The sequence below is a fragment of the Labrus bergylta genome, chromosome 20, assembly GCF_963930695.1.
Source record: "Labrus bergylta chromosome 20, fLabBer1.1, whole genome shotgun sequence".
Taxonomy (NCBI): domain Eukaryota; kingdom Metazoa; phylum Chordata; class Actinopteri; order Labriformes; family Labridae; genus Labrus; species Labrus bergylta.
In genome coordinates, this window is record NC_089214.1 from 2,412,449 (window position 1) to 2,484,255 (window position 71,807).

The following is a 71,807-nucleotide window of genomic DNA, read 5'->3' on the forward strand; positions in this document are numbered from 1 at the left end:
GGTCAACACTTTTAATTTTTTTTATATTCAGGTGTAATTACAGATTTTCTTTTTCCTCAACTGTTTTTAGGTTCTTGTTTAAATCTCATATATTTTTATCCCTGTACGGGTTATGTACATTTCTTGTATAAATCTATTTTTAATTGCACAGTTTAAGTTTGATTCATCTAGAGGGATTCTTTAAATCTTTTTTTCAGGTTAATATATATGTATGGGAGGAGGAGGGCGTCGGTTTTGCTGTTTAATTTGTAACAAATGTTTCATGTCACGTCTTTGTAACCTGCTACTGGATGCTTTGAATTTCCCTCGGGATCAATAAAGTATCTATCTATCTATCTCTCTATCTATCTCTCTCTCTCTCTCTCTCTCTCTCAATCTCTCTATCTCTCTCTCTCTCTCTATCTATCTATCTCTCTATCTATCTCTTTATCTCTCTATCAATCTATTGTGTACACAAGTTGTGCTCAAAAAATATTTTATTAATTTTTTTACCTTTTTTTAAAACTATAATTTAAAATAAATTAAATTTTAAATATTTAGGTGTGGAGGTGAAAAACTATGGAGGACTAAAAGGAGGACTGCAGTGCCAAAATGAAATATATAAACATATAATTAATTAATTATTTAATAACACATGCATTTAATTAATTAAATAATTATATATTTATTTATATATTTGTTGATTTATTTCCAATATTAAACAATTGATGACACATTTAATGATTTAGATAATTATATATTTATATATTTCATTTTGGCACTTTTAGTCCTCCATAAAAAAACAAGTCTGTCAGCGATTTTTTTTTTTTTAGTTTCCTTCCCACAATGCATCGCTCCTGCAAGCCCAGCTCTGCCATGTTTGTACTGTGATCGTGAATGGGAGTCGCTGCTTCTGCATACTAAACACCGTTTCCCCTGTTTCCCTCGCCATATATCATCATAATGGCGAAATACTGAACATCAAATGCACCCTCTGGTTTATTAGTCAAACACTGCACCATGTCAGCCAACGCGCAGGGTGAGTAAAGCCGGCGGGTTTGTCGACAATGCTACGTTAGCATGGAGCTACGTTAGCATGTAGCTACGTTAGCGCGTACCTAGGCCGCAAACAAGACCGTAACTACGAGTAGCTAAAGTAGCTTAACACGAACCAGATGTTGGTGGTAAATATATAATTGTTACCGAACTACCTAGGCAACATCATTAACATGGCAGTTAAGGTAGGAAAAATACGTGTTTCGTGTTTATAACTGTTGAATAATGACAGAAACTGTCGAAGCTGGAGGTCGCAAGCTTTGTTGTTAGCATCTGCGCTTAGCCTCCATGCTAACACTGAAAGGCGCTTTTTCATAAACAGCAAATATTCAGGATTAAACACGAATTTATTTTGATTATGTTTATGTCTTAAAAGGACAAAATGTTTTGATTATTCGTGCTTGGTGTTGTGGTTTGGGGTTAAACAGCAGTATGACGCAGTTACGTTGTTTTTTAATCCCATTTGTTTATTATTTTGTTGTTTTATATATATATTTATATATTTTAATACTGATCTTTAGACATATTTATAAGTTACTGACCAGTTCAACCAAACTTATTTACCTGTATAATGTTTTTAAATGCACAAAAACAAGTTTAATCTATTTGGAAAACATCTTTGTTGGGGGTCTGGAGGTCTCTCACCCAGAACATCTTTAGCAACAGAAATGTCTTTCCCTCAATTTGATCAATATTTATGAACAATTTGAAGGTTTTCCTCACCACTTTGAAATGATGATTTAGTTATGTGTCCTCTTTTTATGTTCATCAGGAACATTTTCACGCAGTGATGCATTCATTTAAAAACATGTAGACTTCAAGTTCTTGTGTTTCTGTTCTGTTTTAGCCCTGCAGAGTTCCTCCAGCTGGAGCTTCATACAGGCTCTGCAGACTTTGTTGTTTTTTATGACATCATTGGACTAACTTTAGTTTAGTTTATATATAATCAAACATAATACAGAATGTGTTCATTCTGTGACACATGATCAAAGTAAGTTTTACTGACAGACGAGTTTAATTCATAGAGGGGGCGGGACATTGTTGATTGACAGACAGACAGTCACCATGGTTACTCACTCTCACCTGCCTGCTGCTTTGTAACGTCGTTTAGTGTAATCCCTATAAATTCAGTTATCACAACAGGTGAGTTTCAGGTGAAGAGGCTTGATAAATAACTTTTAAAAACTGAGAGAGAGCAGAAAACACCGACAGCAACATTTGAAACACCGGGGTTATATCTCCCCTCACTGTCTGTCTGAGCTCCTCTCTGTCTGACTCTCTGCAGATTGTTAACATCTCTCCGTGTCGTTAAACCTTTTTTTGAGTCGCTATCCGAGATGTAAACTTAACTGTGCACACTATGCAGAGAAGTTAACTGTTGATCACAGCGTGTTGGTTTGGAAAAATATCACAACAGTTGCATATAACCGGGATGGAGTTCTTTTTGCAGACTTAAGTTTTGTTTTCACCGCTGCGGAGCAAAAAAAGGAGGGAGGTAGACGCGTCTGTGTCGCAGCGTAAACTGCAGCATGATAGAATAAACACATTAGCCCGGTTCTACGATCTCTCTGCTTTGGCAGATCGTCAACACGTTAAAATCCTTCACGATCTAATATCGTTATATCGCCCACCACTACTTTGTACCATAACACTTCAAATATAAGCTAAGTCTCTTTTACTAGCCAGGTGTTGCTGCATGTTTTGCAGCTCTCAACAAAAGGCCTGTGATGCATTTAGTGTTGAAATAGTTTGTGGATTTAAAATGAAGGATGCAAAGAAGTAGGGATGGACCTTTGAATCGATTTATCACAATTTTACGATGAATCTTTACATCCCTACAATACGCTGAACAAAAACACAGAAAAACAAACATCCAACAAGGCAGTTGTACTTAAATACTTAAATGGATATGGATAAAAGCAAGGTTCACAATTTTCTATTCAAATAGAGTTTAAAAATATAAATAAATCTAAGGCCAAGGCCACACGTAGGCAGGTTTTTTTTGAAAATGGAGATTTTTCTGTGCATTTCTGGTCATTGAAAACTCTTTTTGGGAAACTCCTTCCAGGGTGAAGATGTTCAGATACTCAGTTTAAGGTGTTTCTGTGTAGATGGCGAGTTTTGTTCACGTAATGTTTTATAATCTGAAAAAATCACTGACAATCTGTGCATTTCAAATGTTGCTGGCCAGTAGGACAGATTGCTGCATTCAGGTGCTCCTCAGATGTCTTAGTTTCCGAGTTGGGAAGTCAGTGTGTTCATGTGCTTTCAATTCAGAAAATCCAAATGATGTAACAGCAACAAACAGCGTTGATGCTATGAAGAAAATGTGGGATATCTCTGTTATCAGTTATATTCTAGCAACAAGTTAATGTGCAAAATGTGAATTAATCAAAACATCTTTCGCCCCCTCATGTTGATGACGAATATGACGTCAAATCAGCAAGTCAGACACCTAGTCCTTTTCCGAGTTTCCAAGTTGTTGTTGCGGCTTGAGCAGACGTTCATTTGCATTTTCCAACTCTGAAACTCGTCTTTTTCCGATGTGTCCGACGCCACATGAAAGCAGGGAATGTTGACCGCTTTGGAAGGTGCAATGTATAAGGAACACCGTCTTGTCTTTCTGTTGCAGATTTTGACTTTGATGAATATGAAAAGCCCGGGGCTGAGCGTTTACGCAGGAGGAGAGGTGATGAAGACGATCTAGAGAGGTAAAGCATCTTTTTATTTTCTCATGGTTCTACAAGACTTAAGGATAGAAAAGGAAACGTGTTGTAGTTTCATCGTTTGTTTTAGTCCCTATGCAAATGGATGATGCAGCTTGAACACAGAGAAAACCATTGATATACCACACTGAGATATGCATAAAAAAAACAAGCCATGTATTAATGCAGGAAAGAATTCTATGACTCAGTTGTATCTGACTTGGCTAACCTGTTATTTGTTTTTCTCCTTCAAAGTGATTTGGAAGAGGAGTTGTTGGGGGAGGATTGGCTGTCAGGTAAAAAGGTAAGAAAACAAAATCTCACTTGAGCTGATTTATAACACAGAACTGCTCCTGAAATTCTCCACAGCGGGAGACTGTCCCTAACCTTATTCAGACGGCCGCTTCAAGCCGCAATATTTATGCCCTGGTGACTTTTCGCCTTAAATCTAAATGTAGCAGGGACTAAGTGATCCCCCTCTGTACTGTCCTCGGAGGTAGTAACAGAGCCGTTGGTCAGGTGAGACAGGATCAGCGGAGTCAGCGGGGGAGTGTAGCGCTGGGTGTGCAACGTCTGACTGTGTGTCCATGTGGAGCTACCGCTGTGCCGAAGCAACAGAGTCCTCTACACGATGCTATAATGAGAATATTTGTCTTTCTATCAATGCTACGTGTAGTTGAACAGAATCTCAATCTGAACTAAAGAGCGGAGAAGAACGTACTGGAGAACAGGAAACAGAATGCAGCAGGTTCATTAGAGCATGGAGTTCGTGGAGGTCACAGGATAAAAACGTCCCCTCCCACTCGCTTGAGGTGAATTTTCCTCTCATCAGCTAACTCAGACTTTTCTGCAGAAAAAGTACTCCTGGTTCCGATTCTGGCAGGAGAAACTCGGACTAAAGTCAGAGTGAAAAATTTGTCGATTTGCATTCACACATGCAGCGCGTCCTGCAATTTAAAAGTCGTTTTTTAAGGAGTTTTCTGCGAGTTTGATAGCCCTATCAGTCTCACTGCTTTGTTTACTTAGATTTTATGCTTGATGCATAGAAACACTTGGCTTGTAGGAAATGGTATTGTATACACTGGGTGTTAGTGTTGGTCGAATATTTAGAAAAATATAGAGGTGGACTTGTGGCAGGTGGCTCCTCCGCAGGGGGAAGTGTTGATGTGAACCGAGAGGAAGTACAGTGGACAAAAAAGAGCCCTGTTGACCTGCCCATATTGCCTTCACCACATGGGAATAGAGCATCCTTTGGGGTGGGAGGTGGTCCCCTGCCCCCACACCTTACATACGGACAAACAACGGAAGAAGTGTTGTTGGGTGGGGGTTGTTGTTGCTGCTGTGTAAATTCAATGATGAAATCGTGAAACAGACTGTGGATTATAACACGGTTTAATCAGCCGAGGTCAGACAGTTACAACAGAACACAAATTGTTAACAATCATGAACCGACAAAGTACTGACAAAGTTTCTATGTTAACAGACTTGCTTATATTCTGCTAGAAGGTACATCCTACAAATTCTTGGCTACTTCGGTACATCTCTATGAGGCAGGAAAGAAGACATCAGCTTGACTCGTAAATGTCAGAAATATACATTTTATTCTTATCAAACCTTTGTTTACAACAGACAGTTGGCTCCTAACCAAGTATAACTCTGCTGCTCTGAGATGTTCTACAGAGATATGGTTACAGCTTCAACCTAAGAGAAGAGTTACTCTTAGATGGTAGACAGATTTAAATGGTTCATTCACAAAGTTACCAAAATGTATGAATTCATGAAAATTCAGGTGTAGAATATGATTTTTAAAAGTGCTTGCCGTAATGGTTGTTTATGTTTTGTTTCAGAATCCCTCGGAAGTGTCTGATGAGGAGCTGAATGATGACCTTCTGCAAAGTGATGATGAAGATATAAATATGAGGTACGTTTTGTTTTCAGTTTTAACGCTGATTTAGTAAAGCATCAACTTCTGCATCTTCTTAACTAAAAAATATATCACTGTTTTCTGTTTCTGTTGTTTTTTTCAGCGGTCAGGATGTGAGCCTGAATGCCACATACAGCTTAGGCACATCCTACGAGCAGCAGAACAACTTGCAGGGAGCAGACTACACAGATGACGTCGTGAACCTGGGTGAAGAAGGGGATGTAGTCGAGGAGGGGGGCTACCAGCAAGGGGGGGAGGAGGAGTACACAGAGGAATACAGCCAGGATCAAATGGATTACACTGGAGAGCAGGCTGAGGGTGATGATGAAGTGCTCGACATCCAAATCAATGAGCCCTTAGACGGTGAATTTCAAGTGAGTTCTCACATTTGCTTATTCACATATAGAAGATACGAAAACACACACATGCATGCACATGTCCTCCAGCTCCCTTTCTGCCTGACTCTATTGTGTCTGAGAGATAATGTCAGATTGTCTGTCTCCGTCTGGGACATTCAAGGAATCGAAAATCTATTCAGGTGAGGGAGATGTTTGTTGGTGATTTTGGGCAGGCAAAGAGTGGATTCATTATCACCTCCTGCCAGTTAATTTCTCCATCTTGCTGACAAAGTTTGTGTTGACGGCTTGTTTGGCATGAGGTAACGCTTTGCTGTCGCCTCCACATCCCGTGCCATTGTGACCTTGGGTCTGTATCTTCGGGGGAGTAAGAAGCCGCTTTGTGTCGGGGAGATGTGCTGCCAATCGGCGGAGGTTAATGTGAGGGGCTTTTATCTCAGGCTTTTAGACTGGATCTGATAAAGTCTCATGCAGGTGAAAAGATTATTGACCTTCCTGAGGACACCCCATACAGTTTTCTAATGATTGATGCCAGTTTTCCTTTCATTCGTTTCCCCTTCCCTCTTAGCCGGGACTAAGAGGATCAAAGATAAGACCAGATCCATGTGCAAATGTCCGTTATGGTCCATTTACCAAGGTGTGATGGTGTTTGGCACCTGACAGAGATATATTAGCCTTCCTCCCCCGCTCCAAAGAAAGATAAGATGTTGACCTTCTTGCGGAGGGCGTGCAGCACAAGTGGGTGCTTATTTTGTGTTTTTGGGTAAATGTCTGCAGGTATGGGCGTGTTTATATCATGTGCAATAAACTGTTCACAAGGTCACGTCACCTGCCTGGCCCTGACATTTTGTTCGCCACGGTATTCATTGAGTTCTGTGTGGAGCAGTTTAAAGGATTAAGCGGTCGCGTTCCCTCGGGGCAGCCTGTCCATCCGTCTTGTTCGCTGAATGTTGCTCTTCTTCTTTTCTGCATTAATGTGTGTTGCTGTTTGGCAGGTTAATGGAGCGCAACACCAAACACTTTTGTGTGACCTACAGTCTGACCTTATTTAGCGATGAGTTTTTGTCTGAGGCTGATGGTTATTTGACTCACCAGTAACTCTGATACCAGTATGAGGAGCTACTATGCTTGAGCATCTCAGATGTGGGGTTTCATGAAAAGGCGGCGGCGACAGCTTCATTTCTTGGAGTGGTGTTTCCCTATGAAGCAGTAAAAACTGATTTGTCATCTCCTACAATGTTTACGTCTGGGAGATGTTTTTGGCATGGAGTCATGAACTCGCAAGCGCAGCCAATAACGGCGTGATTTGCGAGGAGTCAGTCAATGATATTTTCAAAATCATTGAACTGGGGAGAAGTGTGTTTTTTTTTTATCTGTGCCTGCTTTTCTGTATATCATGTCAAACATTTACATCTCATTGAATTTCAAATGCTGTCAGGAATAGTAATGAAGCCTGGCTCCCACTGTTATGGTAATTTGGGTCGGGAGGGGGGCTTACATGGTGTCTCCCTAAAATCCTCCCCATAACATTTCAATGTTTGCCTTTATGCTCTGTATGGGGTTTGTCTTATTTTCTTCAGATTTTATTTTTGTCTATGAAAAAATCACAAAAAATGATCCTTATTGAGGGGTTGTTACCTCTTCAACTGTTCTGTATCATCCGTGTGATCCTTTTAAGGATGATGATTATGAAACCTCCTACGACGAACCTATGGATGGACATGGCGTCCAACAGGCGGCGGCCCCTGAGGCAGAGGCGGATGTAGGGGAAGGAGAGCAGCAGGAAGAGGAGAATGAAGATACAGCCGAAGGCTCTCAGGTCCCCGACACAGAGGAGGTACGCTCCGACGCTCTATATCGATAACACCTCTAGCACTCTCTACACGCTAAGGATTCAGCTCCAGCTGATCTGCTCTTGTTGTGTGAAATGTTTTAATATCTGATTTTATCTCAATAAGGTAATTTAGAGAATTAAAGTCAGGGTTGGTAATTTTCTCCAGATCCCCTTTTTAAGGTTTTGGTGTAAATTGTCTTCAGGTCCTGACAGAAATTAATAACTCGTGTTCTCTGAAAAAGGAACAAAGAAAATCCATCATCTGTATCAGTTTGTAAGCCTGTAAAAAAATCAACCAATGTCTGCAACGAGGTACCAATCTGATGAACCAATCAGGCGCCTCCCTGTCTCCCTGTCTCCCTGCTCGCTCTCGGAGTTTATACTGTGAGTTTACTTACCGCTGAATGAGACGACGTTGTTTCTACACAATGCAAGCGATGAGCTGAGGTCCGTTTCTGGTGCAATGGCGCTCGCTCATGTAAGTGAGGGGCGTGGCTTTAGAGGGACCACAGAGGGGAGGGGCTTGATGTAGAATGCTACTTTCAAAATCATGCTAGTTTTTGAAAAATTACCAACCCTGCCTTTAAGATTTAGATCGATATTCATTGTTAAATAGTTGAAAATATTTTAAGATCTGTGTAAGCTACCTAACCAGCTAGCCTGCTACCAAACAATCCGGCGCAGAGGGGAGGGAAACATTGCCATGATAACAGCAAGCTCCAACAATCAGACACTCGTCGTGGGTAGTGTAGTTCTTTTCCCTGATATTGTGAATAAACCGTTTTTTTTTTTGTCTTAAAAGGAGGTTGGTATCAAACAAACAAACTTGTGTCTTGTACAGGAGCATAAACCATTGTTTCACACTCAGGTAGCTCGTGGTCAGTCTACCTGTGATGGTTATGACATCACGGCTTATAATAAAATCCGATATGTAGAAAATGAACAGGATTTTTACTTCTGTAACCATGCTGTTGTAGTATTGATTACTAAATTAAAGTGTTGGTAGAGTGGAATATTAAAATGTGTTCAGTTTGCTAATTGATTAATTAGCTAATGTTGCAGCTCAGCAGGTATAAGAAATAAAGATGCACTGCAAACCATGAGGAACATATCAAGTTTGTCTCCTCCGACCAGAATTTTTAAAACCGTTTAGGAGGCTAGACTTTTTAATAACAAAATTCTAACCTCTGAAAATGTTTCCAGTTTGAAAATGAAGCTGAGGCAGAAACAAAGGAGGAATCGGATGAAGAAGATGAGGAAGATGAAGGGCCTGGTCGCATACGCTTCAAATCGGAGAGAAAGGATGGCGGTGTTGCACGTTTGGCTGATGCAGGCAGTAATAGGAGGAATATCCCGGAAACACTAGGTACAACCTTTTTCCTGCTGGGCACAATATATCCTTCTCTCTTTAAGGGCACACTCACACTAGGCCCACTTGTCCCTCACCAGGCTTATGCATGAGCACAGAAAAGTCTCAAATTTGTACTTTATTCTTCACCGTAAAAGTTCTTCATCAGCATTTATTTATTTTTTTACTAATAAAGACGTGATCTCTTTCTCTGTTCCTGACGTCCATTAGAACTGTCGGAGAAGGCCAAACGAGATCTGATGCAGTTTGAGGAACAAGAACGGCAGAAGAGACAAAACCGCTACGGAGGCCGAGGGAGAGGAGGATTTGGAGGGAGAGGAGGCAGAGGAAGAGGAGGCTTCACACCTTTTGGAATGACAGATTTTAGAGGAGGAAACAGAGGAAGAATGAACGACCAGCGGATCCCTCTGATGGGAAACATGGGCATGCAGGTAAGCCATTGTTTTTACCCACCGAATAACCCTGAAGGAAAAGTCTCAAAGAGCTTTCACACTTCCTGAAACACTCCTGATATTTTCAGGGTGAGCTGATGTGAGAACACAGCTGGATATAATCAGGAGAATTCGCCTCGACGTAAATATTCACAGCTTGTAACAGCGGTCAGAGTAGAGCCAGGGATAATCTCCCGCTGTGAACAACCATTTCAGGAGAATATCTGGAGCAGTCCTCCTGAAATTATCTAGATATTTTCAGGAGTGCAGATGTGAAAAACGGTTCATGTTTCACCAAAGGGGGCGATCAGGTTTTCCTTTTAACCTCCTTTCTTTTGTCACAGTCGAAACGAGTTTAGTCTTCCATATACTTGACATTTGTTTAGCTTGCTGCTGCTCTCCTTTCCGTCTAAGACCTCCAAAGCTGTAGTCGTTTAAACGTGAATAATGTCACAACACTCTCCCCCCTTATCAGTGTTGATATATGGATTAGAGCAGCATTTGGCAGTCGTCCATTTAGACAGCGTTTTACAAAATTGTTCTTTGCCCAGGATTTAGTTCCTTGTGGGCTTTTATTATTAGATATCGCTCCAAGCATTTAATCCTTTGATTTACACGGCTCATCAGTTCATACAGGACCATCTGAAGGACTAAAGAAAAAAAAAAAGTCAACATATGACCTAAATAATAATCAACACAATTTAGAAACTTTCATTTTGATTTGACCCCTGAATGACTTTGAGCTTTTAATCAAAGCAACATTTTGTGGAAAAAATAGAAAAACCCAAAGAGTGTGCAGAAATGTTCAGTAGTAGTAGACGCAGTAGTGTTCTGTAAACCTTTCTGCGTTCTAACCTCTCTCCATTTTTCAAAAAGCATCTCTAATATTGATCCTAGTTTGAGCACGTTTCTGCTCATGGAGCTTATTAGAAACATGCAGAGGCTTTTTAGGTCGGGTACAATCACTTCTATCTGAACCACTTCTCTTGACCGCTTCCATCGCTGCAACACCTGTTGGTTTGACCTGATAACTGCTCTCATATCTGGCAAACTGAGGGGCGTCCAAAACGGCCGTGTGGGGGTGTCTTAAAAGCGCCTACCTTCTCTGGTCCAAACAAATCCAGAGCATTCAAGAGCAGAATCTAAAGTTAGAAGGAGGACATACTGGCTGCTGCATTGTTGTCAGAGAAGCCAGCACTTCAACATAGCATGTTTCCTTAATGTCTGATCAGATAGTAAGATACCTTTATCATCTCACTCACTACACTTCTTACTGATTGGACCTTTTAATTTAACGATATTAGGTTGTCAAATTTAAAAACAAGAACATCAACACTGGTGTGAAAAATTACACGACGGATGGATGACATGCCAACACCACAAACACACTCGATTTTCGTTAATGAGCTCATTCTCTTTACAACATACCTTGTGTTTAACCACTGGACTAATTTGGTTGCTGGCATGTTTGTTTATTTCTTTGTTTGATTGTTTGGTAGCTGAACCAGATAGACTGGCCAATTATCAAGGACCCATTCACCTGTTATAATTATTCTTCATTTAGCAGTCATAGCATCTCTGGCTGATATTTGCAGACTGTGATCTCCATGAATGTTGTCTTCAGTTGTATGCAGCTTGTGAATATTCTGATGAATCTTAAGCCGTGCATACATTTCCTGTATATATCCATCTTCAGTCCTGCGGTTGAATATGACTCGTTGATGTTTCATCACGTGGCTGCAAGTGGTGAAATCAGATAAAGAAATATGTTTTGACAGGCTGTCTTGATTTTTCCCTCCTCTCCATTTCCCCCATCTCTTTCCAATTAACAGCAATCCTCCCGCATGCCTCATCCTCATCAGCTTCATCAGCAGCAACTGCACTCCCAGCAGCACCACCAAACCTCGCGTCCAAGAGGACCCCATCCCTTCCAAGACCATGGGCGCCCGCTCAACCAGCAGCCCCTTCAGCCCCTCATCCCCCCGCACATGTCTCACCGCTCCCCGCCCTTACGGCCCCAGATGGAGCCACCGCCACGAATGATGAGCTCCCCGCCGCCCAACTTCCCCCAACATCACCAGCAGCAGCAGCCGCCGCCGGCTCCCAAAAACATCCATATTAACCCACATTTCAGAGGGCCCACGTCATCCTCAGTACAAGGTAGGTTTATCCACTCTCACTTTGTAAAACTTTGTAAAACAGAGGTCATCTCTGTTCTGTTTTTGGGTTTCTAAAAGAAACGTCCTGAAATATAATTCATAACTGATGTTTTTGTGTGGTTGCTACTCTTGATTTAAACCAGTTTAGTACGAGTTGGAGTTCATGTGTACTAAAGATTCACTGTATTAAAATGGTTAGAAATTTGTTTTTTTTAAGGATTTGTAATAAGAGTATAATTACAAGTCAATGGATTGTCTATGCTGTGTCTTGGGTTCATTATTTTTTTCTGCAGTGTTTACCGTAAAATCTTGAATATATGTTGCACCGGTATATTAGACACAGTCTGTGTTTGGGGGTCTCAGAGGGAAAAAAAGGTTTCAACTGTCTTTTTGCAATTGCAAAAGTGCAGTTTCTGTGTCGCTCTTTTAGTATCATTTGATATCGCTTTGCAGAGTCACATGAAACATATGACGCATCAACAGCCCGCACGTCTCCTTGTCCACCTTCGCTGGTCACTCTTTGACTTTAAATGAGGAGTCTATCAATCAGTCCATCACTCCACAAAGGCCACCGCTTTCTTTAAATGCAGGATTTTGAGCTAATGACGGAGAAAAGATGTTAAAAAGTGGCGCTGCCAGTCTGGTCTACGTCGCTATGTATCCCCACAGCTTGCAAGCAACAATGAATGGAGGAAAAATGTTCAAGATCATGAGTGCAAAGTTAACATGACAATCCAGGACAACCCACAGAGTTACAGTCTGCATGAAGAGAATTATAAATTTTGTATTTTTCTGCGTGTGAAAATCCTGAGCGTAATTTGATCCGCGATTGTGCAGCTCTAGTTAATCAGTGAGATGCTGAGTAGAGGTGTATGATGCCGTCATGGCTGACAGTTATCCTTACATTGTCCTGAAAGGTGTCTGGATTAGAATGTCACTTTGTTGTTTGCTTGAATGACAAGTGAATAGCTCTCTCAGCCAGTAATGGGTTTATCCTCCATTTTTTTCTTCTGGCCGCATCACCATTTCATTCCCTGAGATTGGTTTATCTGGCCTGTCTGTCCAGGCCAAGATTGAAATTTTGTTAGTAAAGCGTGGTAGCACAGATTTGTGTGTGTGTATGTGCACGTTTGGGTTTTGCTCCTGAGAGGAAAACTGGAAAATCGGGGATTGCCTGTGGTTATGATTAAGTGTGAGTGTGTGTGCATGTTTTTGTGTACATGCGTGTTATTTGTGTTGTGTTTATGTGAGTGATGGGTACCACTTGGATGTTTCTCATCCATAGATGTTACTCAATTAAAGCAACACATTTGTTTTAATACAATCTTGGATTTTTGAATTACCTAGTTGTCATATTCCAAATAAAACAGAATTTTATGATATTTTATTTTCACATCCTTCATATTTCTGTGAGCTTTCTGGTCTGAACTCAGCTGTGTAAAGATGTGAGGGGCAACGCTAACATAAAATGTATCATGTAAGCCTGTGGAACAGCCTTCAGCATGGAGATGTCTAATGGGCTCCTCCCTTTCTGCTATCACCACCCTCTCTCTGCCTACTGCCCCTCATTTTCATTTTTCTCCCCCCTCTGCCCCTCCTCTCCTCTCCTCTTCCTGCCCTCCCTCCCTTCTCTCCCCCTCTCGATCTCATTGCAGTGCCCTTGATGCCTCCTGCTCAGAGCCAGCCCAGACCTGCTGTGGGTCCTCAGAGATTTCCCGTGAGTAGCAGCTGCTCCTCTCCCTCCCTTTTTTCGCCTCACTTTCTCTGCCTCTCAACACGGTTCGCGTCCTCTTTTTTGTGTGGGCAATATCATTACGGCAATTAGACCGCCTGCCCTGGCCAAACACTGTTAAAGCAAATCTGTAAACACTGATACGAGTCTGGCTGCACAACTGGAAATGCGTGATAGGGGCTTTAGGCGGTAGACTTTTGGAGGTCGGAGCTGCAGGAGCGGGACTTAGTTAGCAACTCTTCATGGATGGACTGGGGCTCAGACTAGCCAGCTTGGCACATAATGGAATTTTGAAACCAGGATATACTTCCAGTTAAAATTCACTTTCCACAAGTTTGTGTCCCAAAGGCACCGAGACCTTTTTGAACGGTATTTTGTAGTAATGAAACATAGTGGAGGCTTGATGGGGCCTTAGTTGAGCCTCTTGCCTTTTAGTACCGTATATTCTGAAGGTCTGAATTTCATGTCAGAGAAAAGGGTTCTTAAGTCAGTTATTTCCTGCAAGAAAAGGTCCTTTATTTCACTCACAAAGAACCCCATCCAAGAGATGACGGACATGCCTTTAAAGTAATTACTGTATCGAGGCAAAATGGCTCACTCGAAAGTCAGACAAAGTGCCCTTAGTTACTTACTTACTTCTCGTTAATGATGCCCAGGCATCAGGTGCTGCTGGTGCTGACTGACATCTTCCTGCAAAGTGCATTTTGTATGGATTTATGCAAATTAGCCATTGGGAAATAGCTGCAACCAATTGCATTCTGTTGGATTTACAACCTTTCTGCCAAATGAGCCAGGCTTTCACATCGATGTCAGCCTTTGCCCACAAAAAAGAAAAAAAAAAAAAAAGATATAGAAACAAAGGCATATTTATTCCTTCTGTGTCAGTATTGTGCAGCGCCGGCTCCCCGAGGTCGGTGATAGTGCAGGATGTTGCTAGCACGGTAGCAGGGAGCTGTTTATTTTGCCTCCTATCAGACAGTAGACCGTGGGGTTTGGAAGGGCGTGCAGACGACTGGGCTGATGAAGAGCATAGTGTTGGACTGCCCACAGCTGTCAATCGCGTTTTTGGCCGCCGTTGCCAAGGACACAATTTGAAATGCAGGTGACATAGCAGCCGGCTACATTCCATTTACCAGTGGGCACCTGATTACTCATGATTATCATACATTATCATCCCATCAAATTTAATTGTTAAAAGACCGGGCGAACGGGGAGGGAGGGAGGGAGGGGGGGTCATAGCCTCTAGTATCACTGCATTAAAAAGAAAATTCGTTGGTGGAGACTGCTTTTGAAATATTAATCTGAGTGCCAATTAAAGTTATTTGAATATTTAATCTGCTTTTAATAATGACATTCAGTTTAACCACAAAATGAAGATGGCACACGCCACAATACTCGAGACGTTTTGATAGGAAGGGCTTTATTTTTATTTGATTCAATATCACACGTTTTTTTTAACACATTCACAGATTTTTGACTCTTTTTTCATTCTGTGCCTGCAGTCTGTATCGTAATCATCTTTAAGTAGATAATACAAATTCCAGTGTTGTAGTCAAGACCCGACTAACCGAGAACAGAGTGCTCCAAGACCAGAAAAATCTCAGAAAATTCCTCAATTTGTGTGCAGGGGGCGTGTCACTCAATTACACCGTGACACCGGGAAGGTTTCGGCCGTAACCGGGGGATGAAAAAATTAAAGCTGGACCGGTAAACCGATAATTTCGGCCAGTTGATAACATCGGCCGATATCAGCATTTCCAGTGACTATCAGAATAACCTTATTTTCTCTAAAGATCGAACATGGATCTTAGAAAGACACCGGCCAATATTTCAGTATCAGACTATTTCTCTCTCGAATATCGATTTCGGTATCGGGCCCTAAAGTCTCATATCGGTCGGGTCCTAATAAAAATCAAACTACAATTGAATTGGAAGTAATTTGCTCTTTTAGAAAGAGCTGTTTACCTTCTAATCACAGGAAAAATAGCCTGGCAGTGGTGGTCTTGACCGGTCTTGATTTAAAATCCGGAGTCCGCCCAGTCTGAGACCGAGATAAAACAGAGTAAAAATGCTTTAGATTCCGACACAGGACCTTGAAAAAGTGGTCTCGATACCGGTCTTCAGACCAAGACAGATTTCGAGTACTACAACACTACATCTCTCCACCTGCACATTTCCTTTCTTTACAAAACAATAATTTGACATTTGGCCCCTCTCCATTATAAATGTCTCACTGCTAAGAATTTATCCTCGCATCACTTACATATCGAGTAGCCCGCAGCCTGTTTATCAAGGATTAACTGAGAGAGGATGAGCTGTTATTTAAGAAGTATTATAACGGACACCAGAGTCCTCTTTGTGCAAACCTGCCTGTCTTGACCTTTTAGAATGGTACAAGTGCGCCCCTGTTGTGATTCCACCCCCCCCCACCCCCCACCCTCCGCCTTCGTAAGCCCCCTTTGATTAACTTTCTGTTAAGCAAGTTTTTCAGACTCTGGCCTTCTAGCTCTCGAACGCCTCTCCTCTCTAAATACCGCTAACGTAGCAGCGGAATAAAGATGGATTAAGCCTTGATAGCATCTTAAGTAATTTACAATAGGCTTGGAGGAGGCAAGAAGCCCATTTGTGGAAGTGCCACGTGTTGAATAGCAGGTTAATTTTTCAACAGAGATGGATGCTTAAAAGAATAAAGGAGACGGTTATGAGGGGGAATTGGAATCCCAAGGAGGGATTAATGGGTTGTTATCTAGTTTTCCTTGGTAGATAGATTGGGAGTAACGTGCATGCGATGATTAGAAAGCTGTGGAACATACAAAGTGGTTGAAACAAAGGTGAGGGCACTCATCCCTTCCTGAAATACCCTTTCCTTGTAAGAGACAGGCTTTTAGAAGGTTTATCAACAAAGCCAGAGGTAGCGTTAATGCAGGTTAGCTCATGAATTCAGGCTGTAGGGTTTTCTTTAATACTGGCATGCATATTGATGTTTATATCCTACGATTCTGTGTCTTTTTAATGACCACCAGCCTTCCAATTACAAGCGCCCCCTTGCACAATGGAATTCTCCTAAACAAATTCCCATTTTTCATTAGTTTAATTTGTTTGTGATTATTGAGTTCCCAGTATGGCCTATCATGCATGAGTTTTGTGTTCTTCCCAGGGAGCGGGAGACTTCCAGCAGCACATGTCGGGTAATTTTGGCCAGCCCCAGCGGCCCCCTCATCACATGGAGCCCTTTAGGAACCAGCCACCTCAAGGCCCCCAAGACAGAGAGCCCCTCTTTATGGGAGGTGAGTCCTATACCCCAGCATTGACGAGGGTTACAAAGCTCTCTTAGCATATTTAATCCTATTCGACATCACCTCTGGCGGTGTACCTACAGGGTATGCTGCTAGCTTTCTGCCGCTCTCATAGCAGCACTCATGTTAAATGCATGTGTATATATATACATCTGAATGAGCCTTGGAATCTGCATTACACATCTACATTCTGATTCACTGATTTCCCTGACAGGGTTAACACAGAGTTGTATAAAACCCACTCGGTTGTCTTCCTTGATAGCCCTCTTTTCCCTTGTTCTAACATTTTTACACATTGCATCTTGAGAGGGAGTTACTGATGGATTAAAATTGCCTCACAAGGCAGAACACTGACATCTCTGTTGTTTTTTGGCCTTCCCCCTTGCATGTGCAAAGAGCGCACCGAGTCAACACGGTTTGCCGGGCAGCACATGTTTGATCACCAGGGCCCCAGCCCTCTTATGAACAACAGCCACAACCTCCACCATCAGCAGCAGCAGCAGCAGCAGCTGCCCGGCCAGGGCCACATGGGCTTCGGCCCGCCTGGACCAACCTTCAACCAGCCGAACCCGGGTCCACTAGGACTATTCCCCAGAGAACCCCAAAGACCCAACATCCCTCCCCATCAGAGTCACCAGGGGATGGTGGGCTTGAATCAACAAGGAGGCCCGCCAAACCAACCGAGACCCTTCATGGGCCCGCGGCAGCCGTTCGGTCAGCAGGGGAACCTTTTCCCCCCGCCACAAGTCCAATTTGGGATGCAGGTACGACTACGAGTAAGTGATTTTTACAATCATTGGATGTCTGTGTAATTGAGTGTGAGTGTGTAGGGTCTCTATATTTTCTCGGATAGTTTCTTGAATTTGTTTGCATGCTATGGTAAGGTCTCTCACCTGGAACAGTTGTGATAAAGGAGCCTGGTTAACACCGGACTTCTCTGCACAAATGTCTGATTTTTAGTTGGCTGTTTTTCTCTACGTTATTGAAATTTTCTGTGACAAGAGCGAGGACTAGAGTACTCTTCACATGAATAAACTAGACTTGATATCATATTCACTGGCACTGATGCGTTGAGGAAAAAGACTCATGTCTGCTTGGCACCTCTGCATTTTGCAAGAGACGTAGACAAGAGCTCCCTCTAGTGGACCAATCACCATTGTCCTATTATTTATGTTGCGCTAATACAAGAGTTTAATTGTATGCAGGAATGAATCAATGTCGGGATTAGATTTCAGGAGAAGGGAATTATGAAAATGAACTATAACAGTAATAATGCATTATATGTTATATTTACAAAGCTCTGATTTTGTTGATTACTGATGTGTTTTTTTTTTCATTCTCTGATTGTCAGGGCTTAATGCACGGCCCTCCCGTCTCCCAGCTTTCGCACCACGACCCCTTGTCATCCCATCAGCCCATGCACCAGCACCAGCAACATCATCGGCAGGAGCTACCACATCATCAGCAGCAGCAGCTAAATGTCAATGAGCCTCGCCCCATGATGCACCACGGCCAGAATCCCTTCCACCAACAGCAGGCGCACGGTAGCCCCAGGCAGATGACTCCACGCCCTCAAAACCCCCAACAGCGAAACATGTCCAACAGGCAGAGGATGGTGAGACATTTACATATTAGTAGCTCAACTATTCTAAGTGCTGGAAGAAAGAACACTCCACCCATTTTAATTGTTGTGTTATTCAAACTCCTGCACATCATTCTGTCGTCATCTTTCACCCTAAATTGAAAATATAATCTTAAATATGTGAGCATCGGATTGATTCGTACTTTGCCCTTTCTTCAGAACACCCCCGTCTCCAAGCAAATGCAACAGCGCAACAGCAACCTACGGGAGCTCCCTGTAGCACCTGGCAACACAAACATGAACAGCGCCCGCCCCGCTGCCAACGTGAGGCCCGTTGCCAAGGCAACGCAGGGGGTGCGTCCCGGGCAGAACACTCAGCCGGTGCCTGGCAGTGGCAGAGGAAGAGGCCAAGTCGCTGCCAAGCCCGAATCCCTCCCTGGAGGAGATGGCAGGACAGTGGTTCGCAAGGAAGTCCCAAGAACGCAGGCCAGCACGGCACCACAGGTCGTCCGTCTAACACTCAGAGCAAGAGAAAAAGCACTCAGTCTTCATGCATCATAGATACAATAAACTAGATAAATATGCTTTTTTAATTTAATATTCTTTTGAAATTACACTATAAGCTGTCTTTTTTTTTCTGCTAAATACAGTGACCTAGAAATTGTAAGCTCAGTCAAGCTTATTAGTGTGCTGAGAAGCACTCCCATTTATTAAAAGCCCAATCATAAGGTCGTTAATGACTGCAGTCTCATTCCATTAGAACGAACAGATCAATACTATTGCATTTTCCTCTTGGGTTTTGCCTTTGATTACATCTGAGTGTCAGGCCAAGTAATATGGTTCAAAACGGACACACTAGCACATGAATACCCTTCCAGTAAGCAGAGACAGATAGTCATATTGTAATTTGGGTTTTCTGCCAACAGGACCCCGACGAAGATGAGGAGACGAGGCAGTACCGTCTGAAGATCGAGGAGCAGAAGCGCCTGAGAGAGGAGATCCTGAGGAGAAAGGAGATGCGACGGCAGATGCAGGCTGGCGAGAGGAAGAAGGAGCTGCTGGACAGGCTCAATTCCACTCCGAGTCAAGGCCCACCTCCTTCACAAAATCAAACCTCACAACAAAACCAGCAAACGGCGCACCCTGCACAACAACAACAACAACAACAACAACAACAACAACCACCACCACAGCAACAGCATGAACAAAGACAGCAGAACCAACTGCAACCACAGCAGCAGAGACAGTTCCCCCAGAGAACACCACAATCATTAAATCAATCATTAAATAACCCTAATCAAGGCATCCCCATCCCTCCCAACGGTGAAGCTCAGACCCTAACGCCCCGTCCCAACGTCAAGACACGTCTGCAGATGGTGAAGGGTTGCACCCAACTGCCACAAACCCCCGGACCCCGTCAAAGTCCTCAACAGCTGCAACAGCAAAGGAACATGGCTCTGCAGAATGTCAACAGACCTGGTGCTCAGATCCAGTCCAATCAGGCCCCCCTAAAGACCATACCTGTGTCTCCCTCTGTGGGTCCTGGCCAGGCTCAGGCTCAAACTCCGATTCAAGGACTAAAACCTGGAGCTAAAAGAACTGTGATGCAGCGGACTAAGAGCTTGGATATCGTAGACCAGACGGTGCCACAAAAAGTCAGGCTCGTCAAACTTTCAGGAGCGGTAAGCTTGTGTATTTTTTTTTTTCTTTTATTCATCCAACATCGTCCCAGTTCTATGTCCGACATTTATTTGATACTTCTTGAACAGATTTTAACCTCTCGGGGAAACGACAGGTTTGCAAGGAAATGCCACTGATGTCTATTTTGTAATCCAAAAGATATCTAACCTATGGGAATGACACGGTGATGTCTGTGTCACTTTGGCACAATTGATTTGTTAAGAGTTTTCCCCCCTCAGCTTTGAGGACTGGTATTTAAGTCACGTTGCCTGCACTTACATTTTACCCTTAAGAACACAGAAAGGTATTAAGAGAGCAGAATGACATTTATCTGTAGAGTTCGGGACGCCACATCGCTGCTCTGAAAGGTCGATATCATCTCTTAAGGACAGAAGGGTATCCTTTAAGAGAGAGGGTGACGGTAACATCAACAAAGTCTAGAATTACCACTTCTGGCTGATTTATAACCACTTGATAAGTCACTTCTTTGCCCTTTAATTACACATTAATTCTATTGAGAAAGCCACAAAGGCATGCATGTTAAACATTCACAGTTGTCGTTGATGAGACACGTTGGTGGGATGTGATAGTATTCGGAATAAGCCGCTTTCTGACTCCATCCCTGAGGATCAAGCCGCCGAGCCAAAATCTCTGTCTGGCTGCAGATGAAGATAACTGAGTGTCAGTGCGTTAATGGAAACCCGCGCAGAGCTATCTGATGTGCCGCATCTTTGAGAAAAAAGGGGGAGTGGGATGCGAGGTGGAGAGAGAGAGAGAGAGAGAGAGAGAGAGAGAGAGAGAGAGAGATGGAAACTAGCCTATAGCTGAGGTGAAAAGAAGATTGTCTTGATGCTCCCTCTCCCACATTGTTCTCCTGTCATCACCAGACGCTTGACAATGTTATCTCCCTCCTCTCTTCTTTCCTTCCTCTTCTTTTTCCTCTCTGTCATCCCTTGCTTGCTTTTCCTTCCCATCATCCCATCTCTCAGGTGCATGGCAACAAAAGAATGCCAATCCGAGTCCCTTGTAATTAATCTTTCTTGGTTGAACACGGCTGCTGCTGCAGCTAGAGCATAATACCTGTGTAAGAAAGTTGCCACTTTTGAGGATTTGGATTTGTATGGCTTACGCACACAGATAAGAGGCAAATTATATTTTCATCAGGGATAATACAAAGCAACGCACGACACAAAAGCAGCAGGAGGAGGGAGAGGGGGCGTAAGGGGGATGGGGTACACATCGAGCTGCTGTCGTTTCAGTGTAATGCAGCTTAGCATTTGATGGGTGCAATCAGGAGCTGTGATTTCTATAGGAGGGATTAATCCATTTACTCTCGACTGGGGACAGGTCAGAGATATCGCTTCTTTTCTTTTCCCCTCGTATTGATCTGTCACATCTCTTCGCTGAGTCGGGGAAAAAGACGACCTTCAATTCCTCCCCGCATGTCAACAGAGTTGAGCTGTGACTTTATTTGATAATGAGACCATCACCTTGTTGGGTTGATCTTTATTCCCCACAGATTGTGTGAAAGAGGATCCACTTTCAGTGCTGACACCTTTTCTGTGAGCGGTGGAGAGGCGGCCTCTCATTTCTCCCCGTTGTCCATGAACACTTGGCATTCTGGGAATCGATGATTGATTGATTTGTTTTGATTATTGTGTCATGCATGGATACAATGCCCGTTTCGTAAACATGCTCACAGAAACCCCTGCAGAAAGAACAGAAGCCATGTTGGAAACATCCTGATGTTATTTGCAAGCTCTAGAAACCATAGAGACCAGTTATTTAATATCCAAACAGAACAACAGATACATTCTGTGCCGTGTAACGACTTTGGACACAATTTTATTATTAGAGTCGATGATGCCTGCACATCAAGGTTGTTTAAAGTTGTGGTACTTTCCGAGTTCACATGTTTTAAAACAATACAATCTCCGTTAATTTAAAAACAGACAGAGGAACGGAGAGGTCAGCGTAGGTTAATTCAAATTCACGTCAACCGAAACTGGCCTATCCAAAGTCTGTTTGTGTCTCAGAAGGATGCAGAAGTTTGGGTTATCTCACTTTAATTGCCTTCACACTTGCAGAAAACATATGAAAAGCATCGTATAGCGGACTCTGTTGCTTCGTACCCCCCTCCTGTCTGACAGGGATAGTCTCCTGCTGTGAGCTGCATGTGTAAACGACCAGGTCAGGAGGATTTCAGGAGCATTAACAGGAGTGCATGTGTGAAAACAGCTTTAGAAACACAGAAACATTGCCAATGTATTGTAATTTTTGGTGGTTAAAAATAAGAAATAACCCATTAGGTGTAAAGAATATCTATTTTTGTTGCCGTGGCTACAGGTATCAATACTGTTTGATATTTACTGTTGAGTGATCACAGTTTAGAATGATCATATCGTTTCCACCCAACTGCAAAAGGAGAGAAAGGTTGGACATTTTTGCACGAGTTGCTAACTTAGTGCTGTCCTCCATCTTCCCCACTCAGTTTGCAAAGGGGACTGTTGCTGCGGATACCCTGGCGCAGCAACCAGGGGCCTGGCCGGTAACACCGCTCAACCAGGGAGTCCAGAGGAAGGTCACCGTGACAGGACAGCAGCCACAGGGAGCAGGCGGAGCACCGCAGGCTGGCCGAGGGGGAACGGGCAACCCACAGCAGAACAGGGTAGGTCCTAATGAGAGCTCTCCTTTCTCCTGTGCTTTAGACACCGGGAACTATTTCACCTCAGATATATATTAATAGTGCGGACTTTGGGCTTCTGAAAATAAAAGGAGCTAAAATGTCTCCTGTAAAGTTGTCCTGTGCCTCTGGCGCCAACCTGGCATTCAGGAGACATACCAATCGAGCAGCAGTGGTAATAAGACAGGACAGTATGCCAGGTGCAGGAGTATTGACAAGCTGAGAGCAGTGTAACACGGGGGCCTACACAGGGTCCCCTGGCCTCTCTGCACGCCTGTCACCAGCAGGCTGCTGTCACACTTCCCATTCTCACTGACACTGACAGGGTAAGGCAGTCACTATAACGCTTGCATGGCTCCTCTTCCTTTCATGCTCCCCCGCCCCCAACACACACACACACACATAGATACTCCCTCTACCTCCTCTACTATCTTTCTGGGGTCTCTCCCTCCTCCTCCTCCTCCTCTTCCTCTGCAGCTGAGAAAACATACCTCTCACTCTCAAAGCTCAAATGAAGATATGCCATCCCACATGCATCACGTTCTGACGTTGACGCTCTATGTAGAAATATGATAAGTCAATCATGTGAAAGCCTGGTGTGTCTGAGAGAAAACAGCGTTTTTACATTTCACTGTGTGCCGAGCAGCCTTATAGCTGCTCCGCACACACGCCTCAATGCAGAATTAAAACATCAGCATGCCCCGTTTTAAGCGAGTGTTTGCGCTAAATACTAATTTCTCACACCTGGCGTTGGTGCAGGTCGTGGTGTCGGGCCGGGGCCGAGGTAGAGGGGTTGGTCAGTTGGGTCGAGGTCGTGCGGTGGCCACCAGACAGAGCCAGAGAGGTGCAGAGAGCGAACGCTGCACCGTGTCCATAGAGGGCCTTTCCTCATCCACAACGGACTTGCAACTGAAGAACCTTCTCAGGTCCATCGGGCCCATAGAGGTCGGTACTGCATTTAATACACTTTTATACACCCTCTGTAATGTTTTTGTGTGTTTCCTCGTACACTGATTACATCGATTGTTTCAGAACTAACCCAAATAACCGTAGTTGGTTTAAAGTCTAACATTCAGAAGTCAGAGCTGTTACTAATGATATGCAAGTCATTGTCTGTTTCATATGTTTGCTGTGTAAAAACCATGAAGACTGCTCATGACGTAGGTGTCTCTTTGCACCCTCCACCGTGGAAGTAGTTCTTGTAGTGTGGTCCCATAGCGCCCTCTGTCGTAGTGATTAGGTGGGTAAAGGAAGTGGATGTGTTCACTCACCACTTGTGCAATAAGAGGACGACCTGGCTGTGCTGAATGTCTTCAACTATACGCCCCCCTCCCATGTGTTGCAGATGTTCAAAATGATGCCCCAGCAGAGGAAAGCGGTTGCTAAATTTTCCAGTCCTGAGCACGCAGCGAGCTTTCAAACAAGCTTCCACAGGTAATGCATATTCTCAACTTCTATAGAGATATTAATTTGCGTTTTTGTTGCCTTTTCATGCTGCTTGCATTAAGCTACTGCAATACAACAAATGTGTTCTTGTTTATCTTTGCCCCTGAGACAATGGTTTCAAACATTATCACAATTACTACACAGGCACATGATTGATTTGTCCCACATTGACGTGTCGCTGATTGATGGATGAGGAGCATAAAAAGAGCCAGGTGGGAGTCCCGTCACAAGATGTCACTCTCTCCCAGCGAGGGAACCTTCCCCTGTGCAGCTCTCTGACCTGGCGTAGGAAATCATCCTGCAGCCCTCTGCAGGGGGCGGGGGGGTCAAACACAGTCAGCAGCATTTCTGCACAGGATGCATCATTCACTCATCAACTTGGAAGAACAGTGCATAGGACGACCTCGGCAGCGAGCACGCGGTTGTTTGACTTTGTCTACCAGAATGTCCATTGTTGGAAAATGGCGCTGAAGAGACGCTGGGACAGTTAATCCAACTTTGAAGCAATTTGTTTAGAATGTTTTGAACATTTTACACGGACACTCATTAGAAATTAAAATGGGATAATGGTTGCGCCCCTCTTCAGTTACATTCATCACCCGAGTGAAAAAGGAACATGTCAGCTTTGCAAATCCAAACATGACAAACCTCCATAGTAGTTTATTTTATTTCTTCTGTGGCTCGCTGATTTGTTTGAGTGCAGGAGACGCTTGTGGCCAGACTTCTCACACAGCAGTGTTCTTGGCCCACCTGTAGATGGCAGTATTGCAACACTCACGGTGATGTATGTTTTCCAACCGAAGCAGTCTTTCAGTGCACAGTTTCCAAGCGGTTTTTGGGTGAATGGCACCACCTAGTGGAGGCCCTGTGTACAGGCACGGATGAGGATTTGAATATCACACACATGGCAGTGACTGGGACCAATTTGGCGCAGGATAATAAAATGGTTTCCTTAAGATTCCCCTTTTGGTTTAGGGAGTTGTAAATGTTCCTCTTGTGTTTTTTTTCCGTTTCATTGCTGCTTCAGGATCAGAGCGTTTGGATTATCTCTCGTTTAGCTCATTTGGCGCTGCTCCTCGTTCCAAATGTTGTCATTTCTTTTAACTGTTACCTGGGATCCATCTCTGGAGTGTTTTTTCCCTTTTGCCTTTTTTGGGATGTATATTTTTTTTTTAGTTGTATGTGTGATTATGGAAAAGTTAAACTCACGTTTCTCATTAGTGTTTGAGTGTGCTTCGAGGGAACGAGTAAGTGAAGTTAATTTTTTTTTAAAGATTTTTTTACATTTAAATGTAAACGTTAAATTTTTGATATTCGTCATTCTCGGAAAGAATTGCTGCATACGCGTTTCGTACATTTTTGCTGCAGGATGCATGTGGGGTTAACTCGCTCTAAACGTCTGCATGTGGCGAGGTTGTGACATGTACCTGGTTGAGCGCTCTGAACTGCTGTTTTTCGCTACACAAACAGCCGATTATGTGAGAGCAGAATTGACTGTAACACTTCCCCCTGCAAATGGAACTCCCATAGCCGTACTTACTCTCATTCTGTAACGACATTGATACCACTTTCTTTAACGGGAGGTCCCTTACCATCTTAACCACATCCCTTTATTTAAATGTTCTTGTCCAGGGCGTGCTCAGTCATCACTTCTATCTCAAGCTCTCAGTTTAACTTTGCATGTTCGTCAAAGCGAGTGCCGCTCTGTTAGGCTCATTTTATTTCTTTAAACACACCCCATGTTTTTTTTTACTCACCGCACAACATTTCTGTCCACACAGCGTTAAATCAAAAGGACTTCTTTTTGAATAATCGGACATCAAATCGCCGAGTTTATCAGTCACCGGAGTTCAGAAGTGTAAATAAATCGCAGGAATGTGACGCAGGTATCGGAGGGGGCAACCATTATCCGTGTAGTGATCATGTACGCAAAGTAGTCCAGAGCTTTCCTTTGAGTTATTCTTTACTCGAGTTGTATAGAGTTAAACATTTTTATATATATATATATATATGTAAGGATAAGCTAACGTGTCCGGACGTAGATCAATTTTACAAGACAGTGTTTTCTTTCTAATTCAGATCCCCAAAAAAATGGAGGAATTATTGGACCATATTTCTGTTTTCTTTACAACGTTTGACAAGAAAAAACATTTAAGGGAAAAAAACAAACAAAGAAAATAATAAAAATGTGGCCAATATACCGTGAGCATGCAGGTATGTGAAGCCGGTTCAACCTTAGCCCAAAGACGTGTGGTTGTGTTTGATGTCCTCGTGTCTGGTGCCTTCACGGTTCATTACCTTTTACTGATCGTGCAACTTTTTTAAAAATGCATTTTTTAACTGAAACGTACTCTGTGAGGTCCTTTTACAAACATATCACATACACTGACTGAGCAGCTTTAACACCTTGTGTACCTTCAGATAAACACTACCTCATACAGATCGCTGGGAATGCCACTGACCATGGGATTTGTAATGACTTGTTTTCGCCGTCAGAAACAAGAACATTTTGGTCGTGCACTTTAACTGTGACGTCATGCTGATGTTCAGCTCCCTGCAGCTCCGACAAGGCAGAGTCATTGAAGAGAAAAGCACTTTGAATTATCATCTTTTTAATTGACTTAATACGCCATTTTATAAAGCTAATATGTAGCGTTAAGAGTAAGACATTCACCCTGTTTTTAATCATTTGAGACCCGCTGTGCATCTTGATGACGTCACATTTTAAGTCCTGTGTTTCCAAGACTTGGGATCACATCCGCTCATGTTCACGGGTACATGTTGAACCAAGGCCGCAACAGGATGCGGTCATTAAATTAAGACATTTAGTGGTATTGCACTTCAACTCTGAACAAGTTTAAACGGCTCTCACCAGAGATTCTCAACACGTTCTGAAAGTTTCAAAAGGTATCGGGACAAACGAGAGTATTTGAAACAAAATGTCTCCTTGTTACTTTTTGTAAATTCTTGAATTTGAGTGGTTGCGTTTTTGTTTTTGTAAGATGTACAGTTGTTCTAAACTGACTTATTCATGTGTTTGTTTCCTTTTTGTTTTGAGTTGAACTTGTGTCTTTGAGGTTTGTGTTGCAATAACTCTTCTGACCTGACTGTATTTTATGTTGTGCGTTACACTTTTTTATTTTTTTAGAGCTGTGGTTAAATCCTGTGGATTTGAAAGACAAAAAAAGAAAAGTATTGGCTGTGCCGGTGGTAGTTTTATTATGTTATGAGACTTCTGGTCTTGTAATGACACAACAGATTCAAATTGAATCTATTTGTATCTTAATTTTAAGAACACATATATTTATAAATTTTTACTATTTCTTAATGTAATTCCCCTTGAGGAAGTGGTGCTCCATCGCCACATGGTTTACACATTTCACCTCGTACTGTGTGGCTGCAGTGGGGTCTTTAAATATGAGATACCTACTGGGCTTTTCTTGTGTTTTCATAAGAGACCTTTGTCTTTATCTTGGCTGCTAATGTCTAGCATGTACTAGCTTCAGATCACCACACTAACCATGTTGGATGCTAAACAACTTACCTTGTATTTATTCGTTTAACAGGTCCCTCGTGTTGTGGATGGTGCTGACACTTTTGCAGAGTGGCTGAAATAATGACTCGATTCTCTCTTCGTTTGCAGGTCTCGGTCCACTTTGACACTGCCTGTCGTGTCGTCAATGCTTCTGCTACAGTAGCTCCAAAATCCAAAGTTTAAAGGGACCATGCCAAAGGTTTAGCCTGGACGTCAACGTCTGAACATGATGAGAGGTGTATCTCAAACTTCTCCCAACTCAACTGGCTGCAGATCGATGAAGCGTCGCATTGAGTCGCACCGTGCTAGGCTACTCTTGCATGATGTAGCAGCTACTTGTCTGTTTGGTTATTAGGTAAAGATCCAATGCCTGACATTTGAGTTGGGAAGTTTGTCCCGCTGGTGTATTAAGATCAGCTTCAGCAGATTCTATCGGGTCATTTGAAACCACTTGAAGGGTCTTGCCATATCCCACATTTTGTGAAAGGCTTTCTAACGTACTGGAATATTGATAAATCATTCGCTGCATGTTGTTTTAATAAGTTATCAAATTGAGTCAACATTGTGCTGTTGATGATCGTTTTTCACCCCCAGTTTTATGTTTCTGTGTGGTCGGTTGAATGAGTAGAAACACCCTGGGGTAGAAGATACTATACAAAAGGTTGAACATGTTCCAGACCAGCATGAGGCCCCCTTGTGGTTTTCAAATGGCCTGCGTTTGCCTGAGTCACAAAAAGTCGTATTTAAAAAAAAAAAAAAGAGCATTGATTGCAGAAGAATGCAAAACCATTGGCATGGTCCAACACGTGGTACTTCCTGGTTTAATCCCATTGGGCTGCACATGTTTATCGGTGGCACTGTTTGAGATTCGTCCAATGAAAACACACCTGAAGCGACCAACGAGTCACGACAGGTGTCAGTGCATCCCCTTAAACACGACGACGACGTCATGTATTAATGTGTTAATTTCTCTGCAGCGTGCTGATGGAGCAGAGCAGACGATGATTCTACCACACTTTTTTTTTCTCTCTTACCTCGCTCACCTAACACTTCAGGTTCTTTTGCAGCCGTGCAGAGTCCAGGCTCGGATGAAGACTTTACTTAAGCTTACTTCCCTCATGGGGGAGGAGGGGGGGCGGTCCACCACGTTTCCCTCCATTACTGCTTTTCCTGCCACCGCTGTTCTTCCGACTTGCATACATGTGTGACCGTTTCTCTTCTTGAACTTAAGACTTCTGTATCAAGCAGGGGGGGCCTACCTGGATTGTTTGTTAGCCCACTGGATGGAGGTTTCCATCTCTGTGACAGCAGCCGGGTTCACAGAGCAGACGCCACTTTATGGCTTTCACTGCACCAAAAGGCGTCCTGCCCCTTGACTATGAGTTTGGTTGGATTTTGAAAAAAAAGAAAGAAAACCCCGACAGTGGTTTTCCTGATCTCGAACATTACAGTACACACAGAAAAATGACTGAAGTCCAGCCGTGAGTTTTACTAAAACTTGACACCTCCGTCCTGTCGTGTGTTTGCATTTCGATGTTTACCACAAAGTTCTGTTCTGTGAAAGTTCTGACATCGCTGTAATCTGTTCTGATCATGTGAAATGTGATTTTTCTAAAGAGATTGTTTTAAAGAATGGAAAATCATTGAAGAATTTGTCAAATCTGAAACCACAAACTGGAGAAGAATAAATGTTTTTGATACAAACAGCCTTGAGTTTGTTTTTTTTATTTGAGTTTTCAAAGACTTCTTTACCAATCAGAAGGTCCGCCGTCTTGGCCCCGTGTCCACCTGCTGTTTTTTCAGAAAAGCAGTAAAGCGCTCTGGAGCTCTTTGCATGAAGCGTATGTGTGCTGAATGAAAGCGCTGTACATTGGTCCTGTCTCCATGACAACAGCTGCTGTATGACCGACACTGCTCCGTTACTTTTTACTTTAGGTTTTTTTTATTTTGAGATCGATTATTTCCCGATCAGACACAGAGCGAGGAGGATGTGTAGGTGGCAAAAATACTCGGAAATATTCTACATTTGGAAAAGAGCGCCGGTGATGTCAACAGTGCCTTTCTGAAAAGTTGAAAGATTTTCAACTTGAGTGCTTGGACACTCTGTGTTTTCTGTAGTCGGCTGCCTGCTGCTGCAAACGCTTTCTCCTCATTGGAAACATTTGGAGAAAGAAATAAAAGACGCTGGAGATCAGAAATAAAACGCTAGGTGGACACGGGGCCTTAGAGTCTGACGCCTAATATCAAGTTGGACATAGTTCTCATCTTTTCTCCATGATGATCCCTAAAAAAACCTCATCATGTGATTAACTCCTTAACGTTTGAAGATTAGGACCTCTGAGATCGACTTTCACCTCTGTCGGCCTTGATTATCTTGTGTTGTTCAAAAAGCAGCGATTAGTCGGGAAAAGGGAAATCCTGAGTCGCAGGAGAATATGTTCCCTCTTTCCTGACACTCGAGTTTTCTTGCTTCCTCTTGGTTTAATCTGGAAACAAACCGTTCAAAGAGAAACAACTGACCTGCATGTTCCTGAACCACAAACGACCGTTATGTTTCTGCACACTGTCAAATATCCAAGTCAGTTTTTTTTTTTTTTTTTTTTTTTTAAGCTGGTTGGGAAGTGCACACCAAAATTACAAAGTGTGGAACCGTTTCCAAAGCGCTGAACATTTACACCAGTCCACAAACAAATTGCAGAACGACGTAATCATACCAAAAAGGGAACATACCAAATGCTGCAAGTGACCCACAAGTCAGTGTTGAATGTGTCCTACGGAGTTTATGGTGACGCAATGATATTTTGCCCGTTATGTGGAACCCACCTGAGCCTGAAAATGCAATCTTGCGTTTGGTGTAGACGGTCTCTGCAATTATGAACCACACGGACCAGATGGAAGGACCAAGGCCAAAAATCTTTCCATGTAGGCTGTGTCCTTTAGAAATTCCAGAGGCATTTGGTACGTTCCCTTTCAAACAAGATTCTGTCGTTTATTAATTTATTTCAGGACTGGTAAAAATGTTTGTTGAAGTCTTTACCAGTTGATGTTTTTTGTCTTTGCTGTCTTCCTCCTCTTTTTTTTTTTTGTTTGCATCGTTTAGCACTTCTACTGTCTTCAAATTTGCAAATTAATAAATCTAAATTAAAATTTATTTGTTTCGTCGCTGAAAGCCTGTCCTGTTTGATACGTCGATCATGGTGAAATCATGTGTTGCACGTTTTGTGGAACCCACCTGAGCCGGTCTCTGCAACTTTGGAAGGACCGAGGGCACCTTCCTGACCTCTCACCTCAGGCTCTGTCTCAGAGGTAAATTTCCTTTCCGACAGGTCGTTTTAACTTTTAAGAACGCTTTTGGACTTGTGATTTTGTTTTGCACTTCCCTAACGCAGAAAGGTTTACAGACCCATGCAGAGCTGGCTAAACACTGAAGCTTCTGTGTCCACCACACGGTGACCTGCGTGAGCATCTCTAGAGAGGGGGGGGGGAGACAGCTCTCTATAATGTTTAGAATTTGGACTGCAGTACCCATTTAAAACACTAGGTGTCATAGTTACATACTGCTCCTTTTAATGACAGTTTCCATTTCTCCTGTCCCACTTAAAGGGTAAATTCTTCATTTTTTGAACCTGTTTTGAAAGAAATAGCCTGCTGTGGTTGTCTTCACATGGCATTGATGACTAATTGACATGGTGTTGGAAAGGACCAAAAGGTGAGCTTATGATTCTACCATTAAATGAATGTAGAAGTCTTTCTTTGAGGGTGCGTTCCATGTTCAGGAACCCAAACGTGTATTTTCCCTCCAAACTTAACACTGGCGTCCTGAGTTCTCTGCCGCTTTTCTGACACGCCAGAGTAAAATGCTTGCCCTGCGTGGAAAGATCAGAGGGCTGCCATTTGCAGAACTCTCTTAGATACGGGGAGTTTTTTGTTTTCCAGAATGCCAGACTGTTCGTTTTGCAAATGTCAACATTTGTAAAAGCTGTGGTTGAGCTCCAAGCAGACTGAGGGCCCCCAGAGGGATTAGAGGAGGCTCTGTTTACCTGCTCTGAGGAATGCTGCCCTGCGCCGACGCTTTTGTATCTGTCAGGGACCCAAGGTCACAGCGACGGCGGAGATGGGCTGCTTTGTCCCTCTCCAAATTTTCCACCTCGCAGTATCAACAACAAACACAATGTGGGTGACCTGGGTGAAGGAAATGGAATTCCTGCTCGTGTTGCTACAGTGTTCAAAACCCTTATGTTCAACGGTGCCTTTTTACCTTTGATCGAGTCTGAGTGAAGGATTTGGATACGTCTTGTGACTTGAATTGAAGGAAAAATATGGTAGACTCACATTGATATGTTTTATTAAAAGTATATTTTGGTGATTACTTAGCACCTCTGATTCCTTCTGGATGTGCATTCTGCAAAGTCAAGCGCCTTACTCCTTAGAAACTGCTCAAAAGAAATCCCCATTGGTGTGTCCAGTCAGCCCATGAATCTGCCACACAAATGAATTTATTTAGTACCGGTAGCAGCTGATAAATCTTTTTGTCTGCAGTGCTCGTGTTCCACCACATGGTGTCGCACTCTCACCACTTAAAGCCATGCTTACTGAGGCTGCACTCAATCTCAAACAGCGTGCAGTCCTCTCTCACAGCAGCAGCACACATTAAGAAGATAACCCTAAAATCCCAGTATTAAGTTTAACATGCTCACTATAAGTCCCTGAAATGCTGGAAGATTACAGCGATTTGTTGAGACTTATAAATGTTTTACTGAGCTGTAATTTCACACAGCGGCTGCGTTCAAGCGTCCCATATAGCCTCCTAGTGGGTGACTGTGACCCCCCCCTCCCCAGTCAAACCAGCAGACACTGTGAAGCACATTCAGGCCCAACAAACACGCTCGTGTTTAATTTGTCTGCAGGTTTGAAGATATTTGCTGTGTGCAAACCTCGTTAAATCTGACATGGGCTCTCAACATTTCGCAAGAAGGCTAAAGGTAGTTCAAAGCACAATATTTTCTCCATTTTTGTTGAAGCCTGCAAACAGGGCCAAACTGTTTGCCGTGACTCCCCGAGTCACCGCGGAACTCATCCAATTACAAAGCAGTCGTTACGCACCAATTAAGACCCACATGAATAAACGCTTCACGTTCATTTTAAAGGACACTAATGACAAATATGAAGCTTTCTCATTCACACAAAGACATGTAACAACTGCAAGTTTGAAGATGTTCTTTATCTCATTTTGTAATAAACATATAAATAATAAACTCTAGACATTTTTGACGCATCGCCCTGTTATGAAAGTTAAACTTGGTATGGTCTGCCTATATATAGACTATCCAAACTTTGCATCTGCCGCAGGTCATTTCTATAAAACTATTTCCCTATTTAAAAAATATGAAAAGAAAAATACATTTTTAGTACATTTACAGGAGTTACTTATTAATTTATTTTTTAACCAAACTTGTTTCAGTACTACTCGAACTGTCATTGAAGTGTCAGAAATCTGCATTGAATCTTTTTTTTTCTCAGAATAAAACAAGAAAAAAAAATAGAAAAGAGAAAACCAGAAAATGAAGAATGCAGACACGAGGCAGAATATCTGCCCCTCTCCGACAACTCAAGACAACAGTTTCCAAAATAAAATAATACAACAAAAAAAAAATCTGAATAAACCAAGCAGTACAAGAATTTTTTTTTCCAATACTTTCCCAACTACTGTATTTAAATTAAAATATATTCTCATATCTTACACTATTTCAAATAACGAAATGTGATTCGGTAGCGATCTGTCAAAATCTAATTTACAATTCTGTGTATAAAAATATAATTTATGGAACCCCGCGAAGTTTGTTCTCCCCAAAATATAACAGTCAGTTGCACACATATGCACACACACATATGAACATTACAACCTGTCAGATTGAGCTCCTCTCTACATGGTCTTCTTTCTCTTGGACTTATTTTTCTCTTTTTTCGTTTTTGTTTATTTTTTTTCTTCATTTTTTTCTGTCGTTTTTTTTCTTTTTTGCATTTGAGATATACAAAAATAGATTATGCACAATGTGCCGCTCACACAGTTTTTTTTTTTCAGAATCCGTGTGTGTGTGTGTGTGTGTGTGTGTTTGTCTGTGTTATGTGTGCGTGTGTGTGTGTGTGTGTGTGTGTGTGTGTGTGACAGCAGCGAGTTCACATGAGAATAAATTATTCAAAGAGAAACTTTTTAAGGCTCCATTCATTCTTTGAAAGGGGACACATGGAAAAGTCAGTGAAATAAATATCCCAACTCCGCTGGGGGGCCTTTGCCTCGTCTGTTCGTTCGTTTTTTTAATTATTATTATTATTTTATTTTTTTAATCTACTGAATAGTCCGCGTGTCCTACATGTCAGTCTCACTCTCTGGAGAAGAGCTTTCAACTCGGGCATACCGACATCCCCAGTGGATGAATCGAGTGGCTGTCCAAGAGCCATGTTCCTAATTGATAAAGGATCTTGGAGTACCAGTGCACCCCGTCGTTCTGCTGCACACTGGCACGAGGCTGGGAACTGAAAAGCAACGAGGACACCCAGTGCGCGAGCCTGACAGGTGCCAGAGCCCAGTGCGCCAGCTGGTGGTCTTCGATCACTGCGTAACAGGACGCAAGGACCTGATCCACCACGACGTTCCCCTGCATGGTCACGGGCGCAAATGACCCCTCATGCTCTTGCGTGTAAATCCGTTTTACGGTCACGGGCTCGAGCCGATCGGCGTCGAACACGAACACCTTTTGTCCGGGTTGGATTTGGCTCGCGAACACCGCCGACATCCTCTCCCCCCCGTCCTCCGTGCTGTTCTGACCGCCGACGACGAAGAGGAGGTGCGCGGCCGTCAGGGTGATTCTGTGGCCCGAGTCCGCTTCGATGACGTAGTAGAGCCTCCTGGTCGTCGAGTCCTGGTCTATGAACATGATGAAGTCGGTGTAAATCGGGTTTCCCTCGCCATCAGCTGCCAGGACACGGTCTCCCTTTTGGAGGTCTTTGACCGCCTTCTTGGTGCCGTCCTGCAGGCTGACCGTGGAGGATCCTGGGAAGCAGCCGCCTGATTTAGCTGCCACTGAGTTTTCTGTCAAAATAAAACAATAATGTTAAAATACAACCAAGCAATGTTTCCAGTGTTCCCATTACATAAGTGTTGTCTCCAAACGGCCGTTTTTTAAACCGCCATATAGGCCTACATTTTATGGACTTAAAAAAAATCCCTCGCAGGTGCTTTGAGTCTTCTTTGAGCTCCATTCAGAGGCCAATTCAAAAACCTCCTTTTTCGGCTCGTATTTGTATTTTTCCTGCCCTGCACACATCCTGGTGGGCCATATGCATTCTGCATAATGATGCCTGTCTGCCAAATGCGTATTGGCTTGGCCCACGTTGTCTGAGACTTGAAAAACTGAAAGCCTTGGCTCATCTATTCTTAATTAAAAAACCCAATAAAGGGCAGCCATTGTTATTCTAAATCAGCTTGTGGATCGAGCGACTCTCGGTAAAGAACACTTACGCCTTTCCCAGCTCCTCTCCCCATATTTACTCAGGTGCAGAAACCTCTATGTGACAATTCACACAAATAGGCGACTCACAACTACTATTTACCCAGTGGAGCCCACTTTTCCAAGCCTCTCGAGTTGTAGATTTGAATTTAAATGAGGGCCCGGACTCTTAAATGCTTTCTGTTGTGCAAAATCAATGTCCCCTCTCTCCACCACCTCTCCCTGCTTTGTAGTCAGTCCTGATGACAATAATTTTGGCCTTGGTGGAGCTCTTCACATACCAGTCTCTAGGATCACACTGTCACTGCACACACAGGGGGGGAAAAAAAGGGGGTTTCCTACTCACAACTTTTAATCTTCTTTTAAGATTCCCGAGCATGGAATAAGGTGACAACTGAAAACCAGATTTAGCCCGACCAATTCAACATTGTTCAAGCCAAATCCTTTTGGTAAAGTCGCATGACCCCTAATGACACGTCGGCCCGGCCCATACTGTGATCTCAAAACGTGTGTGCTGAATGATAAATAAGGGATTTATCAATAAAGTCTGCGCTAAGAAGCTAAGAGAAAGTGGCATCAGTCAGTGTGAAGCACCATAGGTGTCCTTTTAGTCCAGAGGAGGCTATTTGATGCAAAACAGGGAGCCAAAATGAAGGATGTGTTCAAATTAAAACTGGATTTTAAAAGCTTAGAAACATCGAATCTGGAGGCAAAATCGTTTAGATATTTTAGATTTATTTTTTAAAAATCAAATCCAAAATAATTACCCCCAAAAAGCAAAAACGTGTGCGTAAAACTCCAGAGAAACGACGTGAGTGTCTTTTCTAGGTCACATCGAAGGAGCATGGCTGGATTGTGATGGTCGTGGTTCCCACCAGGAGACAGTGTGGGGCGATGTAAGATCAAGAAATAAGCTGCATGGGAAATGTTCAGTGAGAAGCTCCAGGCGGGCGGGGGATGCGCGCATACATCATTCATAGAAACGATTTCATAATAGTGAATCAAGTGAATGATTATAGGCTGAGACATTACATCATCAGAGAAACACTGAGCGCCGCTTTCTTGATTTAATGATTTTTTTCGTTTATTCCTTTTCAAATTAATCCAGATATTGTTTAACATTTCTGCTCCTCTTTTTTTGAAGCCTTCAGAGGTTGATTGTAAGTTTTTCTGGAGAGCTTAATAAGTTTTTGCGTGAATAAAAGTCTCGCTATTTTCTCTTTTTGGACTCTGATGCCTTCCATACATCTACTCTGATCGTCTTTCCCTCAAAGAATACCTCAGGAAACTGTTATTGAGTATGAAAACCTCATAATAAAGCAGGACTTCCTCTTCCCTGACTTGCACCTGCTCCTTTAGACCTCACTTGCAGCTGATTGGTAATATGCGCACTGTGTCTTCATGCTGGCGAACTATCTTACCTGCTTTCACCGAGCAGTGGATGTGCGCTTTGGATTCGTAGTAGACCCAGTCGAATCCTGCTTCCACCGCCAGCCTGGACAGGGTGCCATACTTGCTCTTGTCTCTGTCCGAGGTGGTGATGTCCACGGCTCTGCCCTCGTAGTGGAGCGACTCCTCGAAGTGGTGTCCGTCCTCGTCCCAGCCTTCGGTGACCCGCAGCTTTACCCCGGGCCACTGATTCATCACCGAGATGGCCAACGAGTTCAGCTTGTCTTTACATCTCTGCGGGAAGAAAAAGAAGAAGAAATGTGCCAATTAGTCACCTGTTGTGTGTCAAAGCTCGGAGAAATAAGCTGTCCAAGTGCGTAAAATATGCAAACAAGTTTCATTCTTGACCATTTGTCATCCAAACTTTTTTCACCTTGATAGACATTCGGATTCCACGAGAAGGAGATGCTTGCAATTTGGAAAAAAATAAAAAAAATTTGGCACATAAACACACCTGAAAGTTGTCTCCCATCCCCCCCCCCCCCCCCCCCTTCAAAATCGAATCCAAATGGAGATCTGTTTTTGTTTTCTTGATTCTCAAAGTGAGGCCTCACCCTCGCCTCTCCATCCCCACCTGCCGCCCCTGATTCCCCCCCGGCTGAGGTGAAACCCCGAGCCCTGAGCTGCCTCTGTGGTCCTGGATGTGAGCTCACATTTGTCAGTGTGAGCAGCAGCGTCAGAGGGCACATCTCGGATAAGAAAGCTGCCGATGAAATATTGATAAGGCACCGCATTCGCTTCACTGGCCTATAACATATGGGTCTTTTGGTTTGGAAAAGGTGCGAGCAGCATCCCTTTGCCTTCCTCTCCAAAAGAGTTTGCACTGAGCACAACATGCGGACATTATAAATTCATGAGTTCGTATTAGGGCCACGGAATGAGCGCGTCCTTTTTGTTGGTTGCAACTTGTCTGTTTTCTTTCAATCAATAATTGATATGCAGATGATATGAAGATTATCTTCAAGAGCAGCTGCTGCCTTCAAATATCTGAAGGTTGTCCTATAAATAAATCGTCGCATCCCAACGCGCTCTCAATGAAGATGCTTGGCCTTCTCCAAGACAACTATTCTCGACACTCGAGCAATATGTCAAATAAAACATCACAAAGAGGCTTTTCAGTGCAGCCGCGGAGGGAAACTTTCATTCTCCCTCTCCTTGCAAAGTCTTGGAGACGTGACATGCCTCCCTAAGTCGAGCTGTTGTGGCTGCTGACTGACAGACTTGTGAAATATCCAGGGGTTGTATGGCTGCACAGAGGAGCGTCTATATGTGTGACCCCCCTGTCTCCCTTTTTATCTTATGGACAGCTTGTTGGTGCTTCCTAAAGCAAGAATGTTCACACACAAGTTAAAGAAGAAGAAGCTCCTCATATATCAGTCTGTATTTTTACGAGGATATCACACTTGTAGAATGTGTTGTATAAAAAAAAACCGTCCCCTTAAAAAAAACAAAAAAACTCCCACATTCAGAGTGGGCTTGTCGGAGTCAAGAGCCGTAAAGCTGAACCTATTTATTAATTCATTAGGTCGTGTGCCGCAAATCAAGCCAAATTCTGCTCAGCCACCGTGAAGCGCAGCAGGGCGCCCCAGACCGGCGCTTTGTGCTCGGGGTAAAGTTGTTCAACAGCCTCCCCTGTTAATCTTTTCACAAATGATTTGGTTAGAGGAAACACTTATCAGCTACCTGTCAGTGCAAATACGACACCAGCTCATTTATTTTTCTCCCCCCACAAAGCGTTTACACTGTGGCTACAAGCTGCAGGATCCCAACAGAAGAAAAACAGACTTTACATGTGGAAATCTCAAAGATTAAAGTCACATTTATCAGTATAAAAAACATAATTTTACAGGGAAAATCAACCAATTTTTGTCACTTCTTCATCTACACAGCTCCTTATTGTTTTCAAAGTAGTCCCCTTAAAATTCTTAAAACAAATCAAACTTCACTAGAAATACTTTATGATTAAGGGAGCGAGCAATGCAGCTGCTCCACGAGCGAAATCAACCCCTAATACTGAGACAAAGTGAACTTTAGGAGTAGATAAGAGGCGATCATTTGTGGATTTGATGGTGAAACTGATGCTCCTGCTAATCTCTCTCTCTATCTCTCTCTCTCTCTCAACCCCCCCCCCCCCCCTCACTCCATCAAACATCTTCTCTGAGTGTCTGTAAAACGAATCTTTTGGCAGTTTTCCTTTTAGTGAGTTGTGTCTAAATAGAACCGGGAGTGAGGATTGATGCAGCAAATTTATAGTCTTGGCTGGACCCCAAAGAATAAATAACTGTGTTTATTGCAAACACACACACACACACACACACACACACACACACACACACACACGCACATACGGGGCTGCAGCAGAAACGAGCCGTGTTCCATGTTTAAACACAACATACATTCCCTAAAACGTGGGTTTACAAGCAACGTCCATATTGGCCGTGCGTAAAACTCCGTGCGTAAAAACCCACTTAATTCATGCGTAAAGCCATGCAACAGCACAACGGCAGCTGGCACAGCGTAAAGCCCCATGTGATAATGCTTATGCCACTGGCAGAGTATAGTCTACAAAAACAGCCACAGTCCTCCTCTTTTGAATGTAAGAACCCTAAAAAAAGATGATTTCTCAAATCCATACGATAAAAAAAACATTTCACCTGTTTTAACTTACTATGAACTCGCGCTGACCAAAGGTCATAAGTTCATGATGCTTTTCAGGCCGCGTGAGGGGCGCCCAAAAAGCACTTTCATGTAAATGTCTCTCTTTGAGGGCTGTTGGTGTGCTTCTCTGGGGATGCTCAGGTGCTGATTGGAAAGCGGAGGATGAACCCAAATATTGACCTTCTTTAAAACAAATCAGTTAAACAATCAGCAGCCCCCCCCCCCCCTCCCAAAAAAGAAGTGTTATTTGCAGGCAACTTCCGGCTAACCACAGAGGCCATATGTAATCTCGTATTATCTGAAGGAGTCCATGTGTGCTGGTATGATTACACACAGACCTGTAAACACAACAGCAGGTGGGGTGTTTGACTCACACTAAAAAAAAAACCTCAGACATATGCCGGTAAATAATCTCTGGAATTAATGAAACATCAGGAAATAAAAACGGTTCCCCTTATTTCTGGAGATCTTGGAAACTCCTCGAGAAATCAGCGTGGGTTCCCTGGACCACTGTAGTCCCCCATGCGCCTGCAAATCCACGCCGCTCTGTGTGTATGAGAAGCTATAGGTGTCTCGCAGAGGAGATGTGGGGAGGGCTGAGCCCGCACGCACAGTGAATATTTCATCGCAGCTCGTGCTCATGCATGGTGCAAGGCACGGGTTCAGGCACTCACTGCGCGCGCATGGCTTCATCGCCACCAGCAGCAACAGCAGCCACCTCAAACCATCACCACCACCACCGGCATTTTTAGCCAATATCACCCAAGCGCCTTTTTAATAATTCAGAAGCATCTGAGTGCTAAAAGTCATGCTGGAGAGACGCGGCATCCTGCAGCCTGGAGAGAAATCAAGGCTACATCTCTCTGTATGCAGAGCGCTGGTCTAACTAACTACCTAGCTGCACAAGGATGGAGTATTTAAAGAAAGATGTCATCATCCATGCAAGTCAGGCACCATCACCCCCCGCGCCTATAATTGACCGAGTCCCACCCAGAAATGAAGTCCTGATAGTGTCCAGGACACTCAAAAAAAGAAATGTCACTGTCTTCACACGCCGCTGCACACCATCCGAAAGGCTAAATTACAGCAGCACTGCGCGAGAAAATGTCTGAATGAGCCACGCCATGCCTGAATAAGCCCGGCTGTTTGAAGCGGTGCTCATCACCAAGCCGCCTGTGTTCAAGAATAAAAAGAAAAAAGGCGCTTAAAGCAAAAAACCTCCCCAATGCAAAAGCTTAAATCAGCAACAAATACTGCATGTGTTCGAAGAGCGTGGATGTGCGCATGTAAGACAACAAATAGAGCCTCACAAAGATACAAATATAGATATGAGGAGAGGGGGCACATTAATATTTTAAATCCACTGTCACAATCATGAAGGCCGAGTGTCCTGACTGTCCGCCTGCACATCACTTCTTCTCCAGCTGGATTTTCTACATTTCGCTCTCAGCCTGCAGCCGCTGAAAACTCCCATGCTGCTGCAGAAAGAAAGCGCATCTGCTTTTTTTTTTTTTTTACAGTGAAGTTAAAAGGCTCGGAGCTGAGAGTTCAGCAGCGGGTAAAACAAGACTTCACTTAAGGTGCGCAATCGGTCTGACAAGGAGGGTTGTTGCAGTGCGCAGTGATGAGGAAAAAAAACAGAATTGTGTCTCCTTACCTGAGTCATTAGCCGGTCGGCACCGGTGTTCTCCTCATCCTTGAAAATGATGTCTGTGTTATAATTGGGAGTCAGTTCTTTAAATCGCTCGGAGTTTCTTGTGATCTTGCCTTCGTATCTGCCGCTTGCCCCGAGGGTCTTCTCCGCTACGTTGGGGATAAACTGCTTGTACGCAAGAGGTGTCAGCTTCTTCGGGTGTCTTCTCCTGCCGTAGCCCCTGCCCGGCCCGCATCCCATCCCAGAGGACACCAAGGACAAGCAGATGAGACCGACCAATACGATTCTGGTCCAGAGCAGCATTTTTGTCCTTTAAAGATCTCAAACGAGTCGCCGCTGCTATCTCTGCCGTCTGCCTCTCCCGGCTCTCGCAATGTCCTTGTCTCCTCCTCTACCTCGCCTTTCGCCTGGTCTCTACTGTGGCAGGTGCGGAAATGAACGCCTCAGACAAATGGCAATAACGGGGCACATCGAAGGAGGGTAAAAAAAAAAAGTAGAGAGGGAATTAAAAGCCACGGGATCTCTAGTCGAGCTGCAGCCGCTTGTGTGAGGCGACCGCTTTTACTGCTTTGTATTATAGCACCGATCTATAGCAGGGGAGGGATTTGATTGGCTCGCCTAGACAAACCCTCCTGATGTTATCCCACAAAAAAAAAATCTTAAAAGATTTCTTCCACCTGAGGGTGAGCCTGTGTCGCGGGGAGGAGGGGCTGTTCCATGGGAAAACATCAATTATAAACCGTCTTTTTTTTCACCCTCCCTTTTTTCCAGATCTCACAGGGGAGGCAGGACAGACACAGAGCCACAGTGCACAGCCAGAGCAGAGTAGTTAGGTGAAGTGATTTCAGAGTGTGTGCGGGAATCGAACTGCGTCTGGGAGAACTTTCTACTCTAAATGCGTTTCCTCGGAGAAAAAGGATTGCCTCGTGGACGCGCACTGCGCACGTCTGTGCCGGATGATTTTGCCGTGACCCCGTACTCTGCAATTAAACGAATCAACACAGTGAAGAGTTTATTTCCCCTTACAGATTATTAAACATTTGGATGCCGATGTTAAAATCGCTACTTTGCCAACTTTCCCTTGTAAACAGACGCTTGGCAACATGAAGATACGCACCAAACGTACCGTGGAGACGTTTGGTGCCATTAAGGTTAAATCAAGTCTAAAATAATTGGAGCAAAAAAGACAACAATTTACCTTTTGGTGTGACAGAAATTAAACTCTGAAACTCTAAAACCCGCCCTTACATCCGGTCAGTGCGCGCATTGTGCGCCAATCTTTTACGCGTGAAGCATCATTTAATTTCGCATGACTTTTTGTACCTTTATGTCCAATTGTTGTTAAATGCACAACTCTGACTTGCATCTTGAGCTACACTCCTGAAGATTATGTTGGGAACAGGGCGCTTACAGAGCAACATAGTGGGCTGTAGATCCAGGACTGTCCCCCCTCCTATATGTTCTAGTTATGAGCCAAACGTCACCCGCAAACTGGTTTCCTTACAAAGACCACTAAAGGGGTACAAAGAGTCTTAGTTACCATAAACCAGCTACATTTGTGTAGTTTTCATTTCTGCTCTCTCCAGGCAGTAACTCTCCAAACTTTAGTCCATGGATCTGACACCTTAACACCTGTATTATGAATGTTGGCCTTAAAATACACTTCAATCAGCAACCTTCTTTGTTTTATAAGCCCAACAAACACTTAAAAGATAAACTACTTTTGATAGGTGTTTATATTGTTGATTTAAAAAAAATGGCACTGAACACTTCTGGATCCACATCCAAAGCACAACAGTTAAAAAGAAATCACAAATGTTTCATGAGGGCAAACTATTTGTGTGATAACAAACCAACTGTTGGGAGTAATTACAGGAGAGGAGCTTGTTGTGAGGGTAACTTCAGGCTCTCATCGCACACCAACAGTGTGGCACAGGTTTCTCTGAGGTGAAGACGGATACGGCTGCCTTTGGTGTGGCTTCAGTCTCATTAAACCCTCGCACTGGCTGACCTCCAGTCTGCTTCATTCTGCGCCAGCTTTGCAACCGGGGCAGGTGAGACTACCTGCCGCTCGCTCAGACTGTGAACATCAAGTCTTGGCCAAAAGATGGCTTGTGAACTTGGCACGCTGCTGTGTAACCCCTCGACCAAGATTCTCCACTACGCTTTACGGTCGAGAGTAAATTTATCGCTGACTTCTCTCTGTTTTTGCTAAATGCCGTACAGAGACGTCTTTAGTCGTCTTTAGTCGACATATTTCAGCTGTTGATTCTGCAGAGGTGTACTGTTCAAACACACAGCTGACAGCAGTTGTGGTGTCTTGAGGGACACCAGAGGTCAGAGTCTTGGTTCAGGTGTCACAGCTCTGAGATCAAACCCTGCATGCCACACAAACACCCAGGAGGTGCAGCGGCATGACCCCAAAACAGTCCTCGCACCAAACAAGGATGAGACTATAATCATAATTATAGAGACTTTAAAGGAGCTTTCTTGTAAGTGAACCAAAGTGACAAAATGTGACGCTAAGTGAAATGAATAATGCAGAGGTGGCGATGAATAATGCAGCCTAAAGAGCAAGGTGTGCTGATGTGAGAGACTTGATTTGAACTTGCGGTTCTCCCAGAGGAAACCAACCGTGTATCAGCCCGACCCGGGGCAAATAGTATTTGCAAACATTACACTTCATTGTTTGGTTTTTGTCCTCCTCCAGTGCCAGATATAGGTGGAGTTTGCAACTCAAGGGAAATTGGAAATCACAGCAGACAGTTTAGACAGTTTCTCAAAGTATCTGAGGTGAGTTTAGCACGGGAGCTTTTTGAATGAGAAGCTGTCTAAAAATAACCCAAAAGGATTTAGAACCAACTATGAAACCAGCCCTCACCTATAGGATATGTTTAATAGGGAATGCATGCTAGGATGTAAATACTACCTTCCATTACAAACACTTCAAACAGTTTGCACTTCGGCCTTAAAATAAACATTTTCAGTTTGCCAAAAATAGGTCAGAAAGAATTTTTAAAGCCCAACAGCTAAACCAAGAACGAGCTCATAATCCTGCAATCTCCAGTGGATATGTTCACCTGATGAAACCGCAGAATCAAAGTTTGTCTCTGATGTAAGAGCTTTTCTGAACATGGAGAGCGTAAACCGAGGGCCCTTTTTTGCTAAAGTATGTTGAAGTTGGTTTCGCATGCGGAGGTGACACAGCAGAACAGCGGGGCTGGTTTTCATGAAACAACTCTGCAGGGATTGAGGGCATTACACAATTCATATTAAGAAGCCTGTTGCATGTGATGGCTAATCCGGTGTGAAAAACGGCCAATGAGTCATCAGGTCTTGGCTCGTTCTGTGTCCCTTCAATACCTGACCCCCCCATCCCCCTTCAACAAATCATACAGACCTCACTTCCCCCCTCGTTTATCGTGCCTGAGACATCCACACCTGCTCTGTTTCCACTCGTTCTTTAAAGAGCTCCCTCTTCAGCCTGACATTTCAAGGGAATTAAAAGATATGCTTCGAATCAGACTAAATCCACACCCATGTTTGATTTCTCGTCCCACAGTCTCGATCAAGCACGAGCGAGATGCAACTAGACGTGTTTGAGTGGAGTTTTTACCCCGAGTAAGTCCCCCCCAATTACCGCTTTAAAGCCTCCTCCTGTCTGAATGTTTTGTAACATTGTTAGACGGATTAGAACTACAGAATAATCACGCACAAACATATAAGTAGTGTCAGGCTCTCTTGTGTTGTTTTCTTTTGCTTTGCTTTCCTTCCAGTGTGCACAGAAAGCCAGCCGTGCACCGCAAGTCATTGTGGCTTTCTCTAACAGGTGGGGTCGCCATTCAAACCTTTATCCTGCTCTGAACTTTTGACAAACACTTTAGCAGCACGGACACGTTGCCCTCTGCCACATCAACATGTGTACTCTTTTGTCAGGAGAATAAACATGAATAGTCTTCCTTGAAATGGTTTATCCAAGCCGCACGCATCGAGCATTGTGAAGAAGCAAAAAGGAGTCCAAATAGAGCCGAAGAGATTCACATGCCCTGAGGCTGTGCTCTGTCGAGCACAATGGGAATTTCACAATACAGTACGGTGGAATCACAGCCCTCAGCGTGCCCCGGAGTCTGTAAAGGCATTTTATTTGCACTCACCAGCCGCTCCCAATACTTAAACATTAAACGCCAAGGCTAGACAGGCAAAACCACTTTGAACTGCAGAGCGGGGTTAACTCAGAGGGAGGGGGAAGGAGGTGAGAGAGTGGTGAGGGGGGGGGCTGTGTGTGTGTGTGTGTGTGTGTGTGTGTGTGTGTGTGTGTGTGTGTGTGTGTGTGTGTGTGTGTGTGTGTGTGTGTGTGTGTGTGTGTGTGTGTGTGTGTGTGTGTGTGTGTGTGTGTGTGTGTGTGTGTGTGTGTGTGTGTGTGTGTGTGTGTGTGTGTGATACTCCACCAGGTGAGTCAGTGCTGGCCGCCGCCGGAGTAGAAACACCATCACAGTCTTAGGCAACGGTGACGGAAAAGGGAAGGGCTCTGGTTCATTGTCATGCATGTAGCTGTTTGCTTTAAGGCAACAACTAGGCTGAACGTTTTCATTGTTTTATGTGATTATCAAAGAACACAAATTACTTACTCACTGATTATTTGAATGTCAGGTAAGCGTTATTACATCACCGTCATTCTGTGTCAATTTACATGTAATGTGAAGCTCCAAACTCCATACTGTGGTCCATTCCAGGACTTGTACTGGCAACCCTCCAGTTCCCCACTGACGTCCCTACTGCCACCTAGTGGTTATTCAGTTATTCATGTGACTGATTTGACTGACAGGTGGACGCGTCGGAGGCTTAAGGCCCGCCTTAACTGTACCTCTTTGTCTCTTACTAGATTGATCGAAAGCTAGGTTGAGATAGCATTTTCAATACGGCGACTGCTACCGTTTGGCTTCATAACGCCTCGACAGAAACCAGTGGTGATGTCACTGAGACTACGTCCATGTTTTATACAGTCTATGGTCTAAAGCTCTGCTGTCACCTCGAGGTAAGCAGGCAAACATTTAGGACTCTTTGAGGTTACTGCTTTTGGCCAAGAGAGCCGCACTTGGTTCCCACTGTTTGCTGTCTTTGTGCGAAGCTAAGCTAATCATCTGTGGGCTATAGTTACATATTTATTGTACAAATTTGAGAGGTTATCTATCCTCTCAACTTTGTCTTGACAAGAAAGCAAAAAGGTGCATTTACTCAAATGCCAACCCTTGCCTTTGCCTGGGACAGACTCCTTGAATTTCTAAAATATTTCTTAACTTGGCTCTAACTGTTCTAATAGTTTCTGATGTGAAGCTGAAGGTAGATTTAGCCGGTGAATCTGTTTCATATTAGAGCCCTCAAGTGTTATTTTCCTGAACTAATTCAGCTGGAACAACAACAGAAGGATTAGAAAATATCCCAACTTTGTTTGAGCCACACTTTAAAATCAAACACTGGATCCTACACTCCTCATGTGGTGACTCCATAGTGTCTGTCTGCTAAATGCACTTTCCTATCAATGTTAAACCTCCTGGTTTGTAACACTGGTTCTTTAAAAACGTTAAGGATCAAGCCTAATCTGAGATAACCCGATGACATCATCAGGACTTATCTCTCAGCCTGTAGGGAAAACATTATTGTTACCTCAGGTTGAGTTGAATCTGCATGAAACAAACTAAAAGTGGGCGAGACTATTTCATTGTTTCAGCAGCCGTTCCATTTACGCCACTGGGACGTTTCGCCTTCCGTCTGAAGGTCGTGGAGGCGTAATGGCGGGGGACGAAGTGACAGAGGCGTTATGGTGCGTTCCATTTGATCTCAGGGGTAGGAAATTCCGAGTTGCCGGCCTGATGCGTCATCAGGAACGCCCCCTCTGAAGTCGGAATTCTGACTTGGAAACTCAGAGAACCTTCAGTCGCCCGAGTTCAAAAATCCAACATGGCTGCTACGTGCATCGAGAGTAACCTTCAAGCTGTAACTGTTATTAGCTAACAAACTGAAGGTACTTGTTGTGTTGTTGTGGTGTGTTTGTGAGAAGTCAGGTGAACAGGTTTTGGACTTGTTGCAGAATCGCAACTGGATTGCAGTTGACTCAGGTGTGAAGTCATTCCGAGATCCGACGTGAATTGAACGCACCGTTACAAAGACGAGACGGTGTCAGCTGAGCCAGAATTCACCGACTGGGACAAGAACATTACGCCAACCCCGGAATCATTATGAATGTACAAAGACGCGATGACGGCTGAGCTTATAGTTGCGGGAAAAGTAAGCATCTTTTGTAGATTCTGCACTTAGGCTGATAAACTTTTTATTAGATTTGAGGGTGTGCTGTTCTCTCATTAAGTTCCAATCGTTTAAAATGTTTTTGTCCAACAAAGTTAGCAGGAAATCATTTGGAATCAAAACACCGCCAGTGGCTCAAAGACATTACGTTGTGAAAGAGTCTTCCTCCTGACTGATGTACCCACCTTAACCACACCGGGGTGAGAGGATTGGCACTGCGAGTACAGATGTTTGTGAGGAGCAATCTGCTGGAACATGATCTCCAGCGTTGGCTTTCATTAAAGTATAAGGACACTGATTCTATCTCTCTAATGAGCCCTGAGTGCTTTGAGTGTGTGCCATTTCACTACAGGCCACGAGGATGGTGATTATAATTTCCCTCTGACTGAGGGCCCGCTATAGCAGGCTACTACACTACCCAATGCCAACCACACTAACCACCTGTGTGTCTGAGGTATTTCTCTCTCTTTCCTGCAGACAAAACAACTTCTTTCAGCAAACGCCCTGCTCTGTGTCTGATTGAATATTTCACATTTTCTTTTAAGGCTTTATATGCAATTTTTTGATCCAGCAGATGTCGCCCTTGAGCACTAGCATGAAACCAAAACAACTCGCGCTGCATTGTTGTGTTAGCATGAAATAAATTTACCTGAAATGAGCGTGATCTAGAAACACAGTGAAGCAGTGAGTACAGTATGTTATTCTTCTTTTCTCTAGTCCCTCAATTAAACAACTTTTATACACAAGGGGAGGAGTCAGCCGGCCGTCCCGGCGATGTAAACAAAGTGAAGATAGGACTCTGAAAACTCTGAAAACATCACAGACAGTGGGACTCGGGTGTTACACCCATTGTAGACAGTCATGACTCACAGAGTTATTTTCAGAGGAGATACTTGATTTCTACATTTAAGAGGGAAAATATAAAGACTTTAAGTTTAACTCTATTGTGCATCGGCAAACGTCATTTCCGTGACACCTGTTTCGACTTGATCAGCCGCAGATATCTCTACTTATCAAAAAAGGAGAAGTGCTGACCTGACTCCGCCGTGTCACAGATTGTGTTAAATCAAAACTGATAGTGATCGTTTCCAAAGCCTAACCAGATATCCTTCCCGCTCTGCGTGTTCATTCATACTCTACTAATCCAGGAAATTGCTGCCACTGATCAACGTTATGGCCCGGATGGAACAAGGAAGCTGCCCCCAGAGCTGGCTCAGCGTCGTATCTAATTGTGAGCTGTGGCTTTGGATGGACACAGATCTTGATGTTTGATAGCCTCTCAAAGTTAAAGCGGCCTGCTTAATGATCAGTGCTCTCTGGCCAACGAGAGAGAAGAAAGACCCAATCATAAAAATACTCTCATCTTGTAATTTGTCTTGGTTTTATTGAAATGTGGTTATTGTTTCAATCCATCTACTCCAATCGGAGTGTTTACTGTAAAAGTCTCTAATTTGTTTTTTTTTTGAAGTATAAGGGCTAAAAAAAAAAAAAAACTTAATTGGAAAAAACAACATCACACAAACGTGAGCTGCATGTGTGAACGCAAACGAACACATTCATCAGGCTGACCTGATGTTTGAAAGCAGCAGGAAATATTCAGGAAAATTCACTGCAAGAGAGTGAGCGGATCGATCGTTACAGTTTCTCCAAAATATACAATATAGCAGTAGAAAAATAGTAATAAAAACATTTACAGACATGTTTACTTCAACACATAAGGCCGTTTCCTCAACTGATTCCAAGATTTCTTCCAGAATTGATCTTGGAAATTCCTGGCAGAAAACAGACTCTATGTCTGTGTCCATAGACAAACAGTGAGAGCACCGACTCTACCAGTCCGCCCCAGCTCGAGCCGGCCCGGGCTCCTCGTCCTCATCGCTCAAAGTGTTTCCCTGGCAGCGATCAACATTTCACAGAGAGTGGGGGAATGACATGCTGGAGGGGAGCCATAGGTGGGATTCAAAACCTGGGGCCTGAACCACAGTCTCCATACATGGGGAGCCACCAGTGACCCACGTATGGAGCCTGCTTGTGACCACAGAGTACGGTCTGCTTAGTGAGCGAGGTATCTTGAGAGCTCCAAAAGGTGAGGAGAGCGAGCGAGCCGGGAGCTGGAGTCGATGGAAAACGTCCCTGACTGCTCTGCACCTCCACGATGACCCCTGCCTCTCTGACTCCTCCCCTCCACAATCCTCCTCCAGACATCTTCATACACACCTTCTTCTTCTTCTTTTTAACAAGCAGAAACTCCCTAAAAAACTTCAAATAAGTCAAGTAAAGATCAAATCCCTTTTATGACAGCTTCATAAAAAAGCTGCCAAACAAAGAGCCGCTGGGCTGTTTTACCCATTTTTCTTTTTTTATGATTTGTTTAGCCGGCGTGGTTTTGTGAGCTTCTGGTTAATTATCTTTTGTGGCAGAGAGTTCTGTTTTTTTGTCCCCTGAGAGAAAACGTGGAGCATTGACCTGCATTAAAACGCCTTTGATGTCTGATCAGTAACAGGCAGACGGACAGATAGATGGATGGATGCAGACATCAGATCAGACCTGTGACATCACTTTTGGGCGTGTCTGTTTACTCAACAGACTCACACTTCCACATGGCTTAAAATAGCCTTCTTAAACTGGATATCTTCCTTCAGGCCGGGCGTTCATCGTGTTTTCACACGTTTACAAAACTCCAGAAAACTTACCGAAATATTTGGGGTGTGTGAGCCAATTGAGACGTGAGCTAATCACATCTATTTGTTTTTTTTTTTTGAACCAGGCTGTAAACATGTTCATCTCTGCTGTAAAAACAGGCTTTTTAGAATGGGTGTGTATGTGACTTCCTGTACTTCTGCAGCCAGCCTCTAGTGGACACTCCAGGAACTGCAGGATTTTTGCACTTCAGCATTGGCCTCATTCTTCAACACTGAAGCTTACTGCTTGTTTACTTTTTTGTACAAGTGACTCAAGAAGATTTCAGAGGCAGACTGTGCTGAAATTTAGATTCAGGAGTGCATGTGTGAAAACGGATTTATCTGTGAAGAGACATCGGAGGGTCAGAGCTGATGTCATTAAAAAAGACGGGTCTACTAGACACAGCTAGAAGTCCAGAGTTTAGTCGAGACTTCAAGCTTTATGAAAGTGTTGCAGTCGGTTATAGTGAACCAAAACAAAATGCTAAAAAGCTCCTGCGGCTGAATGTGCTCGTCACTACCCGTTAACCTTTAACGTTACATGTAGCTGTTTAAATCTTTACTGAAAATTAAATAAACTGCAGCTTTACGTCGCTTAACTTTCAATACTGTCCTCCACTCTTACATCATGATATATATAATATGACATAATGATCGTCTTTCTCTCCGTTAGCCGTTCTCCTTGTGTGTACAAACGGAGGCCGCTTTACATTCTTTCCCGCTCAGGCAGGGTTCACGCGGTCCAAAGAGCTGACTGCGTCTCTCTCTTGATGCGTCTGTGTACAGCTCGCTAAGCTGCGACTAATCCCGTCCTGACACTGCAAATAAAACCCCAAGAACCAAATACTTTTCAAGAATATACAAACAAGAAGGTTGAACATGAAGCTCGAGGTCGGACACATGGAGGAGAAGGGGTTGAACGGGCATGTTGGGACGCGTCCCAAAAACGTATGAGGAGGCCCTGCGTTTGTGCTTGATGTCGGTTCAATTTGAACGGGGAGATATAAGGTCTAAAAGTTCGATTTATTGTGTGTCTGGCAGCCTCGGTTGAAGTGAACTTCTTACTTCGCTTCCTGTCTTCAGGTGGGAAACTCCTTGTTTTTTTATCTTTACTGCCTCCAGAGAACGCCGGCTCGTCAGGGGGGAAAAATGGGAGGAGTCTAAAAAAGGTTTAAAGATTTCTCGACTGTAGGGTGGAGAGGTTTATAAAAGGCTTAGATCACAGGTGGGGGTGCGGGGGGGGGATCACAGAGGAGACTGTGCAGGTGTGCGAGGAGTGCACTGAAGGCTGTTTTACCACCGTGTGTACACATGAGCATAATATCATATTGTGCGCTATCTTTCAGCTTTGCGATGACGTCTTCTGTCTGCAGATCAAACGCGCAGGAAACGGACTTACTCTCCGTCTGGAGGATGACGGCTACACCTCGCACTGCAGCCAATCTCACAGAGATTAGCTCCCTCAAGGCTTCTATTATTTAATAGTGGCACACATTGATTATTGTTTAGTGCTGCTCAAATTGATGTTTACGCTGGCTCCTTGCACAAGAGGTGTTTTCCCCCTCTCAGGTCTTCTTTTGTGTCTCGTGTAATCTTCGCCTCACGTCATTTCTCGTAAGAAATCTCCGACATTAAAGTTTCATTTCAACATTTTTTAAAATCATCTATCCGTACTTATCGTCGTCTTTGCTTCTTTTTTAAAAATGTTTTCGATTTTGACCCTCATTCCTTCCCATCTAACCTCACTGAGCTATCAGAGGCTGGCTCTCTCAACGCACATTTTTTTTTTTTTTTTGGGGAAGGTCAGGGCCCCCGTGTGTGAGCCCTCGCCACATCCTCCCGCTTGCGCAGCTCGCTGAAAACTGACACGCCGGTGTGTAAAAACTCACCCGCCTGCAACATTGTGGAGGAAGCTGCCGAAAAGCCTCGAGCTCAGCGTGCGAAAAATGTGTTGAATTCACTGCCCTCAAAGTTTTTTTTGTTCAAATACTGAAAGTGGAAGGCACGGCGAGACAGACTTCGACGGACGGCGAGCTAATGACGTTTTAATTCAGTTTAACTCTCTCTGATGTACGTCGCTTTGGATAAAAGCGTCTGCTACAAGTGAATTGTAGAATTGTCTACAGAAGGGAAATTAAGTCCAAAAATCAACAATTAGAACACACTGAGTAAAAACTGATCCACATGAAACTTTCCCAACAAGTCCCTGTCCCTGTCCGTACGTTTGTCTGGGTCAGGACTGAAAGAACGTGGCGCGTGACGCAGAGCAGGCCGATGGAGGAAGAGGCCGACCGGCTGATCGGAGGTGTCTCCAAGATATCTAACCATTATGGCGTTGGTCGTGACCTGCTGGGTCGTCTGTGGTCGTTTGTGTCCTTTGATGTGAAATAAGAAGCACCTTGACATCCTCCCAAAATCCCCTTAAAGTGACAGAGGGCTTACTCTGAAAATCTGATGGAAGTTTACTTTAAGCACATGTAGGTTGAATCCTGTTTTAGTGCACTCTGTGTGGAATCAAACATCACTCTTATCCTCTACCAATCAGATCTTTTCTCGGGTAATTAGAATTGAACAGAGTGCAGTGATTGGGCATATGTTTGCAGATTTCATTAACAGCCTGTGGAGAAGATTTCAGAAAGAGAAAAATGTAGCAGAGATAATCTCTTGATGATGGAAATACATCTGACATGATTTCTCTTAAAGTAAGCTTCGTACAAAGTAGGAGCAAAAGTAAAGAAAATGTAGAAAAACTGGAGGTGTACAGCTTTCACACGAACGCAATGAATAATAATAGCCGGGGGAGATCAGCGCTGTTCTGATCCCTAAGCTATGTTAAGAGCCTTATTTTGCATTGAAAAGGCGTTTAAGGCACTAATATGGAAGTAGCAAGTGAATAAAAGCCCAGGTAATGGAGGTGAATCGATCTGCGGAGGAAGTTTGCATAAAATCCTCGTCTGATGGTCCTGCCGCCCGGTGCTGAAAAAAAAAAAGGTGGTTGTTAACAGCTCGGAGACAGACGTTTAGAGAGAGAGAGCGAGCGACTGCTGCAGCGCTTAGAGCACTTAAAGAGCGGCGAGTGCATCAAAGGGGAAAAAAAAATAAAGAGTGAAAAAGGAGAAAGTGAAGAACTTTAATGACGGTATGATCAGCGTGCAGAGAGAGTAGAAGGACTTCACGTCGATCCTGCAAACATATCTGCACCTGAGAAGGGAGAGGAACGAAGGGGAACACATATTTTAGAAAAGGACAAAACAGGGGGAGGACAACCTGAGTGTATAAAAGAGATAGATGGTCTTAGTTTGGAGGCATAAATGTGTTATGTTATATCATTTTTCTGCAGTTAATTCCCACCGTGTCTCAGAGTGCAGCCTTGTTTTCCCCCCTCATGAATGCAGAGGATCAGTGTGTGTGAGAGGATCAACAGATGATTTGGGGGCCAATAGGGGGCACTGGGGGCCTAATCCACAAGTTTTTTGGGAGCAGGCAGCCGTTTAAGTAGCACACAAATGCCTCACCTTTTCCTCTTCCACTGTTATTACACTGTGAGCTGGTTAACCAATGCAGGTAAAAAAAAAAACCTCTTGACTCTCATGTCATTTGCAAAGAGATTAATCTGGGGCAAGCCAGCCTGGTGCAATCAATCTTGTGTTCTTGTTGAGACCACGGACACGACTGAACCGTCTCAGCGACTCAGTGATGTCTAATCAGAGGCTGATTGGCACCCCGGGTAGAAACGGCCTGTAAATCAATCAGATGTGAAGTGTTGTTGTTTCGAGGGCTCAGTCGGCTCTCTGCAAGTCTAGCTGCTGCCGCTCGACTTCTTTCAGGAAATCGAATGCTTTTAATATTCTTCACTCTCCTTACATTTATAAAGTTTGAACATTTGCTTTGAGTTCTTCCTCTCACTAATTATAACTCTTCTCTGCTTCTGTGAGGCGTTTTGCTGAATTATGATAAAGCTCATTGTTGTCACCAATTATCCAGCACAGAGAGACTGACCTGCATGAGCTGTGGTTACCAATGGAAACAGTGCAAGGCTAACATTTACCCTCACTCCTTTGTGTGATGTATTGCAGTAAAAAAAAAAAAAAAAAAGGATGAACAAAGCCCAGAGGCAGAGTGTGCGAGGAAGAGACGAGGCTCTGCAGAGAACAGAACTTTCCAAACTAATGTACACCGCGAGTGTGGCTGGTGACAAAGATAAATTAGCCAAAGAAAGAGCGAGGGACGCTTCAACAGCAGCCGACCCTCCGACACCAATTAGCAGATTGATTACGCGCCTGAGAGAAGCGGACGCTTGTCAATCAGCGCCACACAAGGGGAGCGACAGGAAGGAGCTGGCGTGGATGTACCTGGAATGTTAAAGGAACAAGAGGCTGCTCCTGGGGATCCATACAAAGGCACTGATCCATACGACGGTGTAGCGCTCAACACTGACGCACTGAAACAGCAAAAGGTGCAAATACCACCATGCCTCATGGAAGCAAGAATACCTTCACAGGCTGCAAATACCTGTATGACTGGAGGCACACAGGCCTGTTGTGATGGCTGGGTATGCACCAGACTTCCTGTGCTGCAAACTGTTATCATGCAGAAGGAGCTCTTTTTTTTTTCTTCTGTGCATGCAGAGAATATATGCATGCATGTATATTCTTGTTCAAACACACATGCCCAGGTTATCCATCACCTCCCGAGGCGGAGCTAGTGCCGCCCTTTGGATGGTGACAGTCCTGTTCGCCTTCATTAAGCAAGGACACACCGGCAAGGACAGAAAGTAAATAAACGCCAGCGGCTAAATTTAGTGTTGTATAACTGATGCAGAAGCCCATAGTAGAAAAAAAGAGATTTAAATATGCACGCTGTCGCTGATCACTGCAGCTCAGTTCCGTGTAACATCATTTTTTCAGATGTACATATAAGTAAGAACACAGTTTAAGTCCAGCCAGCTCAATCCTCCTCAACGGTGCAGTTAAACTTGGAGCAGATAAGGGCACAATTAGATTTGGCTGGAGGAGGGAACACCATTAGGGTCCTGATTCTCTCCCTCCCACTCAGAATATATGGTGCACAGTCACTCCTAAAAGGATGAGACGATGACATCACCTCCATATTCAGAATACCTCCTGCATGAAAGAATGAAAAAAAAAAAAGAAAAGGAGAGAGAGACACAGAAACCAATTTGTTAGATTAAACATTTCTCATGCAGCCGCATGATTTAGAAGGTCTGCTGACCGCAGTCGCACAAGGTTTTACCTCCCCTAAGACACAGCATTCTGTCAATCTGGCCCAGCCACAGTTTCTAATTATAGGCTGCAGACGCAAGAAGGTCAAAAGCTTATTAAAAGTCAAGATTAAAATTCCCAATGCATATTATAAGCCACCTCCTCCCCTGACTAGCAATTATTTGCTAACTCATGCCAGTGAGCAATATTTCTCAGGAGGAACCGGTTGCACTGGAGCTGAATGAAACTACAGGTGAGGGGGGGGTCAACATGTGGGATTGTTACAGGTGATAGGTCATCATCGAGGTCACACCTTTATACTCCCTGACCTCTCATGGACAGAAATGTTACTGTATTAAAACACAAGATAGCTAATTGTTGTATTATTTTGGTGTCATATTCAAGCAGCAACCTCCAAAAATGAAGTCACTGCTGAAGTGTAAAATCCTGCAGTTCCTCAAGTGTCCACTAGAGGCTGGCTGCAGAAACACAGGAAGTCACATACACACCCATTCTAAAAAGCCTGTTTTTACAGCAGAGATGAACATGTTTACAGCCTGGTTCAAAAAACCAAATAGGTGTGATTAGCTCATGTCTGGATGGACACACACTGTACGGGGGGTGAATGTTTTGATGACTCATCAGTTTTGATTTGATGAAGGATAAGAGTTATTCACAATAAGGCGTGTAGCTGACCTGATTGACAGGTGGGCGCGGTGTAACGGTTTGTCAGGAGGTTTAAAACCCGCCTCAGCTCCAGCTCTCAGCCTGTCGTTAGGTTGACTGAAAGTTAGACTGAGACAGCATTTCCAGCATGGAGACCGCCATCGAGGGGACTCCAGCGCCCCCTGCTGGAACAGATTATTTTAAATATTTACATTTTTTAAGTATGTTGAACTTCTTAGATTATCCTGCATTTAAACGTAGTCTCACAGAAGTGAGGTGATCAAAGGCAGTTCATGTAAAGAGTACCGTTCAGGTTGGAATGAAGATTTTATGAATGTAAATATCCGACGATGTGCTTGAGAACATATGAAGTCTGTTGTTGTGAAAGTCTAACCCTGGAGTCGCATGTTTGTGCTCCATGGAAGCAGCCTCACCATGTCAAGGGGGGGTCATCACAATAAACATCTTTTTCCCCTTCGTTCTGGGAGACACTGCTTCACTCACCTTCTTTAAAGAAAGCTTCCAAAAGACGTGCAGACAGACGCCTCAGTGGACCAGCTAAGCTGTTGCTAGCAGACATGCTCTGTTATGAACCAAGGCCGTCTCAGTCAACAGGATCGATCTAAGTCAGGAAAAAAAAAAGAAAAGCCTCTCCCTGTTTTTTTTCTTCTCCTTTTCCTCTGGGGAGACTTTCCAGCGACGTCTAATCACCTTCGGTATAGATCCGAGTTCACCTTCCATTACGGTGCCTGGATCATAATTGAAAAATTGATTACAAAATAATGACATGACACCTGTTTAATCAACTCACTCCAAGCCAAGCGAATACATAAACCTCCGCAGGCATTCACACACACACACGCACACACACACATTTCTGTTGTGTGGATAATGAAAGCTGCAAGGTGGAAAGCACTTTATCAAATGAATGGCTGAAACACTGCAGACCTTAGTTATTATGAGTTCAGGCTGGAGGCTGAGACTCCTGTGAAGACCGAGTGTAATCTCTAACTGGATTTAATTGCTAGGTGGAAGACGGGTGAAGGGGGGTGGTGGGGGGGGGGGGGTATGATTGGGGGGGATTGCCATATTTATGAAAGTAAACATGATACCTTGCTTCCATGCTTGCTTCTTCTCATGTGGTTTCCTGATCTCAGGTCATCTTCCCTGCATCTGCTGGGGGGGGGGATAAAGTATTAATTATGGCTGTGTGGTTGAACGGTGTCTGGGGGTATCAGCGTGGCAGGCAGCACATTTTTAACTTTTGCCCCCCTCGTAATTCCTGTATGTTTTAAGCTCAGACAGCAGGACCGGGCATGTTTACAGTCTGCGTCGATGCATTCAGGGTCTCAAAAAACGACAAAAAAAAAGCCACAGAGAGAAAAAGCTGTGCATTTGTATTCATGTATTTGAAAAGATAAAACAATGACCCTCTCTGTGGGCTGGGAAAGGGGGATAACACCAGCTATTTGACATCTACACCGTAATCAATTTACTCTCCGCCAGACAAACATGTTATTGCTGACCCCCCCCCCTGCCCCAACCTCTTCCTCTGCATTGTTAAAAAAGAAGGCCACATGATATTTTTGTGGTTGTCCACATTTCAACATTTATGGCACCAGAAGAGCGCCGCAGAAAAACAACAACCGTCACATTGGGTACATTTCCACTCAGGTAATTTTTCTCGCCTTTTGTTTCTAATTTCCGCGCAGAGCTTCTCATCGTCACACTTAAACATACATTGGATCAACTTGTTTGTAGTTTTTAATTTTAATCTGCGTTTGATGTTCGAGGGAGAAGCGGCTTAATGCACAGGTATCAGTGAGAATTACAGGAGGGCTCCTGCACACCGTCAGCCACACTTTCTTGTGGCTTTACTAAGTAGAGCTGGCTGCTGTCGAAGATGAAGGGCCACTGTGAAGTTTTACATAGATGATCATGCCTGATTTTTTTTTATGTTCTCTGCTGCAACCTTTGAACACAGGATGTGTTTCAAAGTCGAGTAATTAACTCGGGGGGGGCACGGCCGTTTTCGTCCACACGCGCTCTAAAACCTGCAGACAGAAAGTTAGCGAATAATAAAAAAGAAAAGATCAATACTTTGGGAGTATTGCATTCCCCAAGTTGCATTATTCTCAAAGTGCATGCTGTGGCTTGGTTGCAGTGATTACTTAAATGTTGTAATGAAGTCATCGGAGCAAACTTAATTTAAGCCAAGTTCTGAAACGGGTATTTCGCTCGGGCTCATAATTCAGAAATGTCGCGCGTGAACCCATTGCTCTGCCCTCGCCAACGAGAAAAGTATATTGAGGATTATAAATTGCAGAAAAAAATAAATGACAGAGCACTTTTTGAAATGAAGTTAGTCTAGAGTGTGAGACTGTCTGCGCTGGTTTGTTTATGTTTCACTCTCCTCTGCCTTCTTTCTCAGTGAAGAGGTCTGAGCACACCTGACACCAGCCCCCCCAATCCTGTGTGGACTCCCACGCTGCTGTCAGAGCTGCTCCTCTCCACATGTGTCCTTAACATTTTTTAAAGTGTGTACGTGAAAACAAATTGTTAAAGCATCAGAATCGGATTATCTGGAATCACGAGCTCTGCACCATCTGTATCTCTGCATCAGGACTTTTGGTGACAGACGCTGGTTTCTGGTTTCTGTTGAAATTTAAAGGTAAAACGTCCGCACACTGTCTTACTTGGTAACTAACTTTTATTGGCGACTTGATGAAGGTCTACCTGAAGGTAACCCTTAAAGGTGACATATTCTCCTCCTCTTGAACTAGTGTAAATAAGTCTCAGAGCTCCTCAAAACATGTGTGTGAAGTTTCTTGTTCTAAATCCACTCTGATCCTGTATTTGATCATGTCTATAAACCCCTCTATTTCAGCCCTGCTCAGAACAGGCTGTTTCTGTGTCTGTACCTTTAAATATGTAAATGAGCTGTGTCTGACCACGCCCCCTCTCTGGAAGGGGATATGGCTTACAAACTGCAGTAAACAGGCGCTCTGTGTATACAGGAGGGACGCCATTCTCGCAGTTGAAAGTGATTAAATTGACTTTTAAAAATGACTGTTGTAAGGTGGAAAAGTTATAGATTGTTGTTTTAACTCAGACAAGGTGAGATTCCCGATGTGACACCCTCTGATTTTCAGTCTTTCCACCTGTCTTGATCAAAGACTCTGCTCGACGCTGAGTACTTGAAAGTCATACATTTGTCAGGAGGAGAAAGCAGACGACATCACAGTCTGTGTCAGTTTTTCAGAGCGTGACGGATGAAGTTGTGCCTCGGGTTACGTGAGCTGTCAAGTGAGCTAAAAACCAAGCATTATCCACAGTTTACCCCGCTGCTGTAATACTTGAAACATGAAATGAGATTTGTACTCTGCTGTAAATGTGGTTGTCTGTCACCGACACTGACAGAAGGAAGAAGCAGGCTAGCTCGCTGGTTGCTTGCTAACAATGGGGCTCCCGTATTTTAAACATAAATCTTAAATTCCAGACTTTATTAACTTCTCTTTGCTGTTATGAGATGGTTCAGAACATGGAGGATCAATCAGTGAGATGTGTAGTGAGTGAGATGATAAAGGTATCTTACTCTCTGATCATTAAGGAAACATGCTATGTTGAAGTGCTGGCTTCTCTGACAACAATGCAGCAGCCAGTATGTCCTCCTTCTAACTTTAGATTCTGCTCCTGAATGCTCTGGATTTGTTTGGACCAGAGAAGGTAGGCGCTTTTAAGGCGACCCCCCACACGGCCGTTTTTTGACACCCCTCGGTTTGCCAGATATGAGAGCAGTTATCAGGTCAACAGGTGTTGCAGCGATGGAAGCGGTCAAGAGAAGTGGTTCAGATAGAAGTGATTGTACCCGACCTAAAAAGCCTCTGCATGTTTCTAATAAGCTCCACGAGCAGAAACGTGCTCAAACTAGGATCAATATTGGAGATGCTTTTGAAAAATGGAGAGAGGTTAGAACACAGAAAGGTTTACAGACCCATGCAGAGCTGGATAAACACTGAAGCTTCAGAGTCCACCACATGGTGACCTGTGTGAGCATCCACTCTAGAGAGGAGGGGGGCAGCTCTCTACAATGTTTAGAATTTGGACTGCAGTACCCATTTTAACCACTAGGTGTCAGAGTTACATACTGCTCCTTTAAACTCTACATACTAAAAGTCGCTGAAGTGAATCCCCTCAAGCATTATCATAACAACCTTCAAAACAGATATTTAATGGTTGAGTATTTTTATGATTGCGGTGGTACCTTTGAAGTATTTTACTTCAGATTTTTTGGGGGCGCTGGCAGCCTCGTGGTTAGTGCGACTGCACCATGCAGGAGGCCAGATTCCTCCATGCGGGCGGCCCTGGTTCAAATACAACCTGTGGCTTCCTTACATGCATCCGGTGTTGAAAAATAAAGCCAATGTGAAAGTGCAAAATCCTGCAGTACGTCAAGTGTCCACTTGAGGCTGGCTGCAGAATCACAGGAAGTCACATACACACCCAGTTGAAGAAGCCTGAATCCACTGTCCGATCTTAATAAAGGCATTTAAAGCCCCTACATACATTTTTTTTTAGTAAATAGTACTCAAACCCAACATCTGGCAGACATGTTTCTGTTGAATTTGCAGACTGAGCAGAGTCTTCATCGGCCCTTCTCGAGCATCTCTGCCCTCACTGGCAGCCCGAGCTATCAGTGATGTAATGCTCATCCTGAGACCAACACAGATATGTGATATTACATCATCGGGGCTAAACCTGGATAGTGAGCACACACAACGTGGATAATGTACACACACACACACACACACACAGTTAGGATAATTAAGCTTTCGCTGCTCAGCCTCGATTGTTGACATTCAGCAGCCTTTCAGAACTTTTGAATGTGTCGCTAATTTGGCAGCTACGGTGCCTTTTTACCATTTAGCAGATGCTTTTCACTCGTGTGTAACGCTGAGGCGGGAAAACTAGAATCTCAGGATAGTCTGGAGGACTTTTTCTAAATTGACAGATTTTTTTTTGGGGGGGGGGATGAAGATGCTTTCAATGTGTCTCCTCTCGGGGGGAGGGAACTACACGACCAGGGGCTCAGGAAGGAGCAATTAAATCCCCTGAAGACTTGTTTGACAGTTTTATAGTGCAACATCTATTTTCCTCTCCCCTCCATATTGACATCTGTCTGGGGGAAAGAAGTACCATTAGTTCCTCTGACACACTCCTCAATAATTAATGTTATGCTTTGCAGAATCACAGAATATATGGAGGATAGAAGTGTTGGAGTGCCAGTTATTGTACTCCAGGCCGGTCTGAAGGAAGCAGGTATCGGCTTCTATTTTTAAAACACGCCGGCTGGTATTAAACGATCTCGACACGTTCCTGCATGTTTCAAACGAGGCGCTGACAAACTTAAACGCTGCGTCTGACGTGTGTAAATCATGTTCAAAGCTTCCAGTGCTCTAGTGTACCTGTCTTTAATAATCTGATATCTTAATGTGTGTTGTTGTATTAGACAAGAAGCACACCTAGATCAATAACTGAAGGGTAATATTAGTAAGACATTAAATTAATATATATACAATGGGGCGGCTGTGGCTCAGTGGTATGAGTTAATACTGATGGATTTTTTACACAGCAGCCTCTACCATCAGAGTGTGAATGTGTAGGTGTGACCTGCGGTGTAAAAGAGCTTTGAGTCTTCAGAAGACGAGAAAATAAATACACAAGGTCAAGTCCATTTACCATCCGTCCATTATCTATACGGCTTTGCCTGTTCGGGGTCACGGGGAGGGCTGAAGCCGATCCCAGCTGACATTGGGTGGGAGGCGGGGTTACACCCTGGACTGGTCACCAGCCAATCACAGGGCTGACATCTACGGGCCAATTTAGAATCAGCAGATTACCTAACGAGCATGTCTTTGGACTGTGGGAGGAAGCTGTAGAGAACCCACACATGAACGGGGAGAACATGCAGACTCCACACAGAGAGAGACTCCTAAAGGACGGGGGATTCAAACCGAGAACCTCCTCGCTGCAGCGACAACCAATACACCACCGTGCAACCCTCCTTTAAAGTGACTGCATGTGCTGCAAATACAACCTAAACATTTAAAAAAATGGTCAGGTACAATATGGGTATGGTTTACATCTTTCTTAGCACAACGTCCCATAACCGTTTAAAAAGACTACAAAATGCTGCAGCCGGACTACAACCAGGTCCTCCAAAAGGTCACATATAACTCAAACTCTTTTGTCTTCACATCACAGAGTACAAGTCAAGATTCTTGTTCTTGCATGGTCAGGCACCGGCCTATACCTCACAGAGCAGATCTCTCAGGTCCTCGGATCAGGGGGCTTTGCTGGTGGTTCCAGAATCTGGACTGAAGACCGAGAGGCGCTGTGCTTTTGAGGTCGTAGCTCCAATCCTTTGCAACGCTCTGCCTTTGGGTCAGAGATCTGTGGACTCTCTGTTGACTCTTTTAAAAAAGCAATTGAAGCCCTTTTTTTGTTTCGACTTTTTGTTAAATCTGTTTATTGTAGATGTTTCTGTTTTGTAAAGCTCTTTGTGAAGTCGTACTTTCTTTCTGCAGCACACCTGTCTCTCTCTCTCTCTCTCTCTCTCTCTCTCTCTCTCTCTCTCTCTCTCTCTCTCTCTCTCTCTCTCTCCTCTAATTTTCAAACACTCTTATCTGTTCTGGTCAAGAGCCGGAGAGAAGGAAATGATTCCCCATCAGCGTGGCCATATGTCGTTTACTTACACAACTGATAAGGAGACATTTCCAAGTATTGAAGTCCAGCAGGGCAGCAAATATTTACCTCTCCCTGCTAAACATGCAGCCAATGTACTATTGCACTCTGTGATCTAAGACGTTGCATCCAGCAGTACACACTGATCTCTTAAATGTGCTGCAGAGAAGATGGGATTCAAATCGACGCTCTTTTTCCTACTTAATTTTTAAAATCAAAAACAAATGCCTGAAAATGAAGCTGCATGACATTTTTTTTATTCTCTCTACATTTGCAGCTTTTTATTGCTCAGACATCCACAAAGGGATCATAAAGAAACCAAACCCAGCAGACAATCAGAAGGTCAATCCAGGTCTTGATATCAATACCACAAGTCTTATATTTATGTTTCAGTCGTAGACACAGGCAGTTAATGACGTTATGATATCATCCGTCAGATCAGTGAGTAAGCAGACAGCGTTTCCTCGCTCTGTTCAAAGAGCCCTCAGGTCACACTCTCATCCGAGGAGTTTCCTCTCCGTACAGCGCCGGCCCATAAATCACCGTATGTTTCATTTAGAGCCTACAGTGTAAACCTGAGATGTTATTAATTAGCACATCACTTGGATCGATATGACATTCCAGTGAGATTTGTTATAGCCTGCAAACATTCAAAACGTAGACAGAAACAGTTCATCAGCTGCTAGAAAGAGGCGTGTCCTTCTCCACAGTATGAAACAACTCTTTCAATTTCACCCTGAAAATATGTAAGTGGATGTTGAGAACATTTGCCCCATGTACAGAGGCTTAAGTCCTTGAGAGCGGGCGGCCCGGGTTCGAATCCGACCTTTGGCACATTCTGTTCCTAAGCAGCAACCTCCGGTGTTGAAGAATGAAGCCGATTCTGAAGTGTAAAATCCTGCAGCTCCTCCAGTATCCACTAGAGGCTGGCTGCAGAAGCACAGGAAGTCACATACACACCCATTCTAAAAAATAAGGCCTTATTATTCACAAAAAGGCGCGTAGCTGACCTGATTGACAGGTGGGCGCGGTGTAACGGTTTGTCAGGTTTAAAACCCGCCTCAGCTCTCAGCCTGTCGTTAGGTTGACTGAAAGTTAGACTGAGACAGCATTTCCAGCATGGAGACCGCCATTGAGGGGACTCCAGTGCCCCCTGCAGGAACAGACGGGTGACGTCACTCAGGCTTTAAACATTCATATTTATATTTGTTCTATAGAGAATCTTACACACATTACAATAGTCCCTTTACAATCTTTGGTGTGACCTTTTGACCCCTGACATTTCCACTAGTTCGTACAACTTTTGAAACACTCTCATTATTCAGCCGAGCTCGGTCCAAACCCACACAATGTCAGTGAAACTCGAGTCCTGGACTTTCCCAAGATACATACTGAGAAGTCGGTCTGAACTTTGGGGGAATGAGTGTGAAAATTATGCTTTGTGTATTTCTGAAAAACAAACAAACATTGTGTGTTGTCAGAGTTTGAAACTGTCACTGATTGATTGATTGATTGATTGATTGATTGATTGAACATCATTCGTCGTGCATCACAGCAGCTCCATTTGCAACAGAAAAATGAAAGACACAAAACGCACTTTTCATACATTTGTTGTATGAAAAGTGCCATACAAATAAAGTTTGATTGATTGATTGATTGATTGATGAAGCTCTCATAGCGAATCCTAAACAGACCCACAAAGCCAGCAGGTCTTCAGGAGATCCTGCTGGATATCATTTCATTGAATCACCTTGAAGCTGCCTGGAACTGGATTCATCTTGCTTCAGCTGGATTCTAACGCAGCATCAGCAGCACTTTAACTCCTGCTGAAGTTTGTCGACCTGTGTGTCCCGACCAATCCCTGTGCACTTCACTGAACCGCCGGATTGCATCTTAATCCAAACGTCTGCCACTAATTGGATGCTTATTGGACCAAATGCACTTAAAAGTCCCACCACTGCTCGAGCCGACGCACTTCACATCAGCAATCTTAATCGTGTTCAAAGTTGCCTAAATCACACGTTTTGCCCGTTCTCACCTTTTGAAGGATCAAAAATCAGGACGTGCTGACTCGTCGTCTGCAGGATCAACCTGTGTGTAAACAGGAAGACGTACCTAATCAAGTGTGCACGACGCATAGATTCAGAAAAGGAAGGACCCACCTAGCAATTTACCCAAAGAACCAATTTGATCTAACTATACTGCTGTGACGCCAAAACTTCCTTCTATAAATCGGCGTGAATGTACCGCAGCCTTTGTGAGCAGTGAGAGTTGTTGTTGCCTCTCACAATTACCCCGAGTGTCATCGCTCTTTAGCTGAATACCCTGTAATATTATTTCTTCTCACCGTGAATTAGGGACTCGGGAAATTACAGGCCTGAGGTCTGCCGCGCAGTTTTATGAACTTTAAGTGCTGATATTGATGGGAGGGTAATGGTAGTCCTCGGCCCACAGTGTAAATAGTATCTAAGGTGATTACTCTTTTATCACATAGAGGGGGAGGGGGGGAGTGGGTTAAAGATGTGTAACGCCTCAGACTGAGAACGAGGACGATGTTTTCATCTTGATGGTCTTCATTGTGTCATCCTTGTTCCATGATGAAGTCAGAGCGGTTTCTTTGTTCACTTTTATTATAATTCTGTAAAAAGTTGTGCAGCTGTTCCCAGGTATCCAGGAAGAACGTGTCCTCTCATCAGTCAGACGCTGGCGCATGTCAGTCGATGAACGTCTAGAGAGAAATACTCGGGTCTTTATACCACTGTGTTAAAGTCACTTATGTTATGCACAAAACATGAACATGCACTATTTGACATTTAGATATCCAACTATTATTAAAGGTGACCGGGCCTTTTCCATCAGGGCCCCTCCACTTTGGAACGACCTCCCTGAGGAGATAAGACTCGCAGACTCCCTCAATTCTTTAAAATCCTTCTTAAAACATACTTTTACAGACTTGTTTTTATGTGATGTCGTCTTCTTAATGTCTTTTCTTACTGGTTTTACTATTTTTATCTTCTTCTACTTCTTACTGTTCTTTTATTTATGCTCTTATCTTAACTCCTCTTAACTTAACTTGGTCATTTGTTATCTTACTTACTTTGTTATTTATGTTTTATATGTATATACACTTTTTATTTTTATTAATATTATAGTGTTTTTTGATCATTTATTCACTTGTTTCTATTTCTTTTTCTGCTCTTACCTTCTTATTGCTGTTATCTTTTTATTTGCTTTTATCTTTTTTAGTTTCTTACATCTTTTTAAATCTTTGGTTCCTCTTGCTCTCAGCTCGTGTTGGCTCATGGGTCTCCTGAGGTAAGTCGTGTTGAAGAAACAGAGTCTGCTACACAACGCTACAATGAGAATATTTGTCTTTCTATCAATGAACAGAATCTCAATGTGAACTAAAGAGTGCAGAAGAACATCCTGGAGAACAGGAAACATGCAGCAGCAGGTTCATTAGAGCACGGAGATGGTAGAGGTGGCGTGCAGACAGTCTATGGTCGTGCAGCGATCACGGGGAATCAAGGTCACCACCCCCTCCCACTGGCTCCTCCCACTGGCCCCTCCCACTGGCCCCTCCCACTGGCTCCAGGTGAATTCTCCTGATTATATCCTGCTGTGTTCTCACATCAGCTCACTCTGACTTTCTGCAGAATAAACACGAGGAGGCTGGAGGAGACATGCTCGCTCCATGTACGGAGGCTGTCAGGGGTTTGAATCCGACCTGTGGCTCCTTTCCCCGCATGTCATCCCTCTCTCTCTCTGTCCCTGATTTAAGATTCTATCCACTATCCTATCTCAGAAATAATGCCCTCCCCCCGCCAAAAAACACAAAAAAAAACAGTCAGAGCCATTCACACTTTCTACCAAAGACATGCAAATTATAAAGACTCAGTCTCACCGCTTCTCTGCACATGTACATCTTGATTTAATAGTTGAATATAAATAGGTTCTGCAAATGTAAACAAACTATTTTGTCATCTTTACTCGCCACGTTTTGACTTCTTCCAGAACATAAATTTATATTAAAATGACTGTCGATAACAGTTAAACAAAGTGTAATGTCACAGCAAGTATCCAATATATAACTGTGAGTGTAAGAAAACAAACATGTAAGGGGGGGGGGGGGGGGGGGATTGGATCCTCCGACCTGGCAGAGGTCCACGATGTGTTCAGCATGGTCTCCGCCGCTGAGAGCTCAGCGTCACACAATCTCAAAGTTTCCCCTCCCTCGCTACATCTCACATCAATCTGCCTGGCAGCTCCTCTCTTCATGCTTAAGCAGCTGTTAAATTATTTTGGTCATTTCCAATGTGGAGGCAGACCGGCCTAAAAAAGCTCTCTTGACTCCCATGTCAAGGGGTTAAGATTTTTGATTTCCATCAGTGACTGCCCCCCCCCCTCCCACCCCTCCACTCTGAACGTATAGCTGATATCTTTCAATCAAGAGCTCTGCCGTCCTTGCAATCACAGCGTCATTGTTCATCGCATGTTGTGGAAAGCTCCTTTGACAGAGCGCAGTGATGAATCACCTGGCTAAGGCAGCCTTCAGATCCCATCGCCCTCTTTTTCATAGAGTCGAGGAGAGGAGGAAAAAAAACAACATTCAATTCATTTCTCCTGCTCTTTCATGTCTCCTCCCGCTTTCGTACACACACAGTGTTTTAAAAGTTATTCACTGCAAAAAAAAAAAGAAGAAGGAAAAAAAAACCTCCTCTTTTCTTCTCGCTGGGCTTCGCAAAGCAAATATCTGGCGGGTTTAGCTCATAAAGGAAGCGCTTTTACTTGCTTAAGGTGCTGACGGCAGGGCACACACTGTTATGTTGGAGGCTTAGAAAAACAAAACTTTGCAGGGTAAGTCTCAGCCGCCAAATTAAGTGGCCGAGGCTTCCAATTCTTTCTCTGCCTTCCCTGTGGAAAAAACGAATCCCAGCGCTCTTTTGTCTGGTAAGCTGCAGCGATGCAGGGAAACTTGTGCTCTTTTTTTTACACGTTTCTCATGAAAATTCTGCAAGTTTTTCTTTGTTTTTTCCTCCTCCTCCTCCTCTCTCTCTCTTATATCAAGTCCTAAAAGTGAAAAGAGGGACAAATATAAACTTGCAGGAGCAGCATGTGCGCACATGAATGGGTCCTGGGTGAGTGTTTTTCAAAAGGCTGAACACATCATAGAAGAAAACCGACTGTGAGAGAAATGACACTCCCTCAAACCAGCCCGACACAGTGATTTAGAGCACCTGTGATTTCAGAAAAAGAAACAGTCTCTGATCACTCATTTCCTCCAATATTTGATATTAAAACGCTGCCACACACACTTATCATTTCTCTAACAAAGACAAAGCGATGTAATGTGTGCACAGATGTTTTCTTGTCATTGGAAAGCTACCTGAAGACGAGGCGGTTTGGGAGAAGGTATATAGATCCAGACGTTTCGTACCTGCCCAGCTGTGCAGCAATCACCGAGCCAAATCCTCCCAATGCAGACATAACAAGCTCCCTGAGTGATGGGATACAAACGTTTGGACCGGCCTCCAACAGCTTAACCCAAACCAAACACATTGAACTTCAATGACACACAGGATCAAACCATATAAATACTCTTATATTTATACATCCAGAAAATCCCTGACCACACCAAACGCTTTGGTAATCTGCCAAACACCTCGGGGTTTTTCCTTTTTTATTTTTTAACACCACTGAGCAATTAAAACACCTCATTGAAGCTGTGTACAATGCAGGGAAATTAGAACGTGTTCTTGATTAATGCTTTTAAAATGATTGCATACACAACACAAAAAACTGGATGTTGGTGGTTTCGTGAGAGTCTCTGATTTCTTTGAGAATCAGTTTAAAAGCGCTGGCTTTAAAGACGCTCCCTGTTTCTTGTTGTCCTAAATGTGCTGAATGCACGCCGTGTTTGAACATTTCAACAAGGGGCGCTGCTTTATTTTGTGTGTCACGATTATTTTTCCCCCTTTCACAGTGATATTGAATGAAGCGATGTGTGTGTACAATTAAAAAAAAAGCACAAAAAAAGCTCAGCAATGTGAAGTTCGCAGACCTGGACAAACCCTTTGCTGTCTGCAGCAGGGAGGCCTGACACCTGGGCAAACACTGCAGCCTGATGATCTGTCATCAGCTATGGAAAACCAGCACAAACCCGGTCGCTTTTGTCAGCGCACAAAAGAAAATGCCTCAAATTAATTTAGCACTCGGCATTCATCTTCTGTGGAGGCTTAAGACCTCATCTAAGCTTGCGAAACAGCAAGGGGCTCACAGAGCTTCATGTAAGAATTTTGGCTCATGGGTGAAGCCGAACGCTGTTAAGACGTGACATGTTGACTGTTTAGTGAAGTATGTGTATCCTGTTAATTCAGACAGTCGCTAATACCCGGGGATCTAGGAAGCCCTCAGATGTACTTCTGTAAGTTCCCTCCTCCTCTGATCTCTTTTACTCAACCTCTCCTCCACAATGCCAGACCTCTCGAGGACGTACAAGATAATTGTCCCTCTCCCACACACAACTTCAAACGAGGCGATTCAAGATTATGAGTGAGTATTGCAGTGATGACTTTGTAAGGCCCTCGTTGATGACATGTTCAGTTTTTTGTGGTGGTGGCCGTCCTGGTGACGCATCGCTCAGACCTGAAGTGCATTCACACCACCTGGAATGCAAATGATTAAGTATGTGTCAGTGTGTCATACATGACCATCAACACCAAAATAAAGTGAATCCAAGAAACTTAAAAAACAAACGTATATCCATGAATTTGCCTTTTTTATTTGGAATTGTTTGTGACCGCACAAAGCGGAAGAAATATTTAAAAACAGTCTGCAAACAATGAATGTTGTCAAATTGACAATGTCCTTAATCCCACTCTGGGTTTAATTTGTAAATCCCCTTTACTCAGGGGTGTAGCCTTGACCTTTTTGACCCGGGACGGCTGAACGTGACCCCTGACTTCTGCAGGTGTGTCCGTAAGTGTTACCAATTTACACACTCCCGAATGCTCGCCGCCGTCTGTCAGCGCAGTGCAAAATGCTGCTGTTCGCCGCCACTTCAGTGAACGATTCTGATTCCACATCGTGCGCCGCGGTTCGTCTCGTGCCAGCAGCACCACTACGCTCTGCTCGGTTTCAAATACGCTGCAAGTCTATTCAAGCTGGACAGAATAGAATGACCCCGGACGGGAAGCTAGAAAAGGAAACGCACAGAGCGTCCGGTCAATTTCACAGTAAAACTCAATATACAGACTCCTGATCGTATTTTACATCTTTTTATCAACATCAGGTCTAAATAAGAACACGTTTCAGAAACCGATCCAGTCGGGACGGGTTGCAGTTTGGAGCTCAGACGGCACAAAGCATGTGATCGAACAAAGAAATGGAACAAACCCAAATATTTAAAAGACACTTCAGAGACTTTTTGACACATTTTTTTCCCAAGGCAAACTTTTGCATCCCACTGAAAGACAATGTACTCAGGGGGTCAGCAGGAAGACAGCCAGATGGACATTTGTTTGTGGCCTAATTGCGTTCACACCTGCAGCTCACCTCCAAGATTTTAGGAAACATCCAAGAGTTTTGCGCAGGTGTAAAAGACACCGTAGATTTAAAAAGGGTTGGATGGAGGGTCCGTTTGAGACTGTAGCAAGAGTTAAAAAAACATGGAGGAGACGTTTTTTGAATGTAGATTAAATTTCAGTCTGAGTGGATAAATTAGCAAGAGCTGCATTCAGCATTTCCACACTTATCTCCACATTACCTGCATACATGATTATATACAGTTATTTCAGGTACGACTGCTATAGATCGCAACAAAGCTGAGCACAAAAGGAGTATCCTGGGTGCCATTTCCATGGTAACTCCATCTGGCTTGTCTACAATCAGTGCTGCTGCGTAGCTACGGCTGTCACACACAAAGCCATTCAGAGAGTCAAATGACAAGAGACCTTGAGAATGAGACGGAAGGAGAGCCTTTTTCTTTTTTCCCCGCAGTGCATTATAAGGCACAGTGCTCAGACTTGATCACACAGCAGAGTAACTCGTCTTAAGCTCTTTAAACTAGCCAGTAATCCGCCAATATGTGCGATGTGACATGAATCTTTTTGGCTGGAAAGGAGGGCATGCCACCGCCTCACATTCAGGTCACCTAATTCCTTGTCAGTATTATCCATCCCACATCCATGTTATTATTCCTGACAATACTCGCCTTCAGATCGAGCACTTTAAAGGGAGTTATTGTATCATCCGGATTTACATGACTGGCAGGAGAATTTGGCAAACACATCAACGTGCCATGCCAGATAAAACTCTAAGATTAGTTTCAACATGGTGTATTATTTTCTTTACATTTGTTCGCCCTCGTTGCGTCACATACAGCTGCTACTGAACTTCAAGATGAAACATTATAGGTCAGAAATGTCAACCTGGAATCCATTATTTTATAGCGAGAATGTGCGACTTTTTGATCCAGTAGATGTCGCCCTTGAGCTCCAGCATGAAACCAAAACAAACTGCAGTTTGGCCACGCCTCCTCCATCCTGAAGCCTCCGCTCTCCTCCAGTGTCACGCCTCCAACCCCCCCCCTCTCCTCGCGTTCACATGACAGAGTTATCAATCAGAACGCACCATAATTAAACACAAGCGCAGAAAAAATCGTCCTTTTCTGCGTCCTGCATTGTTGTGTTAGCATGCTAATGTTAGCGCTCTTTAGTTAGCTCATAGCTTCATATTGCATGTAAATGTACACAGAATGACTGTGATCTAAAAACTTGACATGACATCCAAATAATCAGTGAGTATGTTCTTCTTCTTCTCTCTCGTCCTTGATTAAAACAGATTTTATATTGATATTAATTAATGATAGTAAAGTGTGGACTAAGCCCAACTAGTGCTCTAAAAGAAAGCTAATGAAGTAAGAGGAGAAAAAGGGAAATGACATCAATGGATCTAAAGATATGACCTCTCTGGGTTATTTCTTTTCCTGAGTAGTTTTCACTTGAGTTGATGAAGTTGTTGATCTACAAAAACACGATTGATAAGAAACTGATTGAGTATCTTATTTTCCATGCTCCACCCCTTCCTAGGTTTCCTTTTCCGTGTATCCAGAGGATGAACAATGAAGTCCGCCGGGCCCCTCCCGTCTCATGGCC

The 71,807-nt window shown here is 43.7% G+C and overlaps 2 protein-coding genes across 4 annotated transcripts; one reads left to right on the top strand and one right to left on the bottom strand.

Moving 5' to 3' along the window:
• The first annotated feature begins 844 nt into the window (after positions 1-844).
• Positions 845-29,473, top strand: rbm33a (RNA binding motif protein 33a). Of its 3 annotated transcripts, XR_010664823.1 has the most exons (20): positions 845-1,018; positions 3,668-3,746; positions 3,996-4,044; positions 5,588-5,661; positions 5,768-6,038; positions 7,699-7,857; positions 9,058-9,220; positions 9,434-9,654; positions 11,487-11,814; positions 13,469-13,530; positions 16,703-16,832; positions 17,238-17,617; positions 18,193-18,456; positions 18,643-18,927; positions 19,350-20,105; positions 22,595-22,771; positions 23,546-23,731; positions 23,935-24,026; positions 24,132-24,220; positions 24,377-24,426. XR_010664823.1 is itself a non-coding variant. In XM_020652085.3 (19 exons), exons 1-19 carry the CDS (start codon positions 1,000-1,002, stop codon positions 24,423-24,425), a joined length of 3,741 nt encoding a protein of 1,246 aa, XP_020507741.2. In that variant the 5' UTR covers positions 845-999; the 3' UTR covers positions 24,426-29,473. The 3 variants fall into 3 exon arrangements, 2 of the variants coding, with proteins under 2 accessions (XP_020507741.2, XP_020507742.2); XM_020652085.3 differs by lacking the exon at positions 23,935-24,026 and having other exon boundaries at positions 24,377-29,473; XM_020652086.3 differs by lacking the exon at positions 23,935-24,026 and having other exon boundaries at positions 17,238-17,605; positions 24,377-29,473.
• A 3,497-nt stretch (positions 29,474-32,970) lies between these two features.
• shha (sonic hedgehog signaling molecule a) lies at positions 32,971-41,655 on the bottom strand. The gene is made up of 3 exons (XM_020652080.2): positions 41,040-41,655; positions 36,697-36,958; positions 32,971-34,857 (listed from the first exon to the last, which is right to left on the bottom strand). The coding sequence occupies exons 1-3, from the start codon at positions 41,337-41,339 to the stop codon at positions 34,169-34,171; spliced, it is 1,251 nt and encodes a 416-aa protein (XP_020507736.2). The 5' UTR covers positions 41,340-41,655; the 3' UTR covers positions 32,971-34,168.
• Between the last annotated feature and the right edge of the window lie 30,152 nt (positions 41,656-71,807).

Bases quoted from the DNA above. Each gene is read 5' to 3' on its own strand.
- rbm33a (XM_020652085.3), top strand. The intron at 18,457-18,642 runs GTGAGACATTTA...CCCTTTCTTCAG, and splicing joins TGTCCAACAGGCAGAGGATG to AACACCCCCGTCTCCAAGCA. The intron at 20,106-22,594 runs GTAAGCTTGTGT...TTCCCCACTCAG, and splicing joins TCGTCAAACTTTCAGGAGCG to TTTGCAAAGGGGACTGTTGC.
- shha (XM_020652080.2), bottom strand. From the start codon at position 41,339: ATGCTGCTCTGGACCAGAATCGTATTGGTCGGTCTCATCTGCTTGTCC. The intron at 36,959-41,039 runs GTAAGGAGACAC...TTCTTCCCGCAG, and splicing joins CCGACCGGCTAATGACTCAG to AGATGTAAAGACAAGCTGAA. The intron at 34,858-36,696 runs GTAAGATAGTTC...TTATTTTGACAG, and splicing joins CCACTGCTCGGTGAAAGCAG to AAAACTCAGTGGCAGCTAAA.